General features: G+C 43.5%; 1 long non-coding RNA gene and 1 pseudogene across 2 annotated transcripts; both read left to right on the forward strand.

The window, feature by feature from the left end:
- Nucleotides 1–22,642: 22,642 nt before the first annotated feature.
- Nucleotides 22,643–25,487, forward strand: LOC309646966 (eukaryotic translation initiation factor 3 subunit D pseudogene; annotated as a pseudogene). Its single transcript has one exon. The product of its transcript is annotated as a eukaryotic translation initiation factor 3 subunit D pseudogene (transcript).
- A 22,730-nt stretch (nucleotides 25,488–48,217) lies between these two features.
- On the forward strand, nucleotides 48,218–53,869 carry LOC309646989. The gene is made up of 3 exons (XR_014255716.1): nucleotides 48,218–51,087; nucleotides 51,193–51,262; nucleotides 53,860–53,869. It is a non-coding gene; the product is annotated as an uncharacterized lncRNA (long non-coding RNA).
- The last annotated feature ends 18,220 nt before the right edge of the window (nucleotides 53,870–72,089 follow it).

A 72,089-nucleotide genomic window follows, 5' to 3' on the forward strand; every position in this document is an offset into this window, starting at 1 on the left:
TACTACAGGGCCAAGCACAGAGTAACTCTGCCAGAATATTGCCTCCTATTATTGTTACTATTAAATTAAATTACCAATACTAATATTATTACTATCATCACTATTATAGCATGTGCAATAGACTTTATTAGCTACCAAGCAGCAAGAACGGAGGTTTCTGAGCTGTCTTTGGTTCAAGGAGCCATGCTCAACACACTGAAATTGGCCCAAAAGATGTGTGGAAGCTGAATATAGTAATCATTTGACGAACGCTTCCAGAAACAATGCTAGATTGGGATCAGGAAGGCTGGACTTTTTATCCCCTTGCTCTGCCACTGATTTTCTGGGAGACAGTGACAGTGACCTGCTTGCTTGGGGCCCCATCTAGACCGGGCATATCTCCTCTCCTCCTTACGCAGCAGGGGATTCATGGTCTAAGGGCTCTTGCAGGGATTAAATGAGGCAGCAGAACAGGTGCTTAATAAATGCTAGTTCCTTCCTCCGTACTAGGTGTATGCACAGAGCATTTTTTTGTAAACTGAGAAAGCCCCAGATGAGATGAATCCAACAGTCTCTTTCTCGTATAATATGCTTGGCTTCTCGAGAAATCATCATGCTCAGGCAGCCGAGGCAGCTGTGGTTTTCTGAATAGCTTGAAATTTGGCCATGGAGGCCATAGCAGGACAGATGGGATAAGGGAACCATGAATTAACAAAGGCATGAATGACCTATTCAACTGGGAGGGCTTTTGGCAGTGGAGGATCTGGGCCCACTTGTTAACTTCGCCTGATTCTCCAGTTCCTGTTAGGGTCTTTGTAGGCCAACCGGAATACCCAGGGCCTGAATAACAACCATGGGCATTTTTCAAGTTCGTTCACAAAGGTGAATGAAATGATGTTACTGTCATGGCCACAAGGATGCCCTGTGTTCTCGTGGGATTTAGAGATCATCCAGTCCAAATGCTCAGAACAAAAAAACACCGAAAACAAAACCCAAACATAATCATTAGACCTGAAAGGACCTGTGACTCACTTCGGTCACCCTGTGTCTTTACTCTTTTTCTTCTACAAGTTGCTGAGCACGGCCTTCGTCCCAGGTGCTGGGCCCTGCTGATGAGAAGATGAGCAAAAACACTCTTTGCTCCTCTGGAGCTGCCAGAAACCAACAGGTAAAACCGGTGATTACAAGTGTGTTTAATTATCTTCAGATGTCTTCTGCCCTGCATTGCATCCACATCAAGCTGGCCGTGAGCCACCTCTTTCCTTCCTCAATGATTTGGGTGAGGACCAGTCTGCTGGGTAATGTCATCGGTCTCCAGTCTTGCTCACTAATTTCCTTGCTGCCCCCGGAAGCTGACCTGTAAGGATTAGATCAAATAACACATAGTGGGTTCAGCCAATGGGAGCCCCAGTAGGACGTGGGAGGAATTAAAGTAGAGTCAGGGTATATCTTCACTCTCGCTGGAGGTTCACTCCTCACTCAGGCTGTATCTCTAGAAGGAAGGCCAAGGGGTCCTTTTCCATTCGACTCTCTCCTTCTGGATGTTGATAATCCTTCCTTTCCCTAACCCCTGCAGGCCTATGGGTAGTTACAAGCCCAGAGCAATGTACTGCCCTTGTGGTCTGCCCATGCCCTGTCTTCACCTCTGTAAATAGACCTGTTATTAAACTCCCCTAAAATTCTCCTAATTCAAATGTGTCCTGTGTTACCTGCCGGGACCCTCAGGAATACAGTGTGGGAAAAGCATGATGAAGTGTTTGGGACATTGCGTGATGGTGGGAAGGAAACAGAGAGAGAAGAGAAGGTAACAAGGAAACTAGTGTAAAACACAGTTGAAGAGAATAAGTTAGGCAGTCGCATGGAAGGATTATATAATTAACACGATTACCAGGACCACAAGCACTTCGGCTTTCCCTCCTTCCTCCCTCAGGCACTTTTCAGGTCAGAGTTTCATTCTAGACCTGCAAGAAGAAGCAGTTGGGGATGGTATCCTAGGTGGTAATCCCTCAGCCCTGGGAGTTTGGAGACGGGGGTATGGAGGACTAAACCAGAGGCCGGTCAGCCTGCACGTCCCTCCATCAACTCCTCACCCCAGCAGGTCTGGGGTGATTACCTTGTTTTTCTGCAGTCTCTTACCTGTATCCTTTGAGGGGGGCATCTTTAAGAATTCAGTTTTCTGGATCTTAGAGAGGTAATGCTGTGCATATACTGGGTAGTATGTATCACTGAGTGGTGTCTGGGGCAGAATCCTATAATCAAACCTATTCATATTTTGCAGTGAAACATGTGAGTTTTCAGGGGAAGTCAGATTAGTAAGCAATGGGTTCAGATTCTAAACAGGGAGCCCAACTGGTCCCCTAGGACAGGAGATGGCGCCTAACCTTAGAGGCTGAGCCAAAAGAGCAGGGTGGAGCTGAATGGTCCCCAAGTCCAAGACCCACGCTCTTCAGACACTCCTGCCTCTGGCCGCAGGCTGTTGATGCCCTTGCTGGTGCTGTCTTGAGATTTGGGGACCCAAGTCTTATGGTGGGACCTATTGGTGTTGGTGGCTGGTTGGCTCCCCAAGACTGCAGAAGGCATTTCAGATTTCCCTAACGAGTATGCATGATTTGTAATGAGCTTAGTTTCTGATAAATCCCTGTCTACGCCACATATCCCTCGTTTTTAAAGGTGTAGAGAATATCTCATGGTGGGTTGTGAAGCACCTAACACTGGCCAGACACATAGTAGGTGCTCACTGAACAATTCATTGCCTTTCCTTCCCTCCTTCCCCTGTAGCTGTCCTACGGAATTAAATTTAGTATAACTATCTCATCTGCCTGGCAGCCTCCCTTTCTTTCTTCCCGGGAAATTGCCTGCCGCCTGGCATGTATTTACTTCCATCTGGGATTTTAAAATTCAAGTGAATAACAATCATCGTGAGGAAGACACTGGCTGGAGGAAACTATAGGAGAAATCATGGCCGTGGTTCCACTTGTCCACCTGAGCTGCTCGAGAAGATGAGAAGGTAGAGAAATAAAGCATCTCTATTTTCTGAAAGGTACACACAGAGGAAGAAAAATAAAGTGGTGTGCGGCCTATCTATAATAAATTTCAATTTGAGAGAGGTGCTGACCTGTAGCCGGCTATTATAATGGGAAAATTTGATTGTGCTGAATCTGGAGAAAGAAGAGGCCCAGAAAAGTTGTAACTGGATGGACAAGGGGTGGGGTGCTGTTCCAAGGGGGCAGAGGTCACTGCCACTCGGCAGCACGACAGAATGAGTGACTGGATTTGGAAGTGGGAGCATACAACATTTTCACTGCAGATCTGCGGCGTCAGTGGGTCGGAGCACCAGTGGCAGGATGGACTCAACAAAGCATAAAGGGAAAGGCAGGAGGCCTAGACTGGCATATGGCATCGTGGTTAGGAGTCAGACCCCGTTAAAACTCCGAGTCTCTTCCTCTCTGGATGACCTTGAACCAAGTTTCTTATGTCTCTGAACCACGATTTTCTCAGCTGAAAAAAAATATTGAATAATATTCTAAAGTCTGCCTTGCAGAATTAGTTTGAGGTTCAAAGTGATAAAGCAGGTAAAATAGCTTATTTGCCTGGAGCATTAAAAAGACTCAAGAGATTGTTCATTTTAGAGTTCACTTATCAGGGGAACCTGGACTCTGCAGAAAGAAGGAGAGAATAGGAGTAAGGTGCCAATTATGGTGACTGAGGTGTGTCTTAAGAAGCAGCCTCTCTTGGGGAGGACCTTCAAGATGGCAGAGGAGTAAGACGTGGAGATCACCTTCCTCCCCACAAATACATCAAAAATACATCAACATGTGGAACAACTCCTACAGGACACCCACTGAACGCTGGCAGAAGACCCCAGACTTCCCAAAAGGCAAGAAACTCCCTGCGTACCTGGCCGTGTGGCTGACAGGGTCTTGGTGCTCTGGCCAGGTGTCAGGCCTGAGCCTCTGAGGTGGAGAGCCGAGTTCAGGACATGGGTGCACCAGAGACCTCCCGGCCCCTAGTAATATCAATCGGTGAGAGCTCTCCCAGAGATCTCCATCTTAACGCTAAGACCCAGCTCCACTCAACGACCAGCAAGCTCCAGTGCTGGACACCTTATGCCAAACAACTAGCAAGACAGGAACACAACCCCACCCATTAGCAGAGAGGCTGCCTAAAATCATAATAAGTTCACAGGCACCCCAAAACACACCACTGGATGCGGTCCTACCCACCAGAAAGACAAGATCCAGCCTCATCCATCAGAACACAGGCACTAGTCCCCTCCACCAGGAAGCCTAAACAACCCACTAAACTAACCTTAGCCACTGGGGGCAGACACCAAAAACAATGGGAACTATGAACCTGCAGGCTGCGAAAAGGAGACTGCAAACACAGTAAGTTAAGCAAAATGAGAAGACAGAGAAGTACACAGCAGATGAAGGAGCAAGGTAAAAACCCACCAGACCAAACAAATGAAGAGGAAATAGGCAGTCCACCTGAAAAAGAATTCAGAGTAATGATAGTAAAGATGTTCCAAAATCTTGAAAATAGAATGGAGACAATACAAGAAACGTTTAACAAGGACCTAGAAGAACTAAAGAACAAACGAACAATGATGAACAACACAATAAATGAAATTAAAAATTCTCTAGAAGGAATCAATAGCAGAATAACTGAGGCAGAAGAAAGGATAAGTGACCTGGAAGATAAAATAGTGGAAATAACTACCGCAGAGCAAAATAAAGAAAAAAGAATGAAAAAAATTGAGGACAGTCTCAGAAACCTCTGGGACAACATTAAATGCACCAACATTCGAATTATAGGGGTCCCAGAAGAAGAGAAAAAGCAAGGGACTGAGAAAATATTTGAAGAGATTATAGTTGAAAACTTCCCTAATATGGGAAAGGAAATAGTCAATCAAGTCCAGGAAGCACAGACAGTCCGCTACAGGAAAAATCCAAGGAGAAACACGTCAAGACACATATTAATCAAAGTATCAAAAGTCAAATACAAAGAAAAAATATTAAAAGCAGCCAGGGAAAAACAACAAATAACATACAAGGGAATCCCCATAAGGTTAACAGCTAATCTTTCAGCAGAAACTCTACAAGCCAGAAGGGTGTGGCAGAGCATATTTAAAGTGATGAAAGGGAAAAACCTACAACCAAGATGACTCTACCCAGCAAGGGTCTCATTCAGATTTGATGGAGAAATTAAAACCTTTACAGACAAGCAAAAGCTAAGAGAATTCAGCACCAGCACACCAGCTTTACAACAAATGCTAAAGGAACTTCTTTAGGAAGGAAACACAAGAGAAGGAAAAGACCTACAATAACAAACCCAAAACAATTAAGAAAATGGTAATAGGAACATACATATTGATAATTACCTTAAATGTAAATGGATTAAATGCTCCAGCCAAAAGACATAGACTGGCTAAATGGATACAAAAACAAGACCCATATATATATATGCTGCCTACAAGAGACCCCCTTTAGACCTAGGGACACCCACAGACTGAAAGTAAGGGGATGGAAAAAGATATTCCATGCAAATGGAAATCAAAAGAAAGCTGGAGTAGCAATTCTCATATCAGACAGAATAGACTTTAAAATAAAGACTATTACAAGAGACAAAGAAGGACACTACATAATGGTCAAGGGATCAATCCAAGAAGAAGATATAACAATTGTAAATATTTATGCACCCAACATAGGAGCACCTCAATACATAAGGCAAATGCTAACAGCCATAAAAGGGGAAATCGACAGTAACGCAATCATAGTAGGGGACTTTAACACCGCACTTTCACCAATGGACAGATCATCCAAAATGAAAATAAATAAGGAAACACAAGCTTTAAATGACACATTAAACAAGATGGACTTAATTGATATTTAAAGGACATTCCATCCAAAAACAACAGAATACACTTTCTTCTCAAGTCCTCATGGAACATTCTCCAGGATAGATCATACCTTGGGTCACAAATCAAGCCTTGGTAAATTTAAGAAAATAGATATTGTATCAAGTATCTTTTCCTACCACAACGCTACGAGACTAGATATCAATTACAGGAAAAAATCTGTAAAAAATAAAAACACATGGAGGCTAAACAATACATTACTAAATAATCAAGAGATCACTGAAGAAATCAAAGAGGAAATCAAAAAATACCTAGAAACAAATGACAATGAAAACACGAGAACCCAAAACCTATGGCATGCAGCAAAAGCAGTTCTTAGAGGGAAGTTTATAGCAACACAGTCCTACCTCAAGAAACAAGAAATATCTCAAATAAACAACCTAACCTTACACCTAAAGCAATTAGAGAAAGAAGAACGAAAACCCCCCCAAACTTAGCAGAAGGAAAGAAATCATAAAGATCAGATCAGAAATAATTGAAAAAGAAATGGAGGAAACAATAGCAAAGTTCAATAAAACTAAAAGCTGGTTCATTGTGAAGATAAACAAAATTGATAAACCATTAGCCAGACTCATCAAGAAAAAAAGGGAAAAGATTCAAATCAATAGAATTAGAAATGGGAAAGGAGAAGTAACAACTGACACTGCAGAAATACAAAGGATCATAAGAGATTACTACAAGCAACTATATGCCAATAAAATGGATAACCTGGAAGAAATGGACAAATTCTTAGAAAAGCACAACCTTCTGAGACTGAACCAGGAAGAAATAGAAAATATAAGCTGACCAATCACAAGCACTGAAATTGAGACTGTGATTAAAAATCTTCCAACAAAGAAAAACCCAGGACCAGATGGCTTCCTAGGCGAATTCTATCAAACATTTAGAGAAGAGCTAACACCTACCCTTCTCAAACTCTTCCAAAAGATAGCAGAGGGAGGAACACTCCCAAACTCATTCTATGAGGTCACCATCAACCTGATACCAAAACCACACAAAGATGCCACAAAAAAAGAAAACTACAGGCCAATATCACTGATGAACATAGATGTAAAAAATCCTCAACAAAATACAAGCAAACAGAATCCAGCAGCACAGTAAAAGGATCATATGCCATGATCAAGTGGGGTTTATCCCAGGAATGCAAGGATTCTTCAATATACACAAAGCAGTCAATGTGATACACCATATTAACAAATTGAAGAATAAAAACCATATATTAATCTCAATAGACGCAAAAAAAGCTTTCGACAAAATTCAACACCCATTTATGATAAAATCCCTCCAGAAAGTGGGCATACAGGGAACTTACCTCAACATAATAAACACCATATATGACAAATCCACAGCCAACATCGTTCTCAATGGTGAAAAACTTAAACCATTTCCACTAAGATCAGGAACAAGACAAAGTTGCACACTCTCCTCACCACTATTATTCAACATAGTTTTGGATGTTTTAGCCACAGCGATCAGAGAAGAAAAAGAAATAAAAGGAATCCAAATTGGAAAAGAAGAAGTAAAGCTGTCACTGTTTGCAGACGACATGATACTATATACATAGAGAATCCTGAAGATGCTACCAGAAAACTATTAGAGCTAATCAATGAATTTGGTAAAGTAGCAGGATACAAAATTAATGCACAGAAATCTCTTGCATTCCTATATACTAATGATGAAATCTGAAAGAGAACTTAAGGAAATGCTTCCATTTACCATTGCAACAAAAAGAATAAAATACCTAGGAATAAACCTACCTAAGGAGACAAAAGACCTATATGTAGAAAACTATAAGACCCTCATGAAAGAAATTAAAGGTGATACAAACAGATGGAGAGATATACCATGTTCTTGGATTGGAAGAATCAACATTGTGAAAATGACTATACTACCCAAAGCAATCTACAGATTCAATGCAATCCCTATCAAACTACCAGTGGCATTTTTCACAGAACTAGAACAAAAAATTTCACAATTTGTATGGAAGCACAAAAGACCCTGAATAGCCAAAGCAATCTTGAGAAAGAAAAACGGAGCTGGAGGAATCAGGCTCCCTGACTTCAGACTATACTACAAAGCTACAGTCATCAAGACAGTATGGTTCTGGCACAAAAACAGAAATAGAGATCAATGGAACAGGAGAGAAAGCCCAGAGATAAACTCACGCACATATGGTCACCTTATCTTTGATAAAGGAGGCAAGAATATGCAATGGAGAAAAGACAGCCTCTTCAATAAGTGGTGCTGGGAAAACTGGACAGCTACATGTAAAAGAATGAAATTAGAACACTCCCTAACACCATACACAAAAAGAAACTCAAAATGGATTAAAGACCTAAATGTAAGGTCAGACACTATCAAACTCTTAGAGGAGCACATAGGCAGAACAATCTATGACATAAATCACCGCAAGATCCTTTTTGACCCACCTCCTAGAGAAAGGGAAATAAAAACAAAAATAAACAAATGGGTCCTAATGAAACTTAAAAGCTCTTGCACAGCAAAGGAAACCATAAACAAGACCAAAAGACAACCCTCAGAATGGGAGAAAATATTTGCAAATGAAGCAACTGACAAAGGATTAATCTCCAAAATTTACAAGCAGCTCATGCAGCTCAATATCAAAAAACAAACAACCCAGTCCAAAAATGGACAGAAGACCTAAATAGACATTTCTCCAAAGAAGATATACAGATTGCCAACAAACACATGAAAGGATGCTCAACACCACTAATCATTAGACAAATGCAAATCAAAACTACAATGAGGTATCACCTCTCACCAGTCAGAATGGCTTCATCAAAATGTCTAAAAACAATAAATGCTGGAGAGGGTGTGGAGAAAAGGGAACCCTCTTGCTTGTTGGTGGGAATGTAAGTTGATACAGCCACTATGGAGAACAGTATAGAGGTTCCTTAAGAAACTAAAAATAGAACTACCAAATGACCCAGCAATCCCACTACTGGGCATATACCCTGAAAAAACCATAATTCAAAAAGAGTCATGTACCACAATGTTCATTGCAGCTCTGTTTACAGTAGCCAGGACATGAAAGCTACCTAAGTGTCCATCGACAGATGAATGGATAAAGAAGATGTGACATGTATATACAATGGAATATTACTCAGCCATAAAAAGAAAGGAAATTGAGTTATTTATAGTGAGGTGGATGGACCTAGAGTCTGTCATACAGAGTGAAGTAAGTCAGAAAGAGAAAAACAAATACCGTATTCTAACACGTATATATGGAATCTAAAAAAAACAAAAAAACAAACAAAAAAAACTGGTTCTGAAGAACCTAGGGGCAGGACAGGAATAAAGAGGCAGACGTAGAGAATGGACTTGAGGACACGGGGAGGGGGAAGGGTAAGCTGGGATGAAGTGAGAGAGTGGCATGGACATATATACACTACCAAATGTAAAATAGATAGCTAGTGGGAAGCAGCCGCATAGCACAGGGAGATCAGCTCAGTGCTTTGTGACCACCTAGAGGGGTGGGATAGGGAGGGTGGGAGGGAGGCACAAGAGGGAGGGGATACGGGGATATATGTATATGTATAGCTGATTCACTTTGTGATACAGAAGAAACTAACACACCATTGTAAAGCAATTATACCCCAATAAAGATGTTAAAAAAAAAAAAAAAGAAAAGCCTCTCTCTTATTGCCTGGCAGTTAAAGGCCAGGTGGGTTTCCCAGGAGGATGCTTATTCCCTACAGAAGACGATGTTTATGGCTGAACGTTTGTCTACCAAAGAAAGGTGAAGCAAGCTGTTTTTCAGGCAGGGTGTATCATACACACCAGTCGAAGGAGAGGAATCTTGGCTCACCTGCCCTGTAGGCTGTATTTCTAAGCCCATCAGAAGCTAGACATCAATAAATTCAGCAAGGCTGCATTATGTATTATAATAGAAAGAGCCTGGATTTTGAGGTCAGAAAGGTAAAGGTTCGGATCTGGCTCACCATCTTTCAGTCTTTAACACATGTTCACTGAGGCTGGCTAGTTCATGGTATGGCGGGCGGCAGAAGATGGGAGGAGGGTATACAGAGATTAATTGAAGCAGTCAGTATTTTCATGATGATCATGAAAGGAGAGGAAGATCTTTAAACAAATGCATGTGAAATGCTGTGCAAGTTCAGAGATGGAGGGATACTCACAGGAGATTATGAAGTGTGCCAGCTTAAGACTCTCTATCCTAGAAGGTTTCCTGAAAGAGATAATACCTGGAAATAGTCTTAAGAGATGAAGAGGATTTGGGATTGGGGATGGACAATTTAAACAGTCAGAGGCTTTATCTTCTTGGAGCCTCATTTCCCTGAATGTGAAATAGAGATCACATCTATGTAACGGGGTCATTGCGGGCATTGACGTATTAGTGCTTTGGAAATTGTGTTTTGCTGAACATCAGCAGCTGGGAACATTCGCTTAAAAAGACTTTGATAATTGAAAGAAAAAGTGATGTTTTAGTGTTATTGTACGAGTGCAGTTTTTTATAATTAGTGCAGTTAAATATTTTTTATGTAATTATTATCCATTTGTATTTTTGCTTTGTGCACTTCCCGCTCTTGCCCTCGGCACCTAAAAGCTCAAGCCCTAGAAGGTCATTGCCATGCCTAGGAGAGTGATCCATGATATGAAATAAACGGGACAGAAGGGAGGAAGCATCAAGAGTCATACCGTTAGGTGGTGAGGAGGCTCGTACACACGGCACCAAGTTACAGAACCGAATTTCTGTGAAATATCATGAGTTCCTAAATTGAAGAAGAATTTTGAGCTCATTTTCCCCCCCCACTACAAAGACAATCTTTTAACTCAAGTTACCACGCACTCGCACTTGAATGATGTGCGTGGTCTCCAAGTGCAAGTCCTGCTGTGGCCCTGGAGACACCAAGATGGACAAGGCCCTGCCTCTGCATTGAGGATCATATTCTGATAGAGAAGACAAATATATGGGCAGATTTTTTTTTTTAAACGTGCTCATACTCTTCTTTTTTTAATTAATTAATTAATTAATTTATTTATTTATTTTTGGCTGTGTTGGGTCTTCCTTTCTGTGTGAGGGCTTTCTCTAGTTGCGGCGAGTGGGGGCCACTCTTCATCGCGGTGCGCGGGCCTCTCACTATCGCGGCCTCTCTTTTGCGGAGCTCAGGCTCCAGACGCGCAGGCTCAGTAGTTGTGGCACATGGGCTTAGTTGCTCCGCGGCATGTGGGATCTTCCCAGACCAGGGCTCGAACCTGTGTCCCCTGCATTGGCAGGCAGATTCTCAACCACTGCGCCACCAGGGAAGCCCCTGGGCAGATATTTTTAATGTGATGTCATATCTGCAAAGACAGGGCTGGGCCAGGGGCTGGAGGAAGAGTTCTTAGTGCCCACCACGGGGGTCCAGAGAGGTCCTTTTGGAGAAGGGTCAGCCTGGGCTTGCACGTCAGCCTTACAGAAGTTAGTACCAGAAATGTATGGTTGCAAATGCTTTTCTCCAAGGTGGGATAGAACGCTGGTGAAATATTTTCCTCTGGAGGGTTGGACTCTGTTGTGAATAAGGGGCTGGGGGTATTGCACAAGGATTAGTCTTCTCTTCCACCTGCCAGGGCCACAAGGGAACCTCTCTCAGCTCTGCAGTGTGAGAACCCACTAGGATTGCTGGAGCTAAAACCTGCAAAGGTGTGGCGGCCTCCCTAAGACACAGGCTACTCCCCCTCAGCCTCCACCAATTTGTCAAAATTACCATGCAAGGGTTCCCACCAGTTTCCGGCTTCAGATGCTTCTGTTCTCGGATGGGACTCTGCATTCGCCCATCTCTCCAGATTTTAGGGCCGTAGTTTCCCCGTAACCTCAGTTCTCTGATGGGTCTAACACAAATCACTGATTCTCATGGTTCAGTTTTTTTCTTGTTGTAAAGATGGGAGTGACAACCTCAAAGTTCCCTTCAAGTTGAGCTGCAACCCAATTGTGCTATATTTGCACAGTGGAACACTCGTCCGTAATGAAAAATAAGGAACTACTAATTCACTCATCAACACAGGGTGAATCTTGAAAACTTTATGCTCATCAAAATAAGACAGAGAGGAAAGAGGAGGTGTTGTATGATTCCACTTGTATGAAGTTTACAAATAGGCAAAACTGATCTAGGAGGACAGAAATCAGAGGAGTGGCTGTCTCTGGGGGAGGGTCAGGAATTGAGTGGAAGAGAATATAAAAGAAGTTTCTGGTGTGATGGAAATATTTTGTATCTTGTTTGGGGTTGGGATGTTGGTTATGCAAGTCCGTATGTTTGTCAAAAATCATCTAACCGTACACTTGAGATACGTGCATTTCACTTTATGTCACTTACCTTAATTAAAAAAAAAAAACTTGAAAAACAGATGTCATTTGAAGTCGTGGGAGTATAGGAGGTCAGCTGACGAGTGAGGGTGATGAGAAGCGAGTGGGTCAGAGGATAGAGCCCAGGGGCACCCCAAGGCCGAGAGGTGCGGAAGAGCAGGAAGGCTCAGGAAGGGGCCCGAAGAGAAGCAGCTTCCTCCGTGCAGTGATGCCAGGGCTTCTTCCAGATCCCTTATTCTCAGGGTCAGTGAAACAACTACAGTGAAACGCGGAGCGGATCCTGCTTTAACAGAGTCCTGTGTCCACATCAAATCCCACTGGTTTGTAGGTTCCCCAGGAAGCGGAGAATCCGTGAACTGAGGACTGTGAACCTCCTGGGTTGTTGTCTAAGCGAGCGTCTCCCTGTGCGGGTTACGTGGAGCCCTGGAGCACGGCCACACTTTGCTGGGGTCACGTGAGGAGGATGATGCCCGGGAAGCGAGAAACAGCTCTAATCCACTGCCTGGAGGACTCGCGGGTGGAGGTGTGTGAATGCGCCTGACTTACCACCAGCTCTGAGTTAGTAATCGGACCCAGTTCAGCCCCTGCCCCGTGCAAGAGTCCGCTGCCTGATACACAGGAAAGGTGTGTAAGTGACTCTGTTGAATAAGAGAAAAGCAGAATGTGAATTTCTATTCATAATCATTAATGGTGAGCCTCATGGAAATGTATGTTTTGTGTTGACATATTAAGTAATGGTAATGATAAATCTATATTATACAACTCATAAATTATAGATAGTAGCTATAGATAGTATTATAGATAGTAGCTATATGGATAGATAGTATCCATCCATATAGATGGATGGATAGGTAGGTAGATAGATAGAGATTGAGGGTGAGAGAGCACGCTGAAATATTTTTTACTGTTGGAGCGCAATCAAATATAGTCAAAAAGGAGACTGTTGCCATAGTGAATGGGTTGGAGAGAGGTTAAGGCTTGAGTGAGGTGAGGTGCTGTCGGTTCATCCAGGTGAGGCACTTGAAATGGAAATGGAGATAATGGTGAAGTTTCAAAGAATATTGAGGTTGACTCATGAGAGCAAATTACAGGAAAATGTGACGAATGGCAGCTCTTTTGTAGAAACCAGGCTGTGAGTCTAGATAGAAGGTACAGACTAAGGCAAAATCCTTACCTGTGAGCAGATAGAGGGTTAGCTGATCACAAACAGAATCTGTGTTAAGATTGGTCAGCAAGGATCCTTTGGCTGTCCAAGGTGAGATGCATGGACCAAAAGATTCTGGGGAGGAATAGGGGGAGTTTTGAGTGGTCACCCTGGACCACGTGGAGAGAGCCTTTTCAGAGGATCATCTACTCCCTGATGAGAGCATTGATGAGGGTTATATTGCTTCCTCTGATTAGCTTCCAGGGGAAAAGAAGATGACGAAGTACAGTTTGGGGGAAGAAAAGTTTTATTTTGTAGAGGGGAAACAAACCCAGGCCTCAATAAGAGGAGCCTGACACAGGTAAGAAAAGAAACGGGAAAGACACAGAAGTAACTTTTAGTGATGCTTGAAAAAACAAGAGAAAAAGTGTAGAATAGTTACAAGCAAAGTAAGGAACAGAATCCACATATGGAACAAAGAGAATCCCAGTTGTATACATTTCAAGGGTATGAATGAGCAGAGCCTGCAGACGAGCTCATACATGGAAGAAAGATGAAAGGAAGTACACAGGGACCTGAGCAGAAAGTCTGAGGTTTGCGGATGCCCAAGATAAGGCATTATCATGTACTTCTTTGTCTTTCCCTCTCTACACGCTAAGGATGAACCTCAGCTGCTGTCTTTAAACAAGGATTGACTATGAATACAATTCAATTTATCCGCTATTTATCCATTGCCTACTAGATGCAATTCATTGTACTTGGGGCTGTGGGAACTAAGGAGGTGAATAAAGCGTGGAGTCCGCTAAGAGCCCACAGCTGAGCTGGGGGACACCTGTAAACAAGTGGCTCTAACAGGAACAGAAAATAAAATGACAGCTAAATAGAGCGCCCAGCAGCCCACTGTGAGCCATCCCTCAGGAGGAAATCTGTAATTCCAGCTGGGTGTGTTGGGGAAAATTCCCGGAAGGAGCTGTTGCTTGACCCATGTTAGGAAGGTTTTATCTGGAAGGAGGGAAGGGGGTGGAATGTGGGCAGAGGAAACACCGTGAACAGAGGCAGGAAGGCAGGAAACTATGGGGTGTGCTCAACACATCCGTCGGTTACTGTGCCTCGTCCTCAAGGTCATCCCCAATGACAGTGTCATGTCAGGAGGAGTCTTTCCTCCTTCTGCCTGCAACAGCACTTTCTTCCATAAGGCATCTCTCCCCAATATTAACATGCTCTGTTGACTTGTCTTCTGCATCTCACTCAGAATTTTTGCTTCTGGGGGCAAGGACCAGGCTCCACTCACCCCTTTATTCTCTATTCTCTAACTGGCGTAGTGCCTGGCACAAGGCTGGTGCTCAAGGACTCTAAGGAAGACCATGAAAGAGTTGATCTTGCATTCAGTAGGCAATTATGAAACATCAAAGGTTTTGCATATTTTTGAAAGACGTCTTGAACAAGTTTGGTACCACTTCTATGAGAGAAGAAGTGGAAGAGGTATAGGATGAGTTGTCTAGAGGAGAGGGCAGTGATGGTGTCTCTGGGGTGAGGAATGGTGAGACGGTGTGTCACTTATCGCTAGGGTTAATCATAGAGAACTCATGGAGGTGAGCCAATTTGAGAGCAGAATGGAATTTTGTTTGGATTTCTTGATCAGAGTAAGCCAAAACGAGTTTACCTTAATAACTGGTGATCTTTCTTTTCAACACGATTGAGCACATCCTCATAGGTGATGAATCTGCATATGTAATATTTCCCCCATCACTTCTTGTCAGATGTGCTTCACTTTTGCAAGCAGCTCTTTTCTTTTCTGGGTTAGTTTCCACCTGGTGCAGTGGTGATACCCAAACACTCACCTCCAAGAAGAAGCATCCCACCATATCTTCATCTCTGTCAGAACTGCCTTTACACTTTGTGTCTGTAACACGTTCTCTGGAAATGGTCTGGAAGGGAAAGGAGAGATTACTGGGCTAAATGTTCATTTTTTTTTAATTGGAGTATAGTTGATTTACAGTGTTGTGTTTTAAGTGTACAGCAAAGTGATTCAGTTATACATACATATATATCTATTTTTTTCAGATTCTTTTCCCTTGTAGGTTATTACAAAATATTGAGTATAGTTCCCTGTGCTATACAGTAGGTCCTTGCTGGTTATCTATTTTATATCTAATAGTGTGTATATGTTAATCCTAAACTCCTAATTTATCCTCCTCCCTCTTTTCCCTTTGGTAACCGTAAGTTTGTTTTCTACGTCTGTGGGTCTATTTCTGTTTTATATATAAGTTCATTTGTATCATTTAAAAATTTTTTTTAATTTAAAAAATTTATTTTTTTAAATTTTTATTTATATTTATTTTTGGCTGTGTTGGGTCTTCGTTTCTGTGCGAGGGCTTTCTCTAGTTGCTGCAAGCAGGGGCCACTCTTGATCACAGTGCGCGGGCCTCTCACTGTCGCGGCCTCTCTTGTTGCGGAGCACAAGCTCCAGATGCACAGACTCAGTAGTTGTGGCTCACGGGCCTAGTTGCTCCGTGGCATGTGGGATCTTCCCAGACCAGGGCTCGAACCCATGTCCCCTGCACTGGCAGGCAGACTCTCAACCGCTGTGCCACCAGGGAAGCCCTGTATCATTTTTTTAGATTCTACATATAAGCTATATTACATGACACTTGTCTTTCTCTGACTTACTTCACTTAGTATGTAATCTCTAGGTCCATCCATGTTGCTGCAAATGGCATTATTTCATTCTTTTTTATACAATGGAATATTACGCAGCCATAAATGTTCATTTCACAGTAGCAAAATGAGACTTTGATTGTTTAATTAACTTGCCTAAAATCCCACAGGCTGTTAACAGCAGAACTGAGCATAAAGAAAGTGAACAGACCCAGTCATTCAAAATTTAGTCAACCCAGTGGGTCTTCACTAAATGATGATGACAGTGGTGTTCAATTACATCAAGATATAATTTGGTGTCATCCACCATCAGAAAGAAGGCTCCGAGCAGATGATTTTTTTATGTGATAGATTGTATATGTATTTATCAATCACACAATGTGCAAGAAGAAGGAAAAGAGGAACTGACGTTTTCAACCACCTGTTTTATTTCATACATTATGTCAGGAAAGTTACAGACATCATTTTATTCTTGCAGCCACCCTGTGAACTAGACATTATTCCCATTTCCAAATGAAGTGAATACTTAGAAACAGTAATCAACGTCCCCTGGGTCACACTAGCAAGTAATGGGGGCAAACTCAGGTTTGTCAGATCCCTAAACCTCTGCCTCTCAGATCACAGCTTCTTTGAGGTGTCATACAGGTGTTAAATAATAATCCTGCCTCACAAGGGTCCTAAAGAAGTCTTGAGAAAGGAGTCGCTGGCTCTGACAGGTTCTGGATGTGTGTTGAAGGTTGGTCCCGTCTTCTGCCATTCCCATACTCCCTTTTGGGACGTGAATCTCGCGTTGCTTCTGTCAGTGTACATCAAACGTGGGCTTTCTCCTAACTGGACTGATGCCCCAAGAATGTAAAATTCTTCTTCTTGGAATGATGTAGAAAATTCAAACTGCACGTTTTGTGGCTGCATCTTTTTGCTGTCTTTCAAAGGTTCTAGGTCTGTTTCTGTTTGTGACACTGCAGATCTGCACAGATGCCGGGGAGGTCGTATTTTTTCATTTTTGCCACGATGCCTTCAGCAGCTGCCTCTGTTGAAGCCACAATCTGCCTCCTCCTCCGAGCTGATGAAGTGTGAAAAGTTTTTCAATATCCCTGGCCTTTGAGGTAAGAGAATTTCTCTCAGTTGGGGCAACCCGTTACTGTCCCAGTACCCAACACTGTTCCCCATGATGGCCATTCTGGGTCACTTTCTCCCTGGCACATCCCAAGTGCCACATTTGGGTTTTGAAGTATATATATGGGTTTTCAAAGAACCTCAGGCATAAATATGTCTGCCAGAAAATAGGAATGATTTAATGAGTGTGAAATTAGTTTATAAATGAAGCGGGTGGTATCAATTTGCTATTGCTCTCGAGGACAAGGAGTCTGGTCATTTACATTTCCCTGCAAATGTTGTTCTATTACAATGCACTGCTGGGCTACATTACTTTTCTTTGAGCTTTTCAGTGTATTTTTGGGAGAGGGCTGGTCAGTGAAATGAGGGATGGTGAGTTCTTGCAGAAAGGCAGGTTTGCCCCGGGAAAGAGGTGCTCGCTACTTCTGAATTCAGACTGTAAATGCCAGCGGGTGTTTGACTGCTAAGGCTTCTGGTCACATCTGGCAGCGTGATGCATGAGACCCCAAACTGCAATAAAAGGAAAGTAGATTGCAGCTTGCCTGGTCACCTGAGGTTGATGGTGGAGCTTGGCAAGGGGGTGGGGCGGGAGCAGCCAGGGGTCTGGGGATGGTGCCAGGAACGGAAGCAGTGGTCACCTGCTGAAACAAGTAGGGAGGGGACCCCTGTTTGCTTTTCTTCTACAAAAATAGAAATTGACCTGAGAACTGCATTCCAGAGCACCAAAGGCAAATCAGGAGGCATCACAGCAAACACCTCAATTTGCTTGTTTGCCAGTAGGGTTTCACTGAGTATTCACATCTTCAAGAGGTGACTTGGGGATAACGGGGGTAAAGAGAACACTGACAGAAGGGGCTTCGAGTCCCACCATCTGTCGACTGAGCAAGGGACTCATATCTGTTTTCTGCGTTGTGGCTCCAAGGAAAGTTTTGCTTCATCTGAAAAACGGTTGCTGCTTCCAAAGACAGTTTGAAAACTACTGATTTTGTCCAAAATACCCAGAGTAGCTTTGAAACCCTACAGATACTTCCTGAACCTACAAAAAGCATTAGATAACTAATGAGGACCGACTGTATAGCACAGGGAACTCTACTCAGTGCTCTGTGGTGACCTAAATGGGAAGGAAATGCAAAAAAGAGGGGATATATGTATATGTATAGCTGATTCACTTTGCTGTACAGTAGAAACTAACACAACATTGTAAAGCAGCTATACTCCAATAAAAATTAATTAAAACAAACAAAAAGTTAAGCATGAAAAGATTAAAACTGGGATGCAAAATAAAACAACATTTTTCAGTTTAAAAAAAAAAGACATCCAGTAGAAGGGGTGCTAGAGTGATAGGGTCTATCTTAGGTCAGTTTCTTCCAAGAAACACACTTCAAGCCAAGGATCTGAGTGCAAGGGATTTTCGAAGGAGAGCCTACAAGTAAAAGAATTGGTGGAGGGTGGAGGGTGCAAGATAGGGAAGGGGTAGGAGGAAGGCAAGGCTGAAATTTCAGGAGGAGTCCCAGCCTCGGCCTGATCCCACAGGGAGATCTGGAGCAGACGAGGAGGCTGCGTGACCTCCCGTCTGAGAATGAGGGGGTCGTCGTGTGGCCTTGGGAAGGCTCCTTGGCCGCTCAGGACAGGTTCCCTCTCCTGCAGAGCAGGAGAACTGGCCGGCATGACCTGTGAGGGCCCTGTGAGCCCTCGCTTCCTTTGACCTTGGGGTAGCAGGGTGCCATTCACCTCTTTTTCAGCCTCCAGCTTTATATTCATCACTTACTGTACAGAACTCATCTCAGACTTTGCAGTGTATAAGGTGCAGTTCTGGGCACTGTGGAAGTAAGAAAGGTGATGGGGGTAGAACAACCATTTACACTGAGATTTCACATCTCTTTGTTCATTTAATCCTCACAACAGCTTGCAAGGTAGGCAACTCCCCTCATGCTCCCCGTTTGGCTGGTGGCACCAGCTTGGGGCAAAAACACATTGATGTTTCTTAAGTTTTTTGAGTCATTGCTCTAGGATTTAACTACCCGGATTTGAAGAATTGGTGTCTTCCTCTCAAGGTCTCCCTGTGCCCTAATTTGCTAAAAGTTCTAAAATTCACAAAGCACATTTCACTTTGTCTTCACCACATCTCTGTTGATGAGGTGCCCAAGGAAGAGGGCCTTTAATTTTTTTTCTTTCATTGGAATGTGGACATTTTGGGGTCACTGATAACACTTGCTTCCTGCAGTTGGGGAGCATTAATTATCTGTCGGAAAATTACTACTGAAGCTCTTTGGTTTCATATCAGGAAAACCCACCACCTATTGTTCTGCTGAACGGAGCACTTGGCCTTCGGATGTAAGCTGAGCGTGTCTTCCTCCTGACCCAGCCCTTGAAGAATTACTCCTCCTAAATGTGGATTTGTGCTGGACTCCTGGTGTTCTCAACCTGCTCTATTTAAGTTGAGAAACAAATGCCAACAACGACGACTGCCCTGTCTGTCCTGGGCAACCAGGTTCCATCCCGTAGGTGGAGGGAAGAACAGGGCGCGTCCTGAAGACGTGGGCGCTCCCTGCTTTCTCACGTTCTGGGTCAGAAAAGAAGCCTGACTGACTGAGCCAGATGTGGGCAGGGAGCTGGAAGGGGCCTTCTTTCTGTGCACCGAGGAATGGCTGTCTGGTCTCTGAAGGAGGGATTGGCAGGGGGGTCTCATCGATGAGGGTTGGATGCCTCCTCCACCAGGAAGGCTGCCAGCTGTGAAATGAAAGCCCAAGTTTGAGTTAACAGTTGTGAGACCCAGGAACAACCTCGGGAGAAACATACGCCACTCGTTGCTTTATTGCTATTTGCTATTCCTCTAGCATGGAGTAAGGTTTGCCAAACCCCAGGCAATGCTGAGAAACCGGCGGGGTAGCGGATGGGGAGAAGTGAACAGAGAAGATTGTGCCCAAGCTTAGAACAAACCAGGATACTTTCTGTAAAAGAAATTGTGGAGCAATGACAACTTGGACCGTGAATGGCTGGAGAAAGAAGAAATATCTGCAACCAGAGCGGGTTAGTAGAACCTTTAAACAACGTTTGGAGAGCCATAGTAATTTCGGGGAGAGGGCAACCCCAGGAGAAAAACTGGATATTCCGTCGATTCATAGTCATGGGGGTGGCAGTTTTTCTAATTTGAATATTGAAGGAAATATGTCTTTGATCTCTTTCCCAGGATAGTGAAGTGGAACAAAGCAATAATATTTTTGAGTTAGGAATAACAGTGACACTTACTACATGCCATATATTTTGTTTTACATTTATTAGCTCATTTAATCATCATAATAATCCTGTGGGGAAACTGAGGCACAGAGAAGTTAAGTGACCTGCTGAGATTTGCGAGTGATCCAGGTGGGCATCAGTTCCATACACAGCTATTTTCTCCTCCTGTGTAATAGTTGAGGATTCTGAGTCCTATGACCCATTTGATAAATTACCCGAGACGAGCTGGGATTCGAGGGCTGACTGTGTCTTCAGATCTGTGCTCTTCTCTCTCCTTCTGCGTCGTGAAAGGAGTGAGCGGAATCAGGTCCCTCTATTCTGTCCTGTGTCCACTTTGTTGTTGGGGACTTTGCTGTCTTGTCTACACATCCTAGTGCCTATGGCTTCTAAATCCATAGGATTTAAACCGCACACGTATGCACACACACACATACACACGTGTTTCCGCATGCACACAAACTCACACACATAGATACGCACACATGCACATATGCACTCACATATGTGCCCACCCATGCATAGACACATGCACATACACATAGACAGATGCACATATTCAAATACATGTACACACATGTGCCTACACATACGTGCCCACACATGCATACACAGAGACAGATGCACATACACACGCCCACACATGCATATACACACCCAAACACACATCTCCTTTCATTCCTGAAATAGCACTGCTCAGGCAGTGACAGGGAAGGTAGGCTGATTCACACTGTGGCTGACTTTGTTGGTTTTAGAGGATTTTGAAAAGTTTGAAAGGATATTGTTGGTGGCAAATAGACATTTTAAAAATGTCAGGTCACCCTCAGAATGGACGCTCCTCCCGTAATAGACTTACGCTGGCCGCTTAACTGCCACACCACCTCCTACAGACGGGCCCCTGCTCCTGCTCTAGACATTTCAGACGGCTGAGAAGGGCGGCTCTCTCCTGCAGAGTCAGTGCTCCAGTGACAGCGCTCACGGAAATTACACGGAATTAGGTGATGGGCAGAGGGAGAAGCTTCGTTACACAGAGATCAGGCAATCTACTGAATAAACTGTGGGGCTGGCGTGTCCTGGGGAAGCGAGCAGATGTGGATTTGGACCTCTGTTCTGTGCTGGCTGTGCAGCCTTCGCGTCTTTGACCTTGAGTGTCCTTGCCTAAGACGCATGGGGTCAGGCTCCTAATTTCTGTGAATGGTGTGAGGGTTGGTGGTGCTCATTGTTGGGTCTGACCCAGTACAGAGGGCATAGTCGGAGCTCAAAAAATAGCAGCTAAAGTTCCCACGATCTGTGCTTTTAAAAATGGAATAAAATGATCAACATGCTCTTGACGGTATTTGCCAAGTATCTTAGGACTGAAGGATTCCTGTGATCTCCTAAAAGCCCTCCTGGTTCTTCCCAGATTTCAATCCAACCAGCATCCACTGAGTACTTATGACATGAACAGACATAATGTGAGTCCCATCTCCTGGCAGCATGGAGCAGTCGACGCCCCCATTATGCACAAGGAGCCTCCCATCTCTTGCTCCCATGCAGCTGTGTGGTGGAACTTGGTCCTCTGGTCTCCCTTGTCTCTACCAGGCGCCAGATGGCTCAGCAGAGCCCCGGCAGGAGCATCGGAGCTTGGTTGGATTTCCGCTTACCCCCTTGGTGGTGGAGGAGAAGCATGGAGGACGTAGGGTTAACAACCAGTTTGAGTTTGGGGCGGAGGTTCTTGACTCTGGCTGCATATGAACGTTGCTTGGGGAGTCCTTAAAACCCCCAACACCCCCAAACAAAATCCCATTCCAACTTAATCCGAATTTCTGGAAATGGCATCAGAGTGGCAGGGAAGGTAAAGCTCCTGGTGCTTCCCATGCTCCCAAGCTCGAGAACCGTGGGTCTGGAACCTGCAGATTCCACACACCACCGTCAAGGCTACATTCGTCTCTCCCACTGTCTCCCGACTCGCGTGATCAGGAGAATCGCCTAAGGTGTTTGTTTGTTGAGGGACCCCTAGGCCTCTCCCTGTAGATTATAGTTCTTTCCATCTGGGGTGGCCCCTGAAACTTAGAGATTTAAAAAAAATAAATAAATTTATTTATTTATTTATCTTTGGCTGCGTTGGGTCTTCGTAGCTGCGCGCGGGCTTTCTCTAGTTGCGGCGAGCAGGGGCTACTCTTCGTTTCGGTGTGCGGGCTTCTCATTGCAGTGGCTTCTCTTGTAGCGGAGCACGGGCTCTAGGCACGCGGGCTTCAGTAGTTACAGCATGTAGGCTCAGTAGTTGTGGCTCGCAGGCTCTAGAGCACAGGCTCAGTAGTTGTGGCGCATGAACTTAGTTGCTCCGCAGCACGTGGGATCTTCCCAGACCAGGGCTCGAACCTGTGTCCCCTGCATGGGCAGGCGGATTCTTAACCACTGCGCCACCAGGGACGACCCCGTCATCTGGAAGCTGGCAAAGACGCAGGGGAACGTTTTGCCACCGACGCCATTCTGGCCACACTGACGAGCTGCACCCGCTCTGTGTATTCCTGGGACACGGTCGTCCAGAGAGTCGGGTCCAAGCTCTTCTTTGACAAGAGGGACAAAACTGTGACTTTGACCTCCTGACGGTGAGTGAGACAGCCAACGGGCCCCCTCAAGATGAAGGTAACTCCTTCAACTCGCCCCGCAACCTGGCCATGGAAGCGACCTACATCAACCACCACTTCTCCCCACGGTACTTGAGGATGGGGAAGGAAAGATGCAACTTCCCCACCCCAAACCCGTTTGTGGAGGACGGCATGGATAAGAATGAGATCCCCTCTGTGGTGTCTCGTTATCACAGGTGGAAGTGCGGAGATGACACTGACCTCATCGTCCTCCGTGAGCACGGCGGCGCCACGACCGGCGCCAACGGGGAGGTGTCCTTCACCAGCATCAAGACCCTCAACGAGTGGGACTCCAGGCACTGTAATGGCGTTGACTGCCGTCAGAAGCTGGATTCTCAGTGAGGGGCCACCATTGCCACTGAGCTGAAGAACAACAGCTACAAGTTGGCCCGCTGGACCTGCTGTGCTTTGCTGGCTGGATCCGAGTACCTCAAACTTGGTTACGTGTCCTGGTACCACGTGAAAGACTCCTCATGCCACGTCATCCTGGGCACCCAGCAGTTCAAGCCCGATGAGTTTGCCAACCAGATCAACCCGCACATGGAGAACGCCTGGGGCATCCTGTGCTGCGTCATCGACACCTGCATGAAGCTGGAGGAGGGCAAGTACCTCAACCTCAGGGACCCCAACAAGCAGGTCATCCGCGTCTATAGCCTGTCCGACGGCACCTTCAGCTCGGATGAGGACGACGAGGAGGAGGAAGAGGAGGAAGAGGAAGAAGAAGAGGAAGAAACCTAAGCCAGACAGTGATGTGGAGCTGGAGTCTGTGATTCTGCTGAGCCGAGGAGGGCCTTGGATACCTGGTGGAACGTTTGTCTGATTGTCGCTCTCTGCAGCTTGTCAGTTGGAATGAAGGATAAGTCTATTTAGTCTCTTAAAAAAAAAAAAAGTAAAAGTTTCAGTCCCTGAAACTTGGAGATTTTAACATTCTGAACTCAGATAATTCTCACTGTGTCAAACTGGGAAACAGCCTTTTGCCGAAGGCTTTGGCTCCATTTTTTTTATTTTGTTTTTTTGTGTTTTATTGGCTTTGGCTCCATTTTAACAGCTAATACTCATGGAGGTGATGGTGAGTTGTCGTTACTGACAGTTTACATAGTGGCTTAAGTAATAGGATCATAGATGGTCTTTCTAGAAGGATCACCTAGTCCTATACTCTGATTCTTATGTGAGGAAACTGAGGCTCAGAGGGAGGTGATTTCTCCCGGGTCACACACCCCGTTGGCTCCGGAGGAAGCAGAGAAGCCAGACTTCTGTCTCCCCTCTGTTCTCCCTCCTCTGGGGCAGGACCTGCTCTGCAAACTCAAAATCACCGGGCAGCCAGAGTGGTCAGCGTTTCCGAGCAGGCAGCCAAAATTGCTTTCCCTTTAACAACAGATCCTTATGACAAGGTGGTCGGTGCTAAACAAGGTCCCCGGAGGAGCATAAAGCAGGGTTCCCCTCAGGGCCACACCCGCCGGACAAGGCTAATCCATTTTAGTGGAGAGCTACCCTCTGCTCAGGCACCCAGAAACCTTCATCTTCATTATTAACTCATTCAACACCATAACCGGCATCAGCGTTGCGAATCCCCGAGGAGAAAGCCAGCCGGTAACGCAAATGCTGATGCTGGTTTCCGTGTCCTTTCATAAATCCAGTTTTCAGGCAGCCTCATGGCTAATTGTTAGCACAGGAACTTAGGGATTGTCCACCAGGCTGCCACGTGGAATGCTCACAGTTGCTCTACAAGGAAGGAAAGTTCAGGATAATTTGTGCCTTTTGACGGAGCAAGAATGAGGCATGGGGTGAGGGGCTGTGGGTGAGAGAACGAGAAGTGTCTCTGATTGGATCGGCAAAGAAGGGTCCAAGTGTTAGAGCTGATGCTTTTAGCTTTGTGACATGGGAAAGTCACTTCCTCTCTCTGGACCTCAGTTTCCTCATTTTGAAAAACTAGTCTATTTGACGCACCTCCTAGCAGTGACTCGTGAGGATGGACCAGTCCGTGAGGTGAAAGCAGTGAGCTTTTGTCTTATGCAGAAAGGCTAGACCAAGACCAGGTCCACCTATGTGCAGATTTGTAACTTGGTGCCCACTCCAAGTTGAAATTTATTGAATATATGCTTCACAATCGTTAAGCAATCGAGTTGCTTACTACTACTACTACTACTACTACTACTACTACTACTACTACTACTAATTCTTCTTCTTATTAAGCAATATTGGCAAAAGGCTGAGTCTTGCATCCAGGAAAGGTGGAGAAGGAGGCCAGCCTACCAGGTGCTGCACTCAGACCATTTGGCTCAGGCATTGAAAATTCAGCCCAACCCGACTTGCACTCTCTACAGGGACCCGATTTTATTCTCCTGGGAAGACTATTTAGTGGCCATCTGGGGTTTCAAGATCTCTGGGGAGGGTTCACTCTCCACTGGTCCCCTAAATGCCTTATCAAAATACCTCTCTCCACAGCATGTTGATAAACAGTGTATTAGCAGTGATAGTCACGGCCCCTGTAGATTGTTACCAGGCACTGACCAGCCGGCTCAGCCCTTAATAAGAGCCCAGGCACTCAGTATGTATAATTCTCTGTCCGCTTCACTTGCATGCTGTCAATCGAGGTGATCAGTCAACGCGGAGTCCCTCACCGCCCCACGGACACCGCATTCTTCTCTTCACACACTTACACCTACGTTTCTCCCCCTCCCACTTCTCAGGGTGAGATTTGGGATCATCCTTGAAAACCCAACCCAGACATCTTTTCCCCTGAAAATCTCTCAGTCTCCCCTCCCCAAGAAGCTGCTGCCTCCCCCCCCCAAAACTCTTGGATACCCTAAACATGCTTCTATTCAGTACTTTCCATGTCGATAACAAGTAGCTCTGACTTATGCTGTGCTAATTGGCAAGTGTGCTGCTTGTCAACAGAATGTTGCCTCACCCAGCGCCTGCACATAGCGTGTGCAAAATGATATATTTTTGTAGTGGATAAATGTGTGTGTGTCAGTGTGTTTTTTGCTCTCAATCTCTGTACATTTGTTTAAATGTTCTACCACATAGCAATTAGTTAATGTGATTTTTGCCTTTAGGGTAGCCTTTTTCCCCCCTGTTTTGAGGAATTTTTTTTTTTTTTGCATGTTGAAATCAAAGCTTCATAAGGATAAGAAATTAAACCTTTCATAAGCATAACCAGACTTATGGGTGGGGCAGTACAGGGTGGCTGGTATTCAATTAACACAAAGCAGAGCCTTCTGGCTGGGTGGGCTGGGATCAGGCATCCATCCCAGGCTCTTCCACAGTCCCTTTCTCTTTTGCCTTTAGTATCTATTTATAGTCATTCATATAAGTAAAGTATTCTACTTTTGAACTGGGGAAGAATGAGAAGTGTAGGTTATGGAGAAGTAAGGCAAAGGGGGGAGGAGAAGACAAAGAAGCCTCCCTGCCTTTGTTCATTGCTCTTCCCACAACAAATGATACCGTTGCTCTCGCCTATGCCTGTTCTAAATTATATACGATGTTATGATAGCAGTTTTATTATTCACTTCTGTATTATCAGCATCTGTAATGTGGCATGTATTTAACAAATATTAATGAAATAAAAAAAGATTTACTTTTCCCCCAGTGTTTATTTTTGCCTTGCTTAATGCCAACGTTATGTATTATGGGAGTGGGGCATAGTCGGTAGAGCACCCCCTAAGATCTCTCTAGATCTCTCCATTCAACATGGAGTTGAATGTCGCGTACAGAACAGTCATTGGTTTATGGCTAATTCATGATATTTATCTAATCACAGAGTGAGCCTATCAGCAGGAGGGGCGGTCAGCATTGCAGACAAGTGTCAAGGACCCCCCCCCCCCGCCTCTACTTATGCTAATTCCACGCTCTGTCACAGTGACCTTGGCAGCCATTGACTTTGGTCACCCAGGATCCTTGATTCCAGTGGAGTGGGTGGGGCTTGACTCCCTAGCTCTGGGGCCCAAGCACAGCTGGGCATTACTTTTCCCTGGTCACTTTGTCAGACTCAAGGATGAGCACGTGATAACAGTCAGAGACAACAAAATTTTGCATAGATTTCTGGAAAAGGAAATCACTGTTTATCTGCAGGACTTAATTTGAGAGCTTGCCAGATCTGAAGCTGCCGTAGCCTTCCTGTGTCTAAAGGGGAGACCTTGTCAGAGGAAGGAACCGACCGACGTGGAGGGTGGCAGGGCTGAGAGGTGAAGAGAAGGTGACCCGGTCTTGTCCCTGATCACGCTATGCCTGAAAATAATCTTTTGGAAGAGTCAGTTACATGACACAATCACTTAAGTCATTTTGGCTCAGGATTTCTGCCATTTGCAACTGAAAGAGTCTTGGGTCATAAATCTTCTCATTATTATAGTGGCTTGTCCTGTATCTCAAGAATGTCCTGTTTAAGAAACATAAGGATTCTGTCTGCTAAAATGCAGTCTTTACTGTGACTTAATACATTGTTATTCTCCTGCAAAACAAATGTACATAAACACATACGCACACACATATATGCACACGTGTGTGTGTATGTGCGTGTAGTTGGTCTCCAATGCTAGATGCACTAGAATCATTATTTTAAACTTAAATTTGCCATATAAGCATCATCTATATTGGTATGAAAGTGTTTTGGACATTATTTGTAAAGCCTGAGTTCTAGTTCATAAGGTCTTGTGCTTTGGCTTAAAGATGTGCATTTTCAAACTCCTTTATGCTCAAGGAATCCAGTTCATGTTTTCTTCCTTCTGAATGGTCAGCGAATAGCCATGTTGGCAGAAATATCTTCCATAAATTCAGTCTGCTTGATACTATAACATCTGTATGAAAGATGAAAAATTACCTGAGCTTTCAAATGATGGTCTTTACGATGCCAAGGACCCAGAGGTATTATTGCAGATCTGGAGCAGGATGACTGGATTTTCTCCCTTTCAGCCTGACTGTTTGGCACTTTAAAAATCGTCCCCAAATTCCAGAAGTGAGCTGGTCAGGCTCCCCCACTTCTCTTCTTGCTCCAAGAGACGTCGTGGGTGGGCTTTTTCCATGATTTAAATTCCTTCATGGAGTCCAACTGAGCCCAGAAACTGTCAAGCTAAAATATTGTAAGCAGAACTGGTCTCACACTTCTTTCCTCTTGTTTAATGAAAAGCTTCAGAAGTTGAAGATTTGTAACTATTTCCCAGCCTAGAAAATTCAAATATGTTCTTCGGCTTTGGATTTTCATCGTTGGTGTTGCTATTGAGCTCACACCGAAACACTTTTAACTGATTTAAGATTGTATTGCTGGCACTTATAACATTTTTCAAAACATGAATTTGACAACTCTTGTGGCTAGGCACTGTGCTAGGTTCCTCAAAGATGAATAAGTAAAGGTCCTTGCTCTCAAAGAGCTCACCAGACTGGGGCTATTCAAAAATTAGTTTCATAGGATGTAGGATGAACTAAGTGCTTAAAAGAGGCACACGCCAAGGGTGTGGGAGCTCAGGGGAAGAGGCACAAATTCCACCTGGTAAAATCAAGAGGGGCTTCTCAAAGTTAAGTCCTAAAAGATTTCAGAGAATAGGAAAAGTAAGGAAAGTTGAAAATCTAGGGGATGCCATAAGCAAGGCTTCAGAACGTAAAAACAGATTGTGGGTAAAAGGATGAGAGGACAGTACGCCCAGGTGATCCTAAAGTACATATCAAATAAGAACAGCTTAGAGCAAACATTTCCCCATTCCGGGTATATGTGAGTTTTGGGAGGTGTGGACGCGGGAGAAGGAGGAGGCATCTCTGGACCTTCCCTAAGGCTCCATCCTCCCCTCCCCAGCAACCTATGACACTTATGCACTTGCCCATAGACACTCATGTGGTCTACAGTATTAAAATACCTGTGGTTCCCTGGATATTCCCTGTTCTTTCATGCCTTCAGGTTCTGTCCATTCCTCTGTGCCTGCAATATCTTCTTCTTCTACTCCTTCCACCTGGTTGACGCACTCTTATCACTCTTACCAGGTCAAGATTGAGTTCTAGGAAACTTATTTTTCTACAAGCAATTGTATATCCCTCTTGCTCTGTATTCTCATGAATCTATTTATATTAGGATCTTTCTGGATGTAAGTGACAGAAACCTGACTCAAACTTGTATAGTCAGAAGGAGGAAAATGTTGGCTTATGTAACTAGGATAAGGAGATGATGGAGATGATTTTATGGTTTAAATGTTAAATTAGGACGTTAATGTTCTTCCTCTCTCTCTACCTTTTAGCTCTGCTTACCCCAACTTCAGTCTCACCAGACCTTTGAGGGGGAGGCAAGTTGGCCCTTGGCAACACTGGGTCTTCATTGTCTTTACAAGTCACAACCCTGAAGAAGAGACACCCTCTCTCTTTCAGTGTATATACGCTAAATCTCATGGGGACTCGGTTGTCCCTGGTAGATTTATACGTCCAAACTTCAGTAACCTTGGCAGTCAGGGAACAGATTTGCTTGCTTATTTTCACCCAGACCACACATGATGGGTTTCCCACAGGAAAGAAAGCTTCTGTTCTCCAGAGAAAGGGGAAAGGCAACCTAGATAAGCAAAAACAAACCAGCAAACCAAACATTCACATTACCACCCTACCCTCAACGCTTATCACGTGAACGCAACGGTTGGTTACTGGTCTCTCCTCCACTGGACGATAACCCTTGATGGCAGGATGGGGGCCTCTCCATCCCTGTAGTAGGGAGTGAGGTGCATTTGAGGAGGGATTTAGTAAACCATGGTTGAATGAGTGAGCTAGGCAATGAATGAGAATGAATGAACAAACACGCACATGAAATAGATGGGTCAGTTAATATCATTTCCATATTATAGTTTTATTCCAGCATTTCTAGCCTGGACAACTTTAATAGCCTTTTAATTAATCTTCATATCACCTGTCTTAGCCTCCTCTAATCCATTCTTTACACAGCAACCAAACGGATATTTTAAAAAATGCAAATATGATCATTTTCTTCCCCTGCTGAAAGCCCTTCCTTGCCTTTGGGATATTGGGCAAACATTTTTGCAGGGCTTCTAAAGACCTTTATGATCTGGTTTTTGTCTGCTTCTCTAGTTCCATGTCTTGCTATCCTAACACTTCTAACACCAGTTGCCACCTCCCCACTGTATTCTGAACCCTAAATGCATGTGCACTTTATATTCTAGTCATTTTGAATTACTTCTACTTCTTCAAAAGCATTATGTTCTCCTTTGCACTCAAGTCTTCATTCCGTCCCTCAGGGTGCGCTTTCTTTCCCTGTCCTCTTCACCCAGCTAACTTCAACTCATGCCTTGGACCCCAGATTATACATCCCCTCATAAATGAGGATTTCTTGGACTTTTAACTACTGTCCCTCCTATGTGCTCCTGCAGGACCCCCTCCTCTCATAGAGATACCTATAGCACTCCATTGTAACTGTTTATTTCCTTGTCTGTGTCACTGCTAGCTATACTGTATGCTCTGAGGACATGGGATACATCTGTTTTATTCACTGTTAATCTCCACTGCCTAGATAGGACCTAACACTGATGAATGGATGAATGGACAAATGAGCAAATGCATCTATTTGAGTCTCAACCATATACTAGGCATTTGGTATGACACGAAGCTAGGGGTGATCATGGCACAGGCCCTGCCCCAAAGGAGTTCCCTGTCTTTATGCAAAACAACTGCAGTTCACGGAGGTTATAAGTGGCACAGCCTGGCATTGAGCCAGTCTTGACTCCAGATTCAGGCTCTTCAGATGTCCCTCTGTTGATACTCAGCCTGGATCCATTCAGAAAGGACAGCTTGTGCTTGGGGACGGTTGGTCTGGTTTGGATGGTGAGTGGGGCTGAGAACCTCAGGGTGGAGTCAAACCCCTATGAAATGGTACTGAGGCCAAGAGCCATGTTCCAAACCATTGTTTTCCCTTCATCTGGAGTGAGGATCTGTTGATATGTTTGGCTTTGGGAAGCACACTGGGATGAACACTTTATTCCTATTTGTACAGTAAAACATGGGCCTCAAAAAAAAATTAGTGAATAATGAAAACTGCTATTAAAGTTGAGCTGTTGGTTTGCTGGTATTGTTTTACGGTCAGACTTAGGTTCCTGGAGCCAATGCTGTGGTCACTGCTGGGAGGACTTGGGGGACTCAAGTTCTACTCTTGGCCTGACTGGCAGGATTTGTGCAGTGATTTTTAGGAAAGGAAGTCCCACCCTAGCCCCTGGAGAATCACTCGTCATTGATCTAAAGCTGCTGTGGAAATCTCATATTCTCTGCTAGTGTTTGGTCTATTGTATAACCCAATTCTGTCCAATGAGACATATGAGGAAGTCTGCGAAGGGCTTAATTTCCAAATAAAAAGACAGAACCTCAAGAGAGAAAGCATATAGCATCGCCTTACCTTTTCCTGAGAGAAGTGTCATTGAAAGCACGTGATATCTAGAGTTGTGGAAGTTTTCTTGAGACCCTAAGGCAATAAACAAAGAAAAAGAAAAGGTCAAGGCCTTGAGGATAGTTGACCAGGAAGATTAGAAAGAGTCTGAGTCTTCGCTAACCCAGTTAAGTCCCAGAACAAAAGCTTTGGTCTTCTGGTTCCATGAGATAATTTAATGTCTTTGCTCAGAGCCATTCTATGTTGGCTTTCCTGTTACTTGCAGACAAAAGCATTCCTAATGGATACATATGGAATCAATTAGGTCACAGCTGTTATGTTATGCTTAAACAAACAAAAATGATCTGCTGATTGGAACAAATCAATGATCACTCCAGGCTTGTCTGGATTTGCTTGTCTGTTAAATGGGAAAAATACAATCGATCTTGAGAAATGCCAATGAGGGATGAACAATGGTGTTAACTTTTCAGACGCTGGGGTGGTACTTTAAACCTCTGGGGTGGTTCTTTGATCTACCGCTGCTCAGTCTGTTTCATGTGGACCCTACTTGAAATTGGTATTTCTGGACGACATGTCATGCAGGGAAAAGAGCAAGGCCAATGGCGTTACACATTGGAGTTAGTTAGACCTGCTTAACAAGTTGTGTGGCCTTAACAGTTATTTCAATGTGTTCCACATAAAGTGGCTACTTAGTTTATCACATTTCCAGGGGTAATGTGTTATTCTCTGAGGTTAACTTTCTTGCCCATGAGGAGTGTTGCACAGGTAGTGATGCTGTGCTCATGTAGCCTCATCTTCAGGAGATGATTTTATCCTCCAATCCCCTTAACCTCTCACATCCGGTCAGTTGCAGAGCAAGGCCTTCTTTTTGTGTGTATTTTCAGAAAGGGAGTTTGGCTGGAGCTTTGAGTAAGTGGAGGGCAGTGATGGGAGGTGAGACTGACAAGGCCAAGTGGAGGCCAGAGGGCAAGGGGCCTTTAATGCAAGTTAGAGTTGTGGTTTCATGCTGTGGGCACAGGGGGCTGTGGAAGAGACTCCAGCAGCAGAAGCGGGGAGACAGAGCCTGGGAAGAAGGAAAGCAGGAGTGAGGCTGCCATGAGCCAGTCCATTGCCTTCTCTGCTTTATGGACACCATCAGGCAGTATATCGAATCCCACAAAGTGGTTTGTGGTTTGTGGTCAAAGAGCTCAAACACTAAAGTAAATTCCAGTGTTTCATTTGTATTTTGAAAAGATAATAATTTGGGGAGGGGACATAAAAATAGTCAGCCAGGGCAAAACAGGGCTTTTGGAAAGTTTTCCCTTCTCCAGATTACCTCTTCTCCTCACACTGGGTATATAACATTTCTGAGTGGGTTGTAGATAAAGGGACATAGGCCTGTTGAGTTTTATTACTGGAGAGAACAACCAGGGGTCAGAAGTCAGGCAAATTGAACCACATAGACCCATTAAAAAATAGAGGTGGGGAGGATATTAGGGGTAACGTGGATCATGCCCTATTTCTATAGATGGGAAAATGGGAACCCAGAAGGGGAAGTGACTTGTCCAGTGTTAAACAGAACCATGTTTTGTGTATTAATTTTTCCATGTAAAACAGCAGAAAGAAACATTTAAGGCAAAATACCAGTGAGTGCTGATTTATTTATCATTATGAAGCTTTCCCTTGACTCTCTTTCTTGCAACTTTATTGAATAGCTATTATTTGTGGGGCACCATAATAGATTCTGGAGATCCAGAAATATAGATGCTGAGAGTTCTTCAGAGGCACCTTCACTGGTCTCTCCCTTTGTGGATTCCGAATTTGTATCATTTCCTTGGAATGCGAGAAAATATATTCAAGCAATATCAAACCCCTGCCTCTCCCCTCAGCGGTCAATGGATGTAGTGTCACATGAGAAACAGGTGGATGAGGCTCTCTGAAAAAAAATCACCACTGGTGACTGTTTCCTGTGGGGAATTTCAGCACACAGAGTTGGATTGGGTCCAAAGGAATACCTGCGAATTGCATGTGGTCTAACCCAGATCATGAAGGAAAGAGACCATTTCTCCCTTAGGCCACAGAGACCTGTCGAGGGCTGCTTGCTGCCCCTGGGGCCACTTCCTGCTAGGCATCCAGCCAGCCACGCCCACTCCCCAGGTAGCCAAATAGCATCCCTGACTTTGATCCATATCCAAACTCCTTCTCTGGCAGATGTTGGGTAAGGGGTGTTGGAACTTCCTTGGAGACCAGTGTCACTAACCATATCAAGGAGACCACCTCTGGTCACAGAGTAACTTCGACAATCCTGCTAAATAATTTTAGATTTTTCTGTGGTTGGAGTTTTAACAGAGGATCCCTGTGGACAGTTCAGTTAGTTGCACTTGCGTATAGAATTTACTGATTCAGTTGCTTTGTTCATTCAATAATAATTTATTAAATACGACTGTGTGCCAGGCATATCCAAAAAGCGCAGCTTGTTCTTCTCTTACCCATCTTGGAGCATTAGTGCTATCATGGAGACTGGCTTCTAGTGGCAGAGATACACAACAAGTAAGAAAATTACCATCTTTCATCAGGTCAAAGACATTATTGAATACTGATTGTAATTTGCGTTGCCATTTTATGGGCCACTAAGAAAGAAGTGATACCCAAGAAGCTAAGATGAGCTCTAGTTGACACTTGTGATCCCAGCTGTCACCTGATTTCTGTGCAGTTGTGGTGGGTCACACCTGTACTGGTCAGAGGCCTGCCTTCTATGAGCACCATGGTGATTTTAGGATGCCACAGAATGCTGCTTAGCCGAGACCGCAGACATAGCCCTGAATTGGGGGGAGTTAATGACATGGGGGCATGGGTGTGGGCATTTAGTGCCTCAAGCCCAGTCCCGTGCCTTAGGGGAACCTAAGCCAAGACTCACCATCAATTGTATAATACATCCGGATCTCAAAGATGTTAAAACCAAAAAAAAACACAAAATCATCTTAGAAATGCCAAAGCATGGTAAGTGTTAGTACTTGGTGCTGAGAGCTAAAATTAGCAGGGGAATTTTAGCAGGGTGTTCAGAAAAAGCCTCAGTGATAGACCGCTTTCGAGAAGAGACTGGAAGGCAGCGAAACTTATATCTGTGGGAGGAGCATTCCAGGGAGGGGGGCAGGCCATGCAAAGTCTCTGAGGAAGGGGCGTGCCTGGCCTATTCCAGGAGTAGGGTGGAGACCGGTACATCTGGAATGTGGCAAAAGAAAGCACAGAAAAATAGAAGATACAGTCAGAGAGGAAACTGGAGGTGAGGTTTTATAGAACTTTTGAGCGTTTTGAGGATTTTGGCCCTACTCTGTGTGAGCTAGGAAACCGTCGGACGGTTCTCAGCGGAAGAGCGATCTGAACTTTCTTCCATTCTAACAGGCTGGCTCTGAGTGCTGTGTTGAGAGTAGGCTGGAGAGGGCAAGGGTGGAAGCAGAGAGACCAGTTAGGAGGCTGCCACTGAGCCAGACGAGTGATGGTGAGGACTTGGGCCAGAGCAGTAGCAGGGAAAGTCCTGAGACGTGGTCAGAACACGGACATGTGTTCAGGGTAGACCTGAGTGTTTTCTCGGAGATAGCATGTGGGAGATGAAAGAAAGGGGGGAGTCAAGGACGGCGCCCCGATCACTATTTCTATTGTATATCTGTGTCCCCGTTAAATCGGGTCACATGACCCTCTGCACACGCATACACACACGTACACACCTTCATGAGCTTCCAGAACAGTCTGTAAGTCTCTGAATCACAGACTAGAGAGCCTCCCTGTGTCTCAGTTTCCTTATCTGTCAAACAGAGATGATATTAATAACGCAGACCTCATGGACTTTTTGTGAAGGTTGAAACAAAGAATAGGTGCAAAATCGGTAAAATATGCTAGATGTTTTTCGAGGCTGCTTCAGTAAATGTTAGCTATTATTTCTATTATTTTGTTTTCTGATTTCTGTGTACGAAATTGTCTACTGTTGCCTGCCTCTGGATGCCAAGTGCGGAGGAGGTGGCCTCCCAGCCGTGTGCTCCTGCTAGCTGCCCACCCACTTCTTGGCAACCACGTTGGGCAAGAGGAGGAAGAATCGGATTGGTCCCGAACCCAAGACAAACACTGGGCGGCCTTGGGCCTGGGGGCAGGTCTTTGCCATAGGGGCAGGAGCCCATGTGTTCCTCTTTCTTGTTCTTCCTCCCTCTTGTGCCCACGTGGAAAGTAAGCAGAGCCGGGCAGGGCCTGTTTCTCTGGGCCAAGGTATGGCGAAGATGCTCTCTCTTCCTGGTCCCTTGTAAATGAGGGAGAGAGGGAGGATTCGGGACCCTCCTGTTACCCAACCATCTCTCTTTGGCTGTCGGGCTCAGATACCACAGTTCTGAGAAGTCGTCTGAAGGACCCCATCCAGGTACCTAGCAGAATTAACAAGACGCCACGCTGAGCTCCCCAAACAGCCCCCGCTCCTGCACACCTCAGGGCCCCTGTCTCCCGGCCTCCCTTCTCCTCCCTAGTCTCTTCCTAACAAACTCTTCTCACTCTTCAGAGTCCATCCAGAAAACCTGAAATCAGCAGAAGCATTTCCTCTTTGACACACAGAAGAGGTGAGCAGGCCCTCGTTTTCAAGCACATTAGGTGTTGCACACTTGGCCGTGTTCTCCCGTCCCTACTCACTCTCTTACTTGAGCCTTTGTTTCACTCCTTTAAGTGACTGGGTTTTTTACTCTGGAAGGGAAAAGGCAGGCTCCATCTGAGCTTCTGATGAGTTCAGCCACGCTTTGCTTCTTAAATGGGAAGACCACAAAGATAGGAAATGCTTAGCTGATTGGTAGGCAAAGGGATAAATGTCAAAGAAGGGAACTTGGAAGCAAAGTGACCCTGCCTGGGGAGATGGGGTATCTCCCACAGGGATGGGGCAGCATTGGACAACACCTGCTCCTTGGTGGCCAGAAGTCTAGTGAGACACACTGAGTGGTTTACAGCTGGAAGATGCTGGCTCTGCCGGGCTGGTAGTCATGTCGGGAAACCCAGTAAAGGCTGAGTGAGTTAGTGATGGGATGTGCGGGGTGTTTGCTTAAGAGTCCACTATTTCGTAAGCTCTGCTTTAGGTGTTCCAAGGGGTCAATTTGGATGAATAAGACTCAGCTCCTTACCATCTCTCCAGAAGTAACTTCCCGTCTAGGAGGGGAGATCAGATGTGTCTTTTTGCAGGTTCACTCTGAGTATCTCTCTGACCTTCCCCTCACGGTGTTGTACCGGCTCTAGGTGTGATACAGCAGGACATTTCCTCCTAGTGAGGTGAGCTCTGGGACCCAGATTGGCAAGGATTAGCCCTAGACTGGAGTGAAGGCTGGCGATCACTCCCTCATGAGGGTGAAACTGTCAAAACAACTTTCAGCCCCACAGGGTTCTCACTCCCCCTAGCTTCCCTTTGCTCCCACTCATCTCTCTCTCTGCTTTTTCCCAAGTCTCTTTTTAAAAATTTTATTTTATTTAAAAAACTTTTATTTTATATTGGAGCATAGTTGTTAACAATGTTGTGTTGGTTTCAGGTGTACAGCAAAGTGATTCAGTTATGCATATACATGTATCTATTCTTTTTCTAATTCTTTTCCCATTTAGGTTATTACAGAATATAGATCAGCATCCCTTGTGCTATACAGTAGATCCTTGTTAGTTATCTATTTTATATATAGCTGTGTGCACATGTCAGTCCCAAACTCCCAATCTATCTTTCTCTCCTACCCTGGTAAAAGTTCGTTCTCTAAGTCTGTGAGTCTGTTTCTGTTTTGTAAATAAGTTCATTTGTATAAATTTTTTTTAGACTCTGCATATAAGTGATATCATATGGTATTTGTCTTTCTCTGCCTCTTTTTTTTATAACATTCCATCAGCCTGGGGACAGCAGAAGTTCTGAGGGGTAAAGACCCACTTCTCTGGACCTTAGTTTCCTTACATAGGACACAGGTTAGTGAAGGAAGGGCCTGGGATGCAAACGTGTTCAGATCTCTCCCTGCCTTGACGTCTTGTGAATCAAAACCATCCTCTCCTTCTTCGTGCCTCCATGTGTATTGACATCTAAACATTTTCTATGTTCTGGCTAAAATGAGCTGGACACAGATGCCACACTTTTCCTCAGCAGCCCATTCTAGATTTCTGTTTATCTTCCTGCCCTGAGAAAATCAAGTTCTTCCCTGTGTTTAATTAAGATCTCTCTTGTTGTAGGCAATTTCCTCCTGAACATATTTCGTAAACGTAGAGAACGATAACTAAATGTCTTTTTCATATAGAACATTTATATGCTCACATATACAAGTTAATTTTCTTTTACAACCCTATATTTAGCCCCGTTTGGGCCTCATTTCCATACATTTGCATGTTAATATTCGTACTTATGTAGATATATTCCTGGATTGAATGGGAAAGAATATCCCACCCAGAAGGTTGGAAATGACAATTTATTCACAGAACTTGATCCTAAGATTCAGGAGAAGTTCATTGGGCAGGATTGCCAAATTAAATACCAAGCTGCTTTTTCTGTACTGTGTGAAAGTGGCTCTGAGTTATACTTTCTCATTTGTCTTCTGCCAAAAGGAGAGTAGTGGTAGAAGCCGCATGTGGAAGACGTCCCCTGGCAAGACAGTTCTGACGAATGACATAAGGTCTTTAGGATGTGACAGGCATCTGGGAGGAAATGGGCCACCTGGGTGCCAGAAACGTCAGTCCCTTTCCATGTGGATGCCATTCTGAAAAGGTATTGTCCCGGGCAGCCACCATTGGTCTCTTGTGATACATGGCTTCTCTGAATGGAACTTAAACGAAAAGAAGAAGCTAGAGAGCTCTGGTTTTAGGATATCCACAGTTCTTACAATACCTAGGAGTCAGGACCCCAAACTAGGACAGATAATATTTATTGACTACCTATCATGTGCTAAGTGACGTACTGGTTCTTTGTATGTTGCCTTGCTGCCTTTTAAAAATGGCCCTATTAAACAGATATGATTGTATCCAGCTTCTAGACAAAGGTACTGAGGTTCAGAGAAGATAAGTGATCTGTCCAGGTTAAGCAGATGGCAGAACCACGTATTGAAATTAGATCTGTCCGATCTCAAAGCTTATATTTATTTCTGCTTAATAGGATCCCAGTAGTTGGGAATAAAGACTATCTTGGATTCATTCAAGGTGAAAAGCTTTGAATAACCTCTATGATTATTCTCCTTGGGTAAGCCTCATTCAAGATTAATGTTCAAACAGGTGGTTTTAGCTCTGTTCCACTAGAAAACAAAAGCTGAAATAAGCATTGCATGTTAAGACTTTACTGGGAGGTACAATATCAGGGTAGCAAGAGAGAGAGAAAGTGAGACACGGAAGGAGGGAAAGCATAAGAGGAGGTTCATTACCAACCTGGTCATAGGGTCACAGAAACACACAGCTCATGAATGGCACGAGGGACACTGTTAGACCGGCTAAATGGCAGCACATCACCTCAGAGCAGTCAGTCCAAGGGAGGACGGAGGAATGTTTATCTCCCAGCTTCTTCCCATCTCCTGGTTTACTGGTTCATGTTTGCCCTACAGAGTGTTAGCTCACCTACACTCTGAGTGGTATGGCTACACCTCTCCAGGAAGCCACAGAGAAAGACAGACTCATGTCTCATGGTGAAGCCTTTGATCTGAAATCAGAAGTGGTCGGAAGAGTCAGATCATCTGTGGGTCCAGCTGGCTTGGACCTGGTTTTCGGAAGGACTGTGGCGGGTGCAACAGAGGACATATCAAAGCCCAGCCCTCAGCCAGGTTAGGATGAGACATCCAGCAGGGTTAGGAGATGAGACAGCAGGAGCTAGTATCTAAACCTGGGCGGCAGGTGGGCCAAGGGAGTCTGATGAAGTATGTAAACTGGGTTATGTAAATCTACCTCCTGTGTCACTCAGAGCGACTCACTATCAGAGAACACCTGGATCGCACACTATGAGACTAGGACAAGATGAACTTATTTATCTACTTTTTCAAAATGGTGGCCAATTGCAGTCTTCTCAGCAGGTGGGATTAACAAACCCAGCTGCTGTCCTTGGTGCTGCAGCTGATCCTGGAAACATAAGTGATATTCATCATCTCACTCCCCGTCATTCATTCGAGACTTTCCTCACCCTTGGACAGCACTTTGGCTATTCTAGGTTGCCTGCCTAGTGACCCAGATCCTCATTCTGGAGGGATCTGAACCTTTAATTCTTAGCCCTTGAGAGGTCATGACTACTCCAGTTGACTACTGATGGTACACAAGAGCATCAAGGGACACTGGGCTGAATACTTGGTATCCAGATAAACTCTTCCCTTCCCCCATTGTGTAGCAGCCCTGGAAATCAGGGTCAGTTGCATTCAGAAATTTAATATCTCCTTTCTTTTCTTGCTGGTTTATTGGCACGGGGAGCCCAGAGAGGACATGTGGTCATCATAGTTTCCTATCTAGTTCTCTCCCTTGGAACTAGGACATTAAACTGGGTTGAGCCTAAGGTTGAGGGATGGGAAGCATACGTTCTTCCAGGTGGGTCACTGGAAAGGTGGGTCATTGGAAGTGATGGCACGAGGGGCCAACTCTACTCTGCAGCTTGTGGTTTCTAGACCCATTTATTCTAGCTATTGAGGATGCAGAAGCATATAGTTGCATTGATTCAGAGTAGGCACAGTTGTTCCGGAAAGGGCCAGATAGTAAATATTAAGCTTAGACTCTGTGGGCTCTACCATCTCTCTTTCAGCTACTTAATATCTGCCATTTCAGTGTGAAAGCAACTACAGACAATAGGTAAACAAGTAAAATGGCGATTTCAATAAAATTTGATATGCATAACAGACATTGGGTCAAATTTGGCATGCAGACAGTGGTTTGCTGACTCTTAATTTAATGTGTAAATCAAATCCTGAAGTCAATAGTCAAACTCCGTAAGGTGTTGTCTCCAGGTGGTGTCTTAGCTATGCCTTTGAGCTTTTAAGCAATGATTCTTTTAGACAATTGACTTCTGGGTGATGGGACACAGAGTTAGACCAGGGACACTTATGGCTGTGGGCCCATTGTTGCTTCTGTATATTAAGTGGCTCCCTTGGTCTGAGGCAATGTTGTGTGGGATGACATGGGTCAGGCATTTTGTAAATCCTGGGAATGTTGCTGCAGGAAGCACGGTAGTTAGGAAAGGAAAACTGATATCTGGAGTTTGTGTCAATTCCAGTAAGGACAAGTCAGTGTTCCTTCAGCATAGAAAGTGTATAATGTAATCAACCTCCCATTTAGGGGCTCACCTATCTTCCCAAAGAATGATGCCATAGAGAAGATTTGCGTTGATCTCTGCTGGCATGTTGGGCACCCAACATTGTCAGTGGCTGTCATCCCAGATAGAGGAGACCTGTGTCGTTAAGTTTGTGCATAAACCCCATATGTGCCACTGTAGACAACATGTTCATGGGTCCATTGCACAAGTACTGGGGTGTCTGAAGGGAGGGGACAGGATATTCCATGCGCATGACTGTTTGGTGCCTTCTGTGTGGTAGGTGAGCTCTGAACGTTAATTTGAGACATAAAGATCCACCTAATTTGTAGCTTATTTTATCGATCCATTCACGTATGTTTACCAGTCCTTCTTTTCTCTAACTTTCTAATCACGTGCCTACCAAGCTCCTGATTAATTGTCTAAGCCATTAGCCACTGCCCAGGAATCAGTGTATACTCGCACCTTGCCCACTCTGGCAGTTGCCTCTCACAGCTACTGACATGTTTCTGAACAGCGGGTTTGCTGTCCACAGCAACTCCTCTTCTGCCGGCCTTATCAGTTCTACTTCTCTTCCCAGCCTGCAAATGATTATTATTTTTCCAATAATCAGTGACATACCCCATTAGCTGTTGACTAAGACCCAAGAGTTTTAATTAAGAAATAGCTATGTGAATAATAGTATTTACCCTACAGATGGGTTCTGTATGTTAAATTAGGTAATACATGGAAAGTGCTTAGCTGAATGCTTGACACATAGCAAGAACTCTGTTTCCAGTATTAGTTACTAGCACCGTCACTGTAGAAATTGCTGAAAATAATTATTGAAAAGGACAGGTTTTCCATTTTATAGAGATCTTTGCTAAGGTTTCATATTGGCTAGTAGAGAACTGGATCTCTGAACAGTTAACAAAATCTTCTGGACACTGGATTGTAGAATATTCTTTTGAAGCCATTCCCCCCATTGTGTTACCTGCTAGCATTCATTCATGTTCATATTCTGGACTGCTTTATCTTCTCCTCTCCCCTTTGCAAATTGTTCCTCATCCTTCAAGGCCCAGGCTGAGTTTTAGTTCCTCTCTGAAAATTTCCTGCTTACCCTAAGGAGACTGAAGTTCGCTTTTCTCTCTGGCCCTATCGAATCCTATCCATCCATAGGATCCATCCATCCCATCCATCACTCCACATTTTATTACATTTATCTAAATTCCGTCTCCTCTAATTTATGAACTTCATAGGCACAGGCATATGTATTAATCATCCTCAAATCCTCAAGGAATAGCAGAAGGCTTGACATAAAGTAGGTGTTCATTAAACATTTGTTGAACAAAATCGATGAATGAGTTTATGATTCATTACATGTTACTACATGAGTTTATCTTTATGACATTAAGGCTATTATCTTTACTGTTCAAAAATAGGCATGAGAAAGGACTTTTTTATAATCTGGGATATCCCTACTCTGTCTCAATAGAGTACTGACTAAATAAAATGATAAGCCAAGCAATTCAGGTCCAGGGTGTAATTTGACTCCAGGAAATAGAAGGGGAGAGGAGATGGTGCTATTTGTTTCTAAAATTGCAGTAATTAAAACAGTATGGTACTGGCACAAAGACAGACATATAGACCAATGGAACAGAAGAGAGCGCTCAGAAATAAATCCATGCATATATGATCAACTGATCTTTGACAAGGATTCCAAGAATACACAATGGGAAAGGATAGTTTCTTTAACAAATGGTGTTTGGGAAACTGGACATCCACATGCAAAACTATAAAATTGGATTCTTACACCACACACAAAAATCAACTCAAAACAGATTAAAGACCTAAATGTCAGACCTGAAACTGTAAAACTTCTAGAAAAAAGTGCAGGGGAAAAGCTTTTTGACATTGGCCTTGGAAATGTATTTAATGGATATGACACCAGAAGCACAGGCAAAAAAAGCAAAATTAGACAGATGGGACTACAGCTAAAAAGCTTCTGCACAGCAAAGGGAACAATCAGCAGAGTGAAAAGGCAACCTATGCAATGAGAGAACATATTTGCAAACCATATATCTGATAACTGGTTCATTTCCAAAAAATATTAGGAACGCCTATGATTCAATAGCAAAAAAACTAATAACCTGATTTTAAAAGGGGCTAAAGACTTGCATAGACATTTCTCCAAAGAAGATATACAGATGGGAAGTTGCTTAACATAACTAATTATCAGAGAAATACAAATCAAAGTTACAGTGAGATATCATCTCACACCTATGAGAGTGGCTTTTATCAAAAAGTCAAAAGACAACAAGTGTTGGCAAGGATGTGGAGAAATGGGAGCCCTTTTACAGTACTGGTGGGAATGCAAAATAGTGCAGCTGCTATCGAAAGCATTATAAAAGGTTCTCAAAATATTAAAAAGTAGGACTACTATGTGATCCAGCAACCCCACTTCTGGGTATTGATCTGAAAGAATTAAAATCAGGATCTCAAAGAAGTATATGTACGCCTATGTTCATTGTAACATTATTCACAATAGCCAAGCTATGGAAACAACCCAAAACCCAGTCCACAAATGAACGGGTAAAGAAAAGGTGGTAAATACATACAATGGAATATTTTATTCAGCCTTATAAAAGAAGAAAATCTTGCCATTTGTGACAACATGGATGAACCTGGGGGACTTGTACTAAGTGAAATAAGCCAGTCACAGAAGAACAAATACTGCATGATCATATGAGGTAGCTAAAACAGACAAATCCACAGAAGCAAAGAACAGGATGGTGGTTGGCAGGGGCCCAAGGGAGAAAGAAATGGGGAGCTGCTATTCAACATTTATAAAATTTCAGATATGCAAGAGGGGTAAGCTCTAGAGATCTGGTGTGCCTATACATAATACTGCACATGGCATTATTTGCCACTTAAAAATCTGTTAAAAGGGTAATGTTATGTGAGGTGCTCTTACCATAATTTTAAAAAATTAAAACATTTTAATTAAGAATAGAGAAACTGAAAGAAGAATTTTAAATCACTCATAAGTGGCCTTTGTTTACTTGAACCTAGCTGAAATCCTTGCTAATCAAGTCACTTGGAATCTGGTCTTCTCATTGAAGTTGTAAACCTTTAGCATATTCTAGAGGGAAGTGTAGAAGTTTGCCAGGCAGTGAATTATGTGTATGTGGAAGTGGAGCTGGAGGAGGGCAGGTATGGGTACAGAATCCATGCAGAGGGGTGTTTCTGAGACGCCCGGAACTGCAGTAGTTCAGAGGGAGCTCTCAGTGGCTTTGTGTAGCTGAGATTTAGGCTAAAAGGAGGGCTGTGATGAGAGAGAGAGATGGGTAGATAGGCAGAGAAGGGCCATATAAGAAACATCTTTTATCATTATTCTAAATAGTTTTAATTTTATGCCAAGTTTAAGCCTTGGGGACATATTCAAGGATTTTAACCACCCGGTGATATCTGGGTATCAGTAGGGAGGATAAATGGGAAGAATCTGAGGATGCCAACTACTCACCCCTCCTTCACACTGGTTCCTAATGACTTAAGAGATGGGAGATGAGGTACATGTATACGATGGAATATTAGTCAGCCATACAAAAGAACGAAACAATGCCATTTGTAGCAACATGAACGGACCTAGAGATTGTCATACTGAATGAAGCAAGTCAGACAGAGAAAGACAAATATCATGTGATATTGCTTATATGTGGAATCTATAAAAAATGATACAAATAAACTTATTTACAGAACAGAAATAGAGTCACAGATGGTAGAAAACAAACTTTTATGGTTACCGGGGGGAAGGGGGCAGGGAGGGATAAACTGGGAGATTGGGATTGACATATCCACACTACTATATATAAAATAGGTAACTAATAAGGACCTACTGTATAGCACGGGGAATTCTTCTCAATACTCTGTCATGACCTATATGGGAAAAGAATCTAAAAAAAGAGTGGATATATGTATACGTATAACTGATTCACTTTGCTGTAGAGTAGAAACTAACAAAACATTTAAAATCAACTATACTCCAATTAAAAAAAAAAAGAAAGAAATGGACCTGGAGATAGCGCAATATCACTTATTGGGCGAGATGCTTCCATTCTACCCCAGTGTTCAGGGCTCCGCGACAGAACTAAAATCACGAAAGCAGTTTGAACCCAAGTCAAAACGAGGCTTCCTCCTTCCTCCCCAGACTCACAGAGACAGAGGACACGTGGTGAGAGCACGATCTACCAGCAAGACAGTGGTCCAGCCCTTGGAATACAGGTCATGGTGTTGTTCACACACAGCCATTGTCTCAGAGAGCAGACGGGCAGGGACAGGTACTGTCCTGGTCTGCACTGGCTTTTCAGGGCAGTGGCTCTGCTCTTAGCTCATGTGGTCCAGCATGTGTCACACCTCAAAGCCACATTAAGCAGATGGGGGTCACTCCCTTTCCCAGGGGAGGACAAGGGGGGTAGGTGGGGTCAGATGACCTGAGGTGCTCCAAGCCAACTCTGCTCCCCCGGGAGCGAAATGAACATCTCCTCATCTTTCTTACGGAAACTGAGCTGTGGGGAGGGGGAGAAGGAGGAAGGATGGGGGATGGATAAGAGTTCCATCCTTACAGTGTGCCTAGAATCAGGAAGGCCAGTCAAAAGATTATGGCATCAATAGCCTGCCTAAAAAATGATGAGACCCCCCCCCCCAGTCAGGAAACGTCACTGAATGGAGAAGAGGTTATCAGGCAAAATGGCAGCCGTATACATCCATAAAAGCATCATGCTTAGAATCTGCTTTCCTGGATTATAATCTCATCGTGGCCATTGCTTCATCATGGGACCATGATAGCGCAGGTCACCACTCTGAGCCTCAGTTTCTTTGTCAACATCACAAGCAGGTTAGAGCTGTCAATCTGTAAAGTCCCCTTTTACAAACACTTAGCTTGTTGATACTTTTTCCTTAAGTCAAACTTTCCAAATTTTCTTCTGCCATCTAAAACTGCACAGCATAAAACTTAAATGACCAAGAATCTATTAAAAAATTAGTAGCTGTAACCCCAAGGAAATGAAAAGTTTAACAAGAGTGCAGCCAGAGCTGGTGTTCAAATGGGGAAGATGCACTCGCATAGAACCCTTAATTGGTAACTGGGGAAGCCGGAGTTAGGCAGCTAACAAGCTAAACAATTTTGATGACATAAAATTAACACCAGGACATAGGAAAATCCTGTTTTATTTGCTATTTTATGTGTTATGTGACAATTTAATTAAACTCTGAAGGAATCCAAGCAGTTAATTCCCCAGAGAAATAAACCAAGAATGACATTCAGGCCTGTCTCCTAAGGAGTTAGGCAAGGGAGTACTTTTGCATTTTATAACACTATAAATCCAACTTTTACCTCAAAGTTAATGAGTGTCATTAAGTAGTCTTGGCCTTGCCTACACCCCTTCTCCCTTCTCCTCTGGGGATTGACTTGAGGCCATTTGGGGTCTCCATGTGGAATATGGTAAAGGGAATTTGAATCACACTTCACGGTCTGTATAATGAAGCTTTAATATATGCAGTACTGCAGGCTCACGCTGGGCATTTCTGCTTTTTCCTCACAAACACGAGTGGGGATGGCAAAATATAATAATAATGATGACATTACAACTACTACTACCAATAATAATAATAATAAACCAGCAGAAGCAGCAACAGCAGAAACACTGGCCAAGAGAGGCTAGGTTACGGTGCAATAACAAGCAGCCCTGACGTCTCAGTGCTTCAAACAGCAGAGGTCTATTTCTCACTCATCCTTGTTGTCCGCCCAAAGTTCTCTAGGGATTCTGACTCATGTTGCCATCTCTCTAGTACCCAAGCAGATGGAACAGCCATTATCTGGATTTTTTTTTTTCTTTGGCTGTGTTGGGTCTTTGTTGCTGCGTGGGCTTTCTCGAGTTGCAGCGAGCTGGGGCTACTCTTTGCTGTAGTGTGCGGGCTTCTCACTGCGGTGGCTTCTCTTGCTGTGGAGCACTGGCTCTAGGCGTGCGGGGCTTCAGTAGTTGCAGCACATGGGCTCAGTAGTTGTGGCTCGTGGGTTCTAGAGCGCAGGCTCAGTAGTTGTGGCGCACGGGCTTAGTTGCCCCGCAGCATGTGGGATCTTCCCAGACCAGGGATCGAACCTGTGTCCCCTGCATTGGCAGGCGAATTCTGAACCACTGCACCACCCGGGAAGTCCATCTAGATTGTTTTTTGTTGTCAGTGGTATAAGGAAAGCAAGAATCCTGAAGGAGGTACCAACTATAAAAGCTTCCCTCTGGAACTGACCTGTCAATTTCACTCACATTTCATTGGCCACAGCCAGTCATGTGATCACCCCTAAGGGAAGTGCAACGCTTCCATGTGCCTGAAAGAGGGAGGACTGGAAATATTTGGTGGACAGCACTTCCTGTGTGCCGGTCTTTGTCCCAAGCAACATACGTATATGCATGCATATGTATGTATATATATATCTATATATCTCATATATGTGTGACACGTATACGTATATGCATACATAGATATGCATATACGTATTTATTTAAATAATCCAAATGTTATAAAAAGTATTTGCAGTAGAGTCAAAAGATCTTGAAGTCTGTCATCTCAGTATGTGTCAGCATTATACTTTTTCAGCTGTGTGTCTTGGGCAAGAAATGAGCTCTTAGCTTCTCCATTTCTGATTTGTGAATTGGAAGGATCAAATTACCTGTCTCACAGGGCTGGAGCAAACATATAATGCACATGACATTGTTTCAAAATAATCAACAAGTGTTAGTCATTTTTATCTGCAAAGAAGGTCCAACACATTATCCTATCAAAAATGAGTGGAGACTGATTAAAATGAAAATCTTTCCACTCTGGTTATAAAAGGTTTTATTTGGAATAAAGACTTTAAGGTTTGTGTATGCTCTAGTTCTACTGAAATCTGCATGTCTGTCATCTCATCTTTTAAGTTCCTTCTATGCTTAAGCCGTATTTTTCTCTGCAATTCTATAGCATTTACTTCCTGTCCCATGGGTTTTAACAGTGTATTTTTTTTTTTTAATTTATTTATTTTATTTTTATTTTTGGCTGTGTTGGGTCTTCGTTTCCGCGCGAGGGCTCTCTCCAGTTGCGGCAAGCGGGGGCCACTCTTCATCGCAGTGCGCGGGCCTCCCACCATAGCGGCCTCTCCCGTTGCGGAGCACAGGCTCCAGACGCGCAGGCTCAGTAGTTGTGGCTCACGGGCCCAGCCGCTCCGCGGCACGTGGGATCCCCCCAGACCAGGGCTTGAACCCGTGTCTCCTGCACTAGCAGGCAGACTCTCAACCACTGCGCCACCAGGGAAGCCCAACAGTGTATTTTTGATATTACAATAACCTAATAAAAACTCTAATCAACGTGTGGACCTCTAGTTCAATTTTAAGGCCCTGGAGAGTAACTACGAGGCCCAGATTCATGGGGGTTGGAAGGAAACTAGTATCAATGGAGTATCACCATGTGCTTTGTAAATAATGTGTTAAGCTTTATAAATATATTCTCTAATTTGATCTTCACAATAACTCATTGAATTATATATGATCATTCCCTTGTTATATGAGAAAAATACTCAGGGTTCTCAATGTAATAATGACAACAACTACTATTTATTGAGCTACTATTTATCTCACAATGGAATGAGCACCTGCTATTTGTCAGACAGTGTAATAGTCACACACACACACACACACACACACACAGATGCACAAATGTGTATTGCTTAGCACAGTGCCTACACGTTAGCTACTTAAATGCTAAGATCTGGGTTGGGAAAGAACATGAAGGCATTTGAACAAGAGGTTAAGGAGCTGGTACTAATCTCAGTACCATTTCAGGAGCAGTGAGACGTTTGAATATCAGCAGCACAGATTGGCAGCGGTCTGCAGGATGACGGGTAGGGAAGGGGAGACACTGCAGATAGGGAGATCATTCAAGGGATTGTTGAAATAGCTCAAGTGAATGGTGAGAAGCTGCAGGAAGGACTAGAGAGGTGATGATGGAAAAAGCACTGACGGCGGTGAGGCTCCATAAGAGGTGCTCTGAAGTCAGTGTTGAAAGAACTAAGCAGACTAATTGATGCCAGGGCCGAGGAGGAGAGAGGCATCTAAGGTTGGTCGGCTGTAGACTTTGGGTGCCCAGCAGGATAAGGGTGACATTTCTAGCCATTGGAAGGTTCAGAAAAAGAGCGAGTTTGGGGTGACACAAAGGATTAATTTCTAGGTGTATTGCATTTGAAGTTTAGAAAATGATCAAATAGAGCTACCAGGCAGATGTCGGGTACTCCAGAATTGGGGATTCGGGAGAGAGAACTGTCTGGGCCTGAACATTTGTGTATAAACAGCAGAGGGTTTAATGTTAAAGCACGGGGAGTGGGGAAGAGTTCCCAAGGAGGGCGGGACTGTGTAGAGACAGAGGACAAGCGATGGGACAGTGGGATCTAGAGGAAGTGGCAGATAGAACAGGAGAAGCATTGTGAAAGTCGGGAGGAATGTGGGAGCTGGGCTACTTAATCCGGACTCAACTCTCCAGGCTCGGATGAGGTGCTGAAGGTCTTTTGAGTAGGAGACGGTCATGGAAGCCAAAGGAAAATCAATGACAAAGAATAAGGGTGTTATCGATCACAGAGGTGCACTGAGCTCAAGGAAGGTGCTGATCAGGAACGATGGCAGCTAGTGAAGTGCATTCTTTCTAGATGTTTGGATGTGAGGTGAAAGGGACAGAGGAGAGTCACTCAATAAATGGGGGTGGGGGGAGGCAAAGGAGACTTGTATCTTTTAAGACAAGGGAAGCCTAAGCACTTCTTAAAGCTGAGGAAAAAAGTCCTAACAAGAGAGAAAGAGAGTCCAGATACAGGTGAGAGAGAGGAATTGATACCGCAGGTGGCACAGAAAGCACTCAGACTGGCATTGAGGATGCAGGTAGGAATAACCTGACAGGCTTTGGTAACAAAGGGAGCAGAACAGACAGACGGTGATGAGCGGAGACTCTTTATCAGGAGGGAATGGAAGTTGAAGTTCCTCAAATGTCAGAGTCTTCATCTCAGTGAAGGAAGGGTCTAGAGCTTTTGCCAAGAGTAATAGCCTTGGATTAAAATTAGGTTAACTTGACAATGACAAAATAAAGCTTTATCTGTCTTTCAGTTTTATTGGGGTTAGAAGCCTGTGGTAGTGCTGAATACATAGAACCTGCATTGAACCCAGGGTCAAGGCTAGCGCATGGCAATATTCAATAAATACACCATCGATAAGTGTCTGCTTTTAACAATATTTGAATTTCACTTATCTTTTCTCTAATCTTCCTCTCTTTCCTAAATCCCAAGTAGATGCTAAAATGAGAAAAGAAAATTATTTCTGAAACACTGTTCTGCGCTACCATCTTTTATTTACAGTATCTTAGACCAGAGATGTCCCAAATTCTCAGAGTCACCTGGTGAGTAGGCAGCACACCCAAGATTCAAACCATTACTCACATGTCTCCAAAAAGCATGTATGTTCCTTCCAGAGGAGGGACCATTCTGCAGTATAGAATACTATGTTGTTTTAGTGCACTGTCTCACATATAGTTAATGCTGATACCTGCTCTTCAACCCACTTGGAGCTCTTTTTCTCTTTTTCAGGTTTGTTCTTGTTCTCTGTCCCTATCCCCACCCCAGCTCTAATTTCCTGCATTTCCAGGAACAGCTGACCATGAATTTATTACTGGTGTTAAGAATCATACGGTGTCAGCGTGTGAATCTCTCTCTCGGCTTATCGAAAGAAAACAGCTTTTATTTTTAATGCCGAGGGAAGATTGGGGTGGTAAAAAGAGAAGTAGGGAAAAGGGTGGAGGGAGGAAAGAGATAAGAGTAATGGAGAGTTGTGAGGGAGGCTGGAAAGGATGGAGGGAAGAGTGAGGAGGTCGAAAAGGGCAGGGGACATTGGGCAGTGACAGGAGGAAGTGGGGAGGGAGGGAGGAGGAGAGGGGAGAAAAGGGCTGTGGACAGATGTCAAGGACAAGGGAGAAAATGAGCAAGGATTATTACTGTTTTCAACTGGGTGAGGCAACCTCATTCCCATCACTGTGAATTTTTGCTACTTAGGAACCCCGGCAGACCAAGACTGTGAAGACAGGAGACACTCTGTTGGACACTTAATGATTTATAACAAGTACATGAGAATGCCATTAAAAACTAATTCATCACCGACAGGCTAAATGATTTGCAAACATCTGCTCTGCACCAGGACCCTCTTGGGATGAGAATTTCCAAGGGTTGTAAAGTTCCTCTAATGTAGATACTGCAGATGGGAGTTAAGATACAGACACCGGCATTTAGGTCACCAGCTTTCCATCCAAAGTGATTCATTGTGGTGATGCTTAAATGTTGTTTTTTGACCTGAAACTTTGTCTAAAGCTGGGTACCCTCCCGAGTGAGATGCAGATTCAGACGTGGCTGTCTTCCACCCTGGCAATTCGGTTCCCTGAGATGATTAAATTTCTTAGAAATGGTAGGTCACCTCCATTAAATCTGCTGACCTGACCCTTCTATCAGACAGCAAATCCCAATATGAATGAGCTGTCAAACTAAATATGTTCACTTCTTCTTGCTGAAGACTTGACAGTGGATCATATTCTTCTGGAATTGCCTTGGTTTTCTTCCCATCCTTCAATTTACCATTCCAGGTAATAACCTATAGATCTTGGTATCTTGCCCTACATACTCTGTGCTTACCCCTTAGTTAACCTGTAGCCATGGTGGAAAGTTTTCTATCTAGATCCACACACGGAATTATGAGAAATAATGGGCTGTTATTGGAAGTCACTAAGCTTTGGAGTGTTCAGTTATGCAGAAATAGATAACTCCACAGATACCCGGCCATCTAGGAGCCTAGAAATCCTCCCCAGCTTCAGGCTGTGCCCTCAGCCCCAAGTTGCCGTGTCCTTGCAATAAGCTCATTTCCCTGGAATGAGAATCTGTTTTCCTCTTATTTTGGATGGTCTCTGTGTAGCCTTCAGGGATCAGCTCAAACCTCATAGTGTCCATGAAGCCTTCTGTAGAAAACATAGCCTACAGATACTCTGAGGATTACCAAGAGTTGGTGGAAGACAGTGGGATTCAGTTGAGTCAGAGCAGCTCAGTAACTTGGAAATAATCACAACCAACCTCCCTCATCTCACAGATGAAAAATCTGAGTCCCAGAGAAGCGATGTGACTTGCCCAAAGTTACATGGATCGTTTCATGGAAGTACAGAGAAGTGGTTAAATGCTCAAGTTGGAATCCTGGCTCCTTTGGAGACGATATGACTTTGAGCAAGTTACTTAAATTCCCTGTGCTTCAGTTTCTTAATTTTTAAAATGATATAAGAACAAGTAGCTTTGTTATAGGGTTGTTGTACTCTATAAGATAATATACTTATGATGCTTAGCTCAATGCCTGGCAGATGTAAATTCTCAAAAAACATGAATTCATTATGGAATACCAGAATCTAGTCCAGGTGCTGGGAGTACAAGGGAGAATAAAACAGATAAAGTCTTTGGCTCTATGTAGGTTATATTCCAGCAGGAGACAGACCATAAACAAAAAAAGAAAATATGTGTAGGATCTTATGTTAGGTAGTGATAATAACTACAGTAATAAATAAAGTAGGATAAGGAATTAGAGGGTGAAAACCTACCTGGATGGGTGGGTTAGAGAAGGTCTCTTTGAGGAGGTCGCACTGGATCAGGGACACGAATGTCAGCATCACCATCATCATCATCCTCGTCGTCACCGTCATTCTCATCACAGCTGGGATTGAACACAGGCTCTTGAAGCCCAGGATGATGCTCTTTGAGCAACATCTTGCTGCCTCCCAGTGACTGAGTAGAGGAAGAGAGTTTATAAACAGCAAACAAATAACAAAAGCTAAAGTACAAAGCTAGAGTCTTCTCCCCTCACCCCAAAGTCAGGAAAAAGCTATACAAGTAAGCTCAGCGAACATAAATCCTGTTTTCAGAATATATAAACTATTAATGTTCGGACAAGTGACCATTTCTGATTCCTGCAGCCATTCAGCATGATTGTAACTTGCAAACGTCACTCTGGACTTTTTCTCCTTCCTGGCTAACTATGTGTGTGAGAACACAAAGGGAAGGGATCTCTCGTTGTGCTGTATCGTCACTAACGATTAGCCCGTAAGGTACGGTGGTTTGGAGCACAGGATTTGGAGCCAGAGATAACTCACTTTTAATCCTGGTTCTACCACTGACCAGTGTGTAATTGGGCAAGAAGAGAAACTGCTGAAGTGTGGTATCCAGGAAGCCAGGTCCTGCTCACCTGAAGAACATGGTGCCGACGCAGTGTGGGCGCTCGGTGGATGGCTGAGTGACTGAATGGATTCACCTTATCCCTAAGACTCAATTTTCACATATTTAAAATGGAAATGACAACACACACATCAGATTTGTGTAAATTAAATGGGATAATGAGTATATAGCACTTAGCACAATCCTTGGCATGTAGCAAGCAATCCACACACGGGAACTTTATCATTCAATGTTTTTAGCATGAATACAACTATGAATGAATGAAGACTATCTGCGTTGATGAGAGAATATAATATGCATCCCTCTAATGAACAGGAGGGCTAAAGCTAGACCTATCTTTGGAAATAAATATAAAATAAAATGCAGACCATGGTCAAGGGTCCTCAGTCCGAGGTAGCTGAGAAAGATCCCTAGAATCTTCACGTGAAAATAAGAGTACCGATTCAGATGGCATTTAAGGTTATCACCTGCTTGTGCCAGAAAATGTGCTATATACGCCTCTATGTAATTTCATTAAAAATCTCGTACAATCTAGTCGGGTGGGTATGGTGATGGTCAAACTTACAGATGGTCGGGAACAGAGGTAGGGGTTGAGTCAGTTCCTTTACCTGGAAGATATGAGGGTCGCATTGACTTCTAGAGTAGGTCAGCTTTCACACCAGTTTTTCTGGATGAACCTCATCTCATGGATTTATCTAGGTCCTTAGCTGTCTGTGCTGTATTCTGATTTCTATTAACAACCTATCCTTTGGATTTTCTAACCCATCAAAAGCAAAAAAAAAAAAATTAGTGTGCTCTGTCTACCTCCCAGAATTGTTCAGAGAACCAAGGAAAAACAGTAAAGTGTTAAGAAAAGGCAAATGCCCAAATGTAATGCTGTTATTGCTAAGTTAAGATAATAATGAACACTCCTTATAATTTTTAAAGAAATGTTGCAAGGTAATTATTGTCATGACCTTTTCTCTCTCCAAAGCATATCTGGGACACAAATTTGAGACTTCCCAGAACCTGCCAATCAGCTGCAAGAAGTTCAGTTGTCCATCAACAGTCAATAAATCCTCATATAGATTTTGCAATGTCTAAAGTGCACTCGTATATGTTTTCTTATTTGTAATTCATAACAACACATGAAAGAATTGTTTTGACTGTTTCTATGAGCAGGTGAGGAAACCAGGATTGAGAGAGGTGAAGTGACTTGCCCAAGGTCACAGGCTCCTAAGGCAGGGCCCACACACACCCCTTCCCACTCCTGTAATCGTGACCACCATTCTCACTGTGCTGCTTCATCAGCCTCTCTTAGGCTCAAGGGGCTCAATTAGGCTAATTATTGGTAACACCTTTTTACATGATTTCATTTGCCACATTGTCCCAAAGCATAGATTCTGAATGAAGATAGGAAGGGCAAGGACCTCTATTCATTTGTTCTGCCATACTTGCATTTTTTGAGAAGAAAAATTTAGAGAAAATAAATCCGTGAACCCTTTAAGGGCATATTGATCTGAATGCATCGTGGAATTATAGGGCTTTACAAAGATGTGACCATGTTAATTGGACGACGAAGTATTTGGAGGGCTTAATCAACTGGGTTAGTAATGTTGTTGCTAAGATAATCCTTTACTTATTGGAAATTAGGAAAAGTTGGTTTGAACATCACTGTAAGAAGTGTACGCTGGATTTTCTCCTTTAGTTCCTTCCTGCCTCACTAGCCTGCTTTGTGCCCTGGGAGGCTGACCCCCCAAAGGACTGCTTCAACCTCACTTCTTTGTCCTGTTCTAGCTTGAATTCAGCCGGTGGAAGCAGAGGCAGGAGATGGAAGATAGAGCTGGATAGAGAGTTTGAGGTGTTGATACACCCTGGGCTGCAGTTGGTCATTGAGTGTGCCTGCCCGAGGCCACAGCTCCTACCAGGGGTGCTTCCCTGTAGCTGTAGGATAACTACAGCACTCTCTAGGTCCCATAACCATTCCCCACCCTGCCCCTCAGGCCTAACCACTTCGGTCTCTTCTCTCTGTCGTTATTAGACCAGAGTGTTTCATCATCCTTTGCTGGTTGACCTTAACCTTGTCTATGTCTTTGTAATAGTTCCGGCATTGAACACTTCTGTTCTCCTTGTTGAGTATGACACGTACTTCCTGCTGGGCATAAGTAGTGATGGTAGATGACAGTTGTAAAATTATCTTGCCTCAATCATGTGTACTCTGACCGAGGAGAGGAAAGTCTCTTCCCCTCCAACACACCAATGAAGGTGAATAGGCAATGGGGGTCCTTGGGGGTGCATGACAAGGAGTAGAGCTTGATGCGGTCATTGGATGTGTCTATAATGGACAGAGGGATCCACACGAGACAAAGCTTCCAGCAACAGTGCTCAGTGAAAAAGGCAGCAGGAAGAATGTCCACGAGGACTTTTGTGCCCAGGTTGCTCAAATCTGTCAGCCACTATCAATGGTCTTGGGACCCAGAGCTCTTCAATCTAAAAGCACAGGAGGTGAGAGAAAATTACAAACAATTCCTGAAAGTAGAGAGGCAGCCAAAAATTTAGTTAAGTAGAGACTGAAAATAGAGTAAGTGTCAAAATTTATGGCTACTCCTAATTTTTAATAGTATTTTTATCATATCCTTAGTTATCTACTATGTTGTATATAATAAAATTGTTTCTATTGTGATTTTAATAAAGAATTGTATTTAAAGAGAGAAAAGATGACCACTGGTTAGCTTCTCTGGTGCCTTTGTAATGAGTCAGTGGGGTCCAAATGTATAACATTGTCCAGAATCCTCTTTCTGGTATGTTTCAGGTGAAGGTGGTCCACAGATTGTGGTGCAAAATTAGGAAGCAGGGTGACTGACCATCTCAGTTTGCTCAGGACTGAGGGTTTTCCCTGGTCATGGGATTTTCAATGCAAAAACCTGGACAGTCCTGGGCAAACAGGGAGAGTTGGTCACCCTGTTGGGGAGGGTGCAGGTGAAGCAGCAGCTCACACATGTTGTCCCTTACCTGCTGGCTCGCCTTGGTGGTGTAGAGCAGCATCAGGTCCTTGGGCTGCTCCACCATCCCACCTCCTCCCTCAGTGTTTCCAACGGTTGGGCCAGATGTGCTCTGGGAAGAAGGGTATCACTTCTCTGGACACTCACAGCAGCAAGATCTGCCAGCTTGCTCTTGTGAGCTTGTGCTCGCCCATTTTACATCTGTCTGCTCACCCTGACTATCTGCTCTGCAGAACTCAAGCTCCAAAATCAGATGGCGAAACAACAGCATTATCAGCACCTGCAATGGCATCAATTCAGATGTCTACAATAAGTTCCATATATATGTATTCTATATATAGAGAGAGACACACACAGAGAGACAGAAAGACAGAGAGATAGAGACAGACAGATAGATAGACATCCCTGAATAATATGTTTCTAGTTTCTGCTATTCAGATTTAACTCTGACGGATACAATTTCATTTCCTAAAACACTCCTTAGCAAAGAGGCTTACAGTTGGACCTCCACAACCATACCACAAACACCGTTTCTTACCTGTTGCCAACTGCCAGAATCACCACCTTTGGCTAAAGGCAGTCACCTACTAGATGCTCACAGTAAAATTATAGCAGGTGAATCTAGGAGGGCAAAGAGAAGGGATTGTATTGAATCTGTAGATTGTTCTGGGTAGAATAGTCATTTCACAGTACTGATTCTTCCAATCCAAGAACATGGTATATCTCTCCATCTGTTTGTATCATCTTTAATTTCTTTCATCAGTGTCTTACAGTTTTCTGCATATAGGTCTTTTGTCTCCTTAGGTAGGTTTATTCCTAGGTATTTTATTCTTTTTGTTGCAGTGGTGAATGGGATTGTTTCCTTAATTTCTCTTTCTAATCTTTTGTTGTTAGTGTATAGGAATGCAAGAGATTTCTGTGTATTACTTTTGTATCCTGCAACTTTACCAAATTCATTGATTAGCTCTAGTAGTTTTCTGGTGGCATCTTTAGGATTCTGTATGTATAGTATCATGTCATCTGCAAACAGTGACAGTTTTACTTCTTTTCCCATTTGTATTCCTTTTATTTCTTTTTCTTCTCTGATTGCCGTGGCTAGGACATCCAAAACTATGTTGAATAATAGTGGCGAGAGTGGACAACCTTGTCTTGTTCCTGACCTTAGAGGAAATGCTTTCAGTTTTTCACCATTGAGAATGATGTTTGCTGTGGGTTTGTCATATATGGCCTTTATTATGTTGAGGTAGGTTCCCTCTATGCCCACTTTCTGGAGAGTTTTTATCATAAATGGGTGTTGAATTTTGTCAAAAGCTTTTTCTGCATCTATTGAGATGTTCATATGGTTTTTCTTCTTCAATTTATTAGTATAGTGTATCACATTGATTGATTTGCGTATATTGAAGAATCGTTGCATCCCTGGGATAAATCCCACTTGGTCATGGTGTATGATCCTTTTAATGTGTTGTTGGATTCTGTTTGCTAGTATTTTGTTGAGGATTTTTGCATCTATATTCATCATTTATATTGGTCTGTAATTTTCTTTTTTTGTAGTATCTTTGTCTGGTTTTGGTATCAGGGTGATGGTGGCCTCGTAGAATGAGTTTGTGAGTGTTCCTTCCTCTGCAATTTTTGGAAGGGTTTGAGAAGGGTGGGTGTTAGCTCTTCTCTAAATGTTTGAAGAATTCACCTGTGAAGCCATCTGGTCCTGGACTTTTGTTTGTTGGAAGATTTTTAAACACAGTTTCAATTTCATTACTTGTGATTGGTCTGTTCATATTTTCTATTTCTTCCTGGTTCAGTCTTGGAATGTTATACCTTTCTAAGGATTTGTCCATTTCTTCCAGGTTGTCCATTTTATTGGCATAGAGTTGCTTGTAGTAGTCTCTTAGGATGCACTGTATTTCTGCGGTGTCCATTGTAACTTCTCCTTTTTCATTTCTAATTTTATTGATTTGAGTCCTCTCCCTCTTTTTCTTGATGAGTCTGGCTAATGGTTTATCAATTTTGTTTATCTTCTCAAAGAACCAGCTTTTAGTTTTATTGATCTTTTCTATTGTTTTCTTTGTTTCTATGTCATTTATTTCTTCTCTGGTCTTTATGATTTCTTTCCTTCTACTAACTTTGGGTTTTGTTTGTTCTTCTTTCTCTAGTTCCTTTAGGTGTAAGGTTAGATTGTTTATTTGAGGTTTGTCTTGTTTCTTGAGGTAAGATTGTATTGCTATAAACTTCCCTCTTAGAACTGCTTTTGCTGCATCCCATAGGTTTTGGATCATCGTGTTTTCGTTGTCAGTTGTCTCTAGGTATTTTTTGATTTCCTCTTTGATTTCCTCTGTGATCTCTTGGTTATTTAGTAACATATTGTTTATCCTCCATCTGTTTGTGTTTTTTACGTTTTTTTCCCTGTAATTGATTTCTAATCTCATAGCGTTGTGGTCAGAAAAGATGCTTGATACGATTTCAGCTTTCTTAAATTTACCGAGGGTTGATTTGTGACCCAAGATGTCATCTGTCCTAGAGAATGTTCCGTGTGCACTTGAGAAGAAAGTGTAATCTGCTGTTTTCGGATGGAATGTCCTATAAATATCAATTAAATCTATCTGGTCTATTGTGTCATTTAAAGCTTGTGTTTCCTTATTAATTTTCTGTCTGGATGATCTGTCCATTGGTGTAAGTGAAGTGTTAAAGTCGCCCACTATTACTGTGTTACTGTCAATTTCCTCTTTTATAGCTGTTAGCATTTGCCTTATGTATTGAGGTGCTCCTATATTGGGTGCATATATATTTACAATTGGTATATCTTCTTGGATTGCTCCCTTGATCATTATGTAGTGTCCTTCCTTGTTTCTTATAACATTCTTTATTTTAAAGTCTATTTTCTGTGATAAGAGTATTGCTACTCCAGCCTTCTTTTGATTTCCATTTGCACGGAGTATCTTTTTCTGTCCCCTCACTTTCAGTCTGTATGTGTCCCTAGGTCTGAAGTGTGTTTCTTGTAGACAGCATATATATAGGTCTTGTTTTTGTATCCATTCAGCAAGCCTTTGTCTTTTGTTTGGAGCATTTAATCCATTCACATTTAAGGTAATTATCAATATGTATGTTCCTATTACCATTTTCTTAATTGGTTTGGGTTTTGTTTTTGCAGGTCCTTTTCTTCTCTTTTGTTTCCCACTTAGAGAAGTTCCTTTGGCGGTGCTGAATTCTTTTAGCTTCTGCTTGTCTGTAAAGGTTTTAATTTCTCTGTCGAATCTGAATGAGATCCTTGCCAGGTAGAGTAATCTTGGTTGTAGGTTCTTCCCTTTCATCACTTTAAATATATCATGACACTCCCTTCTGGCTTGTAGAGTTTCTGCTGAGAAATCAGCTGTGGGAGTTCCCTTGTATGTTATTTGTTGTTTTTCCCTTGTTGCTTTTAATAATTTTTCTTTGTCTTTTATTTTTGTCCATTTGATTACTGTGTGTCTCGGCATGTTTCTCCTCGGGTTTATCTTGCCTGTAACTCTCTGCATTTCCTGGACTTGGGTGGCTATTTCCTTTCCCATGTTAGGGAAGTTTTCCACTATAATCTCTTCAAATATTTTCTCAGCTCCTTCCTCTCTCTCTTCTCCTTCTGGGACCCTATGCAAATGTTGGTGCATTTAATGTTGTCCCACAGGTCTCTTAGGCTGTCTTCATTTCTTTTCATTCTTTTTTCTTTATTCTGTTCCATGGCAGTGAATTCCACCATTCTGTCTTCCAGGTCACTTATCCGTTCTTCTGCCTCAGTTATTATGCTATTGATTCCTTCTAGTGTATTTTTCATTTCAGTTATTGTATTGTTCATCTCTGTTTGTTTGTTCTTTCATTCTTCTAGGTATTTGTTCTTTAATTCTTCTAAGTCTTTGTTAAACATTTCTTGCATCTTCTCGATCTTTGCCTCCATTCTTTTTCTGAGGTCCTAGATCATCTTCACTATCATTATTCTGAATTCTTTTTCTGGAAAGTTGCCTATCTCCACTTCATTTAGTTGTTTTTCTGAGGTTTTGTCTTGTTCCTTCATCTGGTACATAGTCCTCTGCCTTTTCATTTTGTCTATCTTTCTGTGAATGTGGTTTTCATTCCACAAGCTGTGGGATTGTAGTTCTTGCTTCTGCTCAGGTAACAATCCTGAGGTTTCTTCACCTTAATGATCCAAGTGGGTGGGACAATAACAGCAGCGTGATCCCCCAGGGAGCAGGGTTCCTCAATCTGATGCAGCATGAAGCAGGTGAAACCTTATTGTGAAATGCCTGCTTGCATCAGGAACAGCTGATAGCCACAATCTCTTTACTGTGGAAGGAGAATTTTTGCTGGAAGCCAATGTAAAAGGAAATTTTTCCAATCGGAGCAGATCTCAAACTCTAAGTGATACTACTATTATTGATGATAATGACAGTAATAATAATAACGATGATGGCGATGATTATGATGCAACAGGATAAGTAATTGCCATTTGCTACCAGCATCTGGGATAAACTCTTTACCTGTATTATTTTATCCAGTCCCCATAAAAGCCCTAAGGAATGTAATGTGACCATTTGGCTCTCATATGCATTTTATAGTTGGGGAACACAGGTTCAGAGAGGTTAAGTAACTTGCCTCGTTTCTCAGAGACTAGTAAGTGTATTCCTGGGGTCTGAATGCAGTCTGTCTGCAGAGCTCCGTGTGTTGACTGCTACTCTGGTCTGGACCATGCTGATCACACTGTATGGTAGTTTACATGTCTGTGTCTCATCTAGTTGGTAAGTTTTTAGAAAGCAAGGAGGGACCATGACTGTTGATTTCTGTTTCTCCAGTCTTTCACATTGCATCTGGCACAATAAAACATTGCAAAGGGATGTATAGAAAGCTGGATGGATGGATGGTTGGAAGTGACCTGAGATCATCCTGTCCCACCTGATGTGCCCAAGGTAATGCCACTTGGCAGAGCTGGCCTGAGAAACCACATCTCTGGACTTCCAATCCTATGTCTTTGCTGGAGGAGGACATGACTGCTGGTTGACCCATGAGCTAGACCAGGGCAATTGGAGGCTCCTTGTCCCCTCCCCTGTCCTTGGAATGTATGCTCTGCCCATCGTTCCCACACTAGGAGCTGTTCCAAGGGCACAGCCTTGAGGGAGTAAGGTTTTGTTGAGACCCTCTGGACAGTCTATGTGACTGAACCCTGTTAAGTCCTCTCTGTAAACTTTTCAGACTGTGGCGGGTGGGTGTGGAGATCTACTCATCTTGCAGCTCAAGACAAGCCTCATTTACAAGTTCTGTACTTACTCAACCTGCCACCTACTCATCTGGGGTGGCTGCCTCTTTCTTCCATCTCTCCTTGCCCTCCATGTACGAGGGCCAGTTGGTGAACCAACAGCCTTTGCCACCACAGCACAGCCTGACATCTTTCAGCAAAGGAGGGAACACGGGAAGTTTGTATATAGCACAATATCTCAGCATCACAAATACCAGCAGAAAGGGGTGAGCATGCTGGCACTTTCCCCCTTCAGGTTAATATTTTATGGCCCCAAACAACTTTCTGTTCTTATACATAATGCAAAAATATATGCTGACTTTGATAGTTAACCCACTGCTTTTAGCTATGGGCTGTGCAAAAATATCAGAAGAAAAAACATGCTGGAATTTTCCATTTTCCCTCATTGTCTTGCCTTCCTTTTACTGAAACTTGGGAATCAAATTATCTGCTTTTTCTATCAAACAACAAAACATTTACCCAGTTAATCTCTGACCTGAATTTTGTTGTTCTGAGCCTGAATCCATGTCATTATGCATCATTCAGATCCTGAAAATGCAATAGAAGTGGAGACTAAAGTGTATTTTAGCCTCCATTGATCAACATAATGATTCTAAATGTATTGGATATAAAATAATGTACTAATTTTGCTTACTCTTCATTTTTCCCTCACAAACAGAGAAAAATCATAGTGCCTCAGGGGAACTGAAACTCTGCAGTCCCTGCACTTGAAACATGTAATGGGTTTCAGCAGTGATTCCACACAGCCTGGCGGGTGAGAGCACTGGGTCTCTTGTGTTCTATCCTGCTTATTCATTCTGACCCATAGACTCCTGCCAGGCCAGTGCCCTTCATGGGCTTGCTCTAAGCCCTGCTAGATAGGATGAACCGCTCAGAATTAATATGAGGTAAAAAGGAATGAATGAATACACATCAGAATATCTTTGTTTTAAATGTGGAAAATTTGGTGTCTTTATGCCAGTCAATGGTCAGATAAAGACGAAATCCAGGGACTCCAGTACCCTCTCCCCTGTCCCAAACCCTTCTCCAGCCTTTATTGGTCTCATAAAAGTTCTCTGACCTGGAGACCAAGTCTATTCTCCACTCCTGATACTGTCTCCACCCACTGTAAACATGGAGTTTCTCTTCCACTCACATTGGCTTTGGCATGGGCTATGGTCCCCAGATTCTCCATTTCTTCTTCTTCCTGATACTTTCAAAGCTAGGATAAGAGTCTACTTTTGTTTAAAGGTTCTGTCTAATGATCCAAGTGAGTAAAGAGACAAGACCAATAGGAAAGAACCAAAGGCGTGCTTCCCTACCTCTCCAGGAGTGGAGATGACAGAGGTCCTCAGATCTCGCAGGATACTCACCACGGGGTCCCTACACGTACATTCTAGGAATGTAGTTCCTAGAATTTCCACTGAAATTTTCCTCTTTTATTCTAGGATGGGTCTTCACAAGCCTCCTTCCTTCTCTAGGTCATGGTGAACTTTTTTACCATGAAATCCACTCAGAAGTTTAAATGATAGCTATTTTCTATGTGTCAGGCTATTTTGGACATAATTTCATATATTCTTTACAAAATCTTGGAAGCCTGATAAAATCAGCCTTGCTTTAAAGGCAATCAATTATAACTGATATATTCCTTTTAACTAAAGTTTTCATTTTTTTTTTTTCTCATGAGCCAGCATTTGTTGGGTAGAAGAAAAAAAAATGGTTGTACAATTCTGTGGGCAAACCAAGTCCGAGTCTAATGCAGAGAAACATTTTAACAGCTTCTTTAGCCCAGATAATGCTCAGGCTTACAGAGGACACGCATCCCTTGCTTCCAATTTAAAGAAGATTTGGTTGTAGGAAGGGGTGTGTGGCTGATGTGACCTTGTGGTTGTTTAGGAAAGGGGTTCATGAACGTCTTCTGGTCTTTGCAGCCCGTGGTAGACAGAACAGCCCCTGACATGTCTTTGCCCCAACCCCCAAATCCTGTGAATGTGTTACTTTACACGACAAATGAGACCTTGCTGATGTAGTAAAGGTTATGGACCTTTCGATCAGGAGAGATCCTGGGTTATCAGTCTCATCACATGAGCCCTTAAAAGCAGAGAACTTTCTCTGGCTGGAGTAAAAGAGATACAGCAGAAGGAGAAGTCAGAGAAATTCAAAGTGTGAGCAGGACTCGACCCACTGTTGTCGGAGGGGGTCACAGGGAAAGCATGCGGAGCGCTGTGGGCTACCTCTAGGAGCAAAACCTGGCTCTGCTGACAGTCAGCAAGGAAACGGGGGTGAAGAATTCAGTTTGGCCAATGACCTGAATGCGGTCGGAAGGAGGTTGACCACCAGAGCCTCTAGGAAAGAAGACAACCCTGCTGACATCTTGGTTTTGACCTTGTGACACCCTAAACAGAGGACCCTGCTGAGCCACCCTCTCTCCAGGCTTCTGACCTTAAGAGCTATGAAATCATCAGTGGGTATGTTTTAGGCTCTGACCCTATGGTAATTTGTTCCGGCAGCACTGGAACTTTAGTACAGAGCCCCAGAGTTGGACAGTCTTTCCTACAGTCTGGGGGCTACCCTGTTATGCTTGGTCCCATGTGGCCTTTTGAAAGGAGGTCTTGGCACCCACCATGGGAGCCCATGATCATGATGATTTTTCTCCTGAACATGCTGGCAATCCTAAACCTCCCCAAAGATATAGACCTCTGGCTCAATAGGTAGGAAATAATTTCAAGAAAATACCAAAGAGAAGAAAGTCCTTTCATGTTTCAGAAAATATCACCCTACTACCCAGCTAATTGCCACGTGTATATTAGGTGCCATGAAAAAAGTGATAGCAGGAGCATGGAGAAAGGACATGTGTGTGGGTTCATGCACTGGCTTGTGTATTTGTGTTGGGCAAGGCAGGGCATGCTGAGATGTCAAGAATTCACTTCTAAGATGAAACTTGAGAGAGGAGATCTGAGGGAGAGAATTTGGGGCAGAAGGAACGGCGTGAGCAAAGGCCTGGAGGTGAGAGCACAGGTGTGGTTGAGGACTGGACATAGTGGGATGGCGGGAGCAGAGCTGCCTGAGAGCTTCTGGACTTTATCGGAAGCCCATGACACCAGCCAAGCGTTTTGTGGCCGGAGAGTAGAGTGATCAGACATATGCTTTAGAACGATTGCTTCGGTGACAAAAATGGCCTGGAGGCGACAAAGAGGAGAGTGAGGGAGGACCATCATCTTTAGAGGATTGTTGTATCTTGTTTAAAGAAGGAAAGTTTGTCTCAAAAAGGGGTTATTACGCCTGGGAGGGTTCCAATTACTGTTATCATCGCCTGGCACTCAGGCCCCATCTTCCTGCAAGAGAAGCAAAGGGGCCAGATCGCTTTAGCTAAAGCTGAGGTCAAAACTTGAGTAGCGGAAGGTGCTTATTTTTGTTTCCCTTTCTTCACGGTAAAGACAGTGTCACAACAGAAGAGAAAATAGACCTCCAATCACCCTCCATCTCATCACGCTAAAATATTGATTTTCATTCTTGCAGGTTCATTTCTTGGCTTGTCCAAATGCCTATATAATTTTACACTATTGCAATCAGACTGTATACAATTTTCCATCTCACTCTGGGGACTCAACGTGGTAATTTTTTCATGTGTCTGTAGCATCTTTATAAGAACATTTCTTAATGCCTACCTAGCATGCCACTGGCTTTAATGAACTATTCTCTTTCTGTTAGACATTATGTTCCTCCAAGAATTTTTGCACTTATATGTAACAACTCCAGCACATAGCTTGTCTTATTGCCAGTGGGGGCAGGGAGGCATTTCCTAGGATAGATTTCTCCAATGTTATTGCTAGGTTGATGATTAGGAATGGTTTTTTGTTTTTTTTTTTAATTTTATTTATTTATTTATTTATTTTTGGCTGCATTGGGTCTTCACTGCTGCTTGCGGGCTTTCTCTCTAGTTGCGGCGAGCAGGGGGTACTGTTCGTTGTGGTGCACGGGCTTTTCATTGCAGTGGCTTCTCTTGTTGTGGCTCCCGGGCTCTAGAGCGCAGGCTCAGTAGTTGAGGCATGTGGGCTCAGTAGTTGTGGCTTGCAGGCTCTAGAGCACAGGCTTCAGTAGCTGTGGCACACAGGCTTAGTTGCTCCGTGGCATGTGGGATCTTCCCGGACCAGGGCTTGAACCCGTGTCCCCTGCATTGGCAGGCAGACTCTTAACCACTGCGCCACCAGGGAGGCCCCCTTACCACAGGATATTGAATATAGTTCCCTGTGCTATACAGTAGGACCTTGTTATTTATCCATTCTATGTATAATAGTTTGCATCTGCTAATCCGAAACTCCCAACCCATCCGTCCCCCCGACCCTTGGCAACCACAAGTCTGTTCTCTATGTCTGTGAGTCTGTTTCTGTTTCACCGATAAGTTCATTTGTGTCATATTTTAGGTCCCACATACAAGTGATATCATATGGTATTTGTCCTTCTCTTTCTGACTTACTTCACTTAGTATGATCATCCCTAGGTCCATCCATGTTGCTGCAAATGGCATTATTTCATTCTTTCTTATGGCTGAATAGTATTCCATTGTATATATGTACCTCATCTTCTTTATCCATTCATCTGTCGATGGACATTTAGGTTGTGTCCATGTCTTGACTATTGTGAATAGTGCTTCTATGAACAGAGGGGTGCACATATCTTTTCGAATTATAGTTTTGTCCACATATATGCCCAGGAGTGGGATTGCTGGATCATATGACAACTCTATTTTAGAGGAAAACTGAATTTGAAAGAGGTTAAATAACTTCTCAAATCAAGTGCTTAGAAAACACCCAAGCTTGGAGCTGAACCCTGCTTTAGCTGACTTCATAGTTTGTAATCTTTACCACCACGTTGATAAACAAAACACCCTCTCCGTATCTGTTGATCATGAGGCTCATATTTGCAGAAGAGTCAAGAGGCATGAGTAACAAAAACAACCTAAAAATTGAAGAGTAGAGTCCTGAGCACCAGGTAAAACTCTTTTTGACGAGTCATAATGGCTATCTGTTGTCCAGTCTGGATCAAGAGATGTCAGGACTACTGTCCGTTGTTTATAAATTGTACCCAGAGAGTCAGTTCCTGGGGGGGTTCATACACCTGGGCTGTAGACAGTTTCAACAGCATCTGTGTGAAAGGGTCGAGCATCTTGGTAAGCCCTGGCAGACTGGGTCCTATGGGTCAGTGCAGATGACAGGCACAAGAACATCTATTAGCACTGGGAATCTCTGACCTCAGAGGCTGGCGGCGGGTCATGATGACTCCGTGGAGGAGGGTGAACATGAGCATTTTTAGCTTGGGGTGGGAAGGGTGTGAAAATAGCAAGTGCATGTAATTACATTGTGACTGGAGTTTGCACTGGATTCAGACTTTGGAGGAAGCAAAGGGTGCTATATAATCCATCTGCGCCTGTTTAGCTTGCCAGGAACAAAAGTATGCACAGAAGGCGAGAGAAGGGAAAACCACAGGGGCTTGGGATAAATAACCTCCTGTTGCTATGTTGCCTGATGTCATGACACTTTGAAAAAGACGAGGTTGTCGTCTTTGGAAAAGGTAATAATTTTGTGATGATGTGAACTTATGTGCTTGTTTTTCTGTCTCATGGCTCTGCGTGTGTTTAAGGCCTGTCTCCCCTGTGTGTTTGAGGGACAGAGACTTCTTTCCTGCTTTCGTGTGCCTCAACAAAGTGACTGAGCACAAATTCCGTGCCAGCCACATCTCTGTGTGGTAGGGACCCAAGGGTAAGTACAACAGAGTGATAGGTGCAGTGGCTTGAGGTGCTGAGAACTGGGATGGTCAACCCTTCCTAAGGCAGGAGAGGGTGGAAGGGATAAGGTATGTTTTCAAGGAAGTGGCAGAGATAGGCCTGGAAGCTTTGTAGAGATTTGCCAGAGAGGCAAGGAGACTAACATTTCAGAAGAAATAGCCTAGGTAAAGGTAGGGTTTGTTTGGGGTTTTTGCAAGCCTTTTGAGGTGTTAAAGTCTAGACTGTACAGTACTGACAGTGGGAGTTTGTAAGAGGTGAGAGGGAGTCAGAAAAAGGATGGACTGAGAGAGGTGGGCCATGAAGGCATCTTTTGGCAGGGGCTCTGGATTGACATCAGACAAAATAGCAAAAGGGGGTTATGGTAGTTATATTGGAATGCGGGGTGAGCCTGCGGTGGCAGAGGCCGGCGTGACGTTGCACCAGCCTGAGGCGCACCCTGCGTTCTCCCGGGGAAGTTGTCCCTGGATCACAGGACCCTGGCAGTGGCGGGCTGCACAGGCTCCCGGGAGGGGCGGTGTGGATAGTGAGCTGTGCTCGCACACAGGCTTCTTGCTGGCGGCAGCAGCAGCCTTAGCGTCTCATGCCTGTCTCTGGGGTCCGCGCTGATTGCTGCAGCTCGTGCCTGTCTCTGGAGCTCGTTTAGGTGGTGCTCTGAATCCCTTCTCCTCGCGCGCCCTGAAACAATGGTGTCTTGCCTCTTAGGCAGGTCCAGACGTTTTTCCGGACTCCCTCCCGGCTGGCTGTGGTGCACTAGCCCCCTTCAGGCTGTGTTCGCGAAGCCAACCCCAGTCCTCTCCCTGCGATCCGACCTCCGAAGCCCGAGCCTCAGCTCCCAGCCCCCGCCCGCCCCTGCAGGTGAGCAGACAAGCCTCTCGGGCTGGTGAGTGCTGGTCGGCACCGATCCTCTGTGCAGGAATCTCTCCGCGTTGCCCTCCGCACCCCTGTTGCTGCGCTCTCTTCCATGGCTCCGAAGCTTACTCCCTGGCCACCGCCCGTCTCTGCCAGTGAAGGGGCTTCCTAGTGTGTGGAAACTTTTCCTCCTTCATGGCTCCATCCCAGAGGTGCAGGTCCAGTCCCTATTCTTTTGTCTCTGTTTTTTCTTTTTCCCTACCCAGGTACGTGGGGAGTTTCTTGCCTTTGGGGAAGTCTGAGGTCTTCTGCCAGCATTCAGTAGGTGTTCTGTAGGAGTTGTTCCACGTGTAGATGTGTTTTTGATGTATTTGTGGGGAGGAAGGTGATGTCCACGTCTTACTACTCCGCCATCTTATGGGGAAAAACTAAAACCATTTCCTCTAACATCAGGAACAAGACAAGGTTGCCCACTCTCACTGCTATTATTCAACATAGTGTTGGAAGTTTTAGCCACAGCAATCAGAGAAGAAAAAGAAATAAAAGGAATCCAAATCAGAAAAGAAGCAGTAAAACTGTCACTGTTTGCAGGTGACATGATACTATACATAGAGAATCCTAAAGATGCTACCAGAAAACTACTAGAGCTAATCAATGAGTTTGGTAAAGTTGCAGGATACAAAATTAATGCACAGAAATCTCTTGCATTCCTATACACTAACGACGAAAAATCTGAAAGAGAAATTAGGGAAAGAATCCCATTTCCCATTGCAACAAAAAGAATAAAATACCTGGGAATAAACCTTCCTACGGAGACAAAAGACCTGTATGCAGAAAATTATAAGACATTGATGAAAGAAATTAAAGATGATACAAACAGATGGAGAGATATACCATGTTCTTGGATTGGAAGAATCAACATTGTGAAAATGACTATACTACCCAAAGCAATCTACAGATCCAGTGCAATCCCTATCAAGCTACGAATGGCATTTTTCACAGAACTAGAACAAAAAATTTCACAATTTGTATGGAAGCACAAAAGACCCCGAATAGCCAAAGTAATCTTGAGAAAGAAAAACGGAGCTGGAGGAATCAGGCTTCCTGACTTCAGACTATACTACAAAGCTACAGACATCAAGATAGTATGGTACTGGCACAAAAACAGAAATATAGATCAATGGAACAAGATAGAAAGCCCAGAGATAAACTCACACACATATGGTCACCTTATCTTTGACAAAGGAGGCAAGAATATACAATGGAGAAAAGATACCCTCTTCAATAAGTGGTGCTGGGAAAACTGGACAGCTACATGTAAAAGAATGAAGCTAGAACACTTCCTAACACCATACACAAAAATAAACTCAAAATGGATTAAAAACCTAAATGTAAGGCCAGACACTATAAAAATCTTAGAGGAGAACATAGGCAGAACACTCTATGACATAAATCACAGCAAGATCATTTCTGACCCACCTCCTAGAAAAATGGGAATAAGAACAAAAATAAACAAACGGGACCTAAATGAAACTTAAAAGCTTTTGCACAGCAAAGGAAACCATAAACAAGACAAAAAGACAACCCTCAGAATGGGAGAAAATATTTGCAAATGAAGCAACTGACAAAGGATTAATCTCCAAATTATACAAGCAGTTCATGCAGCTCAATATCAAAAAAACAAACAACCCGATCCAAAAATGGACAGAAGACCTAAATAGACATTTCTCCAAAGAAGATATACAGATTACCAAAAAACACATGAAAGGATGCTCAACATCACTAATCATTAGAGAAATGCAAATCAAAACTACAATGAGGTATCACCTCACACCAGTCAGAATGGCCATCATCAAAAAAATCTACAAACAATAAATGCTGGAGAGGGTGTGGAGAAAAGGGAACCCTCTGGCACTGTTGGTGGGAATGTAAATTGATACAGCCACTATGGAGAACAGTATGGAGGTTCCTTAAAAAACTAAAAATGGAACTACCATACGACCCAGCCATCCCACTACTGGACATATACCCTGAAAAAACCATAATTCAAAAAGAGTCATGTACCACAATGTTCATTACAGCTCTATTTACAATAGCCAGAACATGGAAGCAACCTATGTGCCCATCAACAGATGAATAGATAAAGAAGATGTGACATATGTATACGATGGAATATTACTCAGCCATAAATAGAAACGAAATTGAGTTATTTGTAGTGAGGTGGATGGACCTAGAGTCTGTCATACAGTGTGAAGTAAGTCAGAGAGAGAAACAAATACTGTATGCTAACGCATATATGTGGAATCTAAAAGAAAAAAAGAAAATGGTTCTGAAGAACCTAGGGGCAGGACAGGAATAAAGATGCAGACGTAGAGAATGGACTTGAGGTCATGGGGAAGGGGAAGGGTAAACTGGGTCGAAGTGAGAAAGTAGCATGGACATATATACACTACCAAATGTAAAATAGATAGCTAGTGGGAAGCAGCTACATAGCACAGGGAGATCAACTCAGTGCTTTGTGACCACCTAGAAGGGTGGGATAGGGAGGGTGGGAGGGAAACGAAAGAGGGAGGGGATATGGGGATATATGTATAGGTATAGCTGATTCACTTTGTTATACAGCAGAAACTAACACACCATTGTAAAGCAATTATACTCCAATAAAGATGTTTTAAAAAAAAACGGGGGGTTATGTATCCCAAGTAGCCCTGGATTTCCCTTTTCTCACCTTCTCTCTATACTTGGAAGCGATGTGACCCTACGATGCCAACCACCCAGCTTCTGACCTAGAACGATGACCGAGGAGAAGCGTGTATTGCGAAATCAGGGTGAAGCCCAGTGGGGCCATCCACTAGCCATTTTTGTTATGTTAGGCAAAGTATTTCATCTCTCTGAGTGTTCTAGTCTTCTTATCTTGAAAACAAGAACATTAGTGTTTATCTTACAGGGTTGTTCTAGCAGATAAGAAAAAAAATCCAATGGTGTAAAAGCATTTATATGACCCATTCCTGGCATATAAATATTACTTTCTTCCCCAGGCATTCATTTGTTGCCTAGTCAATTCAGACTGAATATGATTTCATGAAACAGAGATAAACAAATGAAAGATTATCGTGATCATTCACAAACGAAAGAATGGAGAAAGTTGTTATCATGGAAGAGGAATACTTCCTACAGAACGGAAGGGATGGAAGGCCATTCAAGGCAGAGGAGTGGAGGGAAGGAGTCAGAAAGAAATGAGAGACACAGGATTCATGGCAGGAAATGTGGATTCCAAACAAGGAAGGGCTTTAGCTGGACTCTAGGCTCAAAGACCTAGTTAATAGAGACACGATCAGTAAGTGCCCTTTGTGATATGACCTCCCTGGACACTGGGGAGCAAATCACAACTTCTGTCACCCTCTGTCACTGCTTTCTGTGTTCATTCTTCTTCTCTGTCCCCCTGAGTCAGGGAGCAATAATTCTTTCTAAGCTGGCTCCTGAACATGCAGTTAATTTAGATCTATTGAGTTTACAGGGATTACCTTGCTTCCTTTATAGTAAATAAAGCTGTAAACAGCTGGTGAAATTGATTAATGGCTCCGGGTGAGCGGCAGCATTTAATCAATGGCAAAAGCTGTTTGTTGGGTACAATCTGGAGGAGAGGGGAGCTTGGGGCAAGGACCACAGCCTTGGGGCAGGACAGGTGACCCCCGAGGAGGGAGGAGCTGCAGGCTTGGTAGGGCGGGAGCTTCCTTCAGCAAAAGAAGGGTCGCTAGATTGTACTTATTCAATCTAGATGATGGCCTCATTGCATTTTCTTTTTACATTTGTTTGGCAGGGGATAATTGAATTATTATTTTTTAAAACCCTATAATTACATAGAAAACATGAAGAGAATTTCAAATAGAGAAAATTAAAAAAAAAAACACCTCTCATCCAAAGTAAATCAAAGTAGTTTCATTTTATGTTCATATCTTGTCACTGATGGCACACATGTGTCATGTTTGCATTTTTATTCTGTTCCCCTATGACCCGTTCTCCCCAGGCATTCGGAGACATTGTTTTAACATGTAAATCTGGTCATACTATGCACTGCCTACACTCTTCAGAATCTCCTTCAGAGTCTTCAGAATACTCTTTCAAGTCCTTAACGGGCACAGCAAACACAGCCTTACACAGTCGGGCCCTGCTCATGTCTCTGACTTTATCTCCCATCAATATCCTCCTTATTTGCTAGATGCCTGCAAATGTCCCCCCGAGTTTGCCCTCAAAGCTCTATCTCTGTCCTGCTTTATTGCATCTGGCACACTCTCGCCCTATTTATCGCTTGATGATTCCAAGGCATCCTACAT

This window comes from Balaenoptera physalus (assembly GCF_965194825.1).
Source record: "Balaenoptera physalus genome assembly, chromosome: 17".
In the NCBI taxonomy this organism is placed as follows: Eukaryota; Metazoa; Chordata; class Mammalia; order Artiodactyla; family Balaenopteridae; genus Balaenoptera; species Balaenoptera physalus.